General features: G+C 39.8%; 1 long non-coding RNA gene across 1 annotated transcript; it reads left to right on the top strand.

Moving 5' to 3' along the window:
- Nucleotides 1–23361: 23361 nt before the first annotated feature.
- LOC125249287 lies at nt 23362–25147 on the top strand. Its single transcript, XR_007180528.1, has 3 exons — nt 23362–24195; nt 24527–24599; nt 24693–25147. It is a non-coding gene; the product is annotated as an uncharacterized LOC125249287 (long non-coding RNA).
- Nucleotides 25148–56038: the final 30891 nt, after the last annotated feature.

The following is a 56038-nucleotide window of genomic DNA, read 5'->3' as shown; positions in this document are numbered from 1 at the left end:
AAATATCAAAGAAATGATAAAGTTCTTTGGCGTAGGCCCCGTCCATAGTACAATCCGGAGGGTAGCAGACGTTTGCAGATCCTGCCTGAAGATGAAGGCAAGGGCGGAGCCTACCCCAAAAGAACTGGGAATGTGAATGAAATACGCACCAGTTGTAGGATTCTTTGAATACGTTCCTAAATATTACCAAAGAGAAAGAGATAATGAATGCACAGACATTAATGAATGTTTAATCATTAACAGAAAGAATCATTAGGTCATAGCTTTAAGGATGTCAAGAACGCCGCATAGGCCATAACATTGACTCATTAGGTCGAGCATGAAAGCCAAGTAGGCTGATAGGCCAGCGTATAAACATGTCATGTAGATCATGTATGATGCCACGACAGGCCATAGTGAGGGGAAGTGGATGAATGAGATGCCCTGATATGCCGAATAAAGCAAGCCATATAGATGTAAATGGTAGGAATAGAAACTGACGCCGTAACAGGTAGTTTGTCTCAATAGGATACTTACCACAGAAGATTTAAATATAGGATTTTATGATAAGCTATAACCTTACCTAATGCTTGTTATAAACATAACCTTGGTAATCCTAGATTAACAAAAGAATACCAGTGACGTGAATAGTGATTTGATGCTATGGTCAGAAAGACAAGTTAGTCTGCTATACTAGAAGACTGCATATGAGGACCATGGTCCATAGAGATAGCGTTCACTTGACCCTGAGTGAGTATAGGGAAATCATAACGAGCGATATTAAAATTGTATGAAAACACCACCACCAGTAGTTTGCATTAGTAACGTACTAGTATTAAATTATGACAAATAAATGGCATACATAATGAATAATATTGACTGATAAGGATATGGAGTGAGGCTACGTTAATCTGATTTACGTGTAAAGACCGCAAAGGTCCTGTACCTTGAAAAGTCAATATAGGCTAATTCAAGAAGACCTTAGAGTTACGTAAAACAGACTACCTAGTGGCCATGACAGGTTTTAATTATATGAAGTGCTAAGACAGGCCTTTGTGTAGAACCACGATATGCCATTTGATGCAAAAATGAAAACCATTTAATGTGAGGTAATAAGCCATTTGATGTGATGGCAACGATATGCCCAATGGCAACTATATGCCCGATGGCCGATGGCAACGATATGCCCGATGCAAACAATTTGCCCGATGGCAACAATATGCCTGATGGCAATGATATGCCCGATGGCCACAATTTGCCCGATGGCCACAATATGCCCGATGGCCACGATTTGCCCGATGGCCACGATATGCCTGATGACGACGACCTGTCATGATGGCCATTATATTAAACCTTTAATGTTATAGCAACAATATTCCATGTAGCTAAAAGTTATGATTGCCATCAAATGTGAATGCAATGAGAGGCCATACAATGTAAAGCAATGATAGGTGATTTTATGAGATGTCAACAGTAAGCCTGATAACGATATACCTATAATGCTAAAGGTCAAAGCAATAATAGGCAATTTAGTATGATAGTGCGATATATTCTATGTAACGCAAAAGTCATGGGACCATTCCAAGCAAAGCAACAATGTGCTATGTTACACAAAACCATGATTAGCGGTTATAAGTAAAGGCCACGAAAGGCCCATAATGAATACTGATTAAATGTCACGATAAGCCAATGATATAAAAAGGTACACATTTGTGAAGACCGAAACAGTAGACCGAAGAGTAGAAAACAATGACACCACCGCTAGTAACTAGCAGCCAATAATCAACGTAATTTGATTGCTATGAGTGAATGAGCATTTGAGTAATTTTAAGTAAATAATGAAAAGGTATATATATTCTATAGGAAAGACTCATTCAATATGCTTAGGCGTGACTCCCGCTCACGGCTAGATAGAACTAAGCAGAGAGAACTTTGTCTAACTGTCAGAACCTGCTAAGAGAACCCCCAAAGAAATTAACCAGTTTGACATGACATAAGTACAAGAATACTTAACACATGGGGCAGATAAAGATTGAGAAACCTTGTTGTATGATGCCCTTGCAAAAGGGAAGCACTTTACTTGACAATGCTGAACCTGGCTGAAGCTAGCAAACCTTTGCAAAAGTATAACACCATGAGCATCGTTGTTCAATACCTTAGTAAAGAGAAAAGAGGTATTCGGGAGTGCCCTGCACAGAAGGGGCACAAGTGAAATGCTTTTGACCAGGCGGGTGCGAAGTAGCCTACGGAGCACAGTAACTCTGATGTTTGATGTGTAGTAGGCAGCACAATATATCACTTTAGATATGTCGCGATGTGCGCATCCACAAATCATGACGCAAAGATAGCATAGTTGCACATGTTTAGGTCCTGTTAGTTTACGCGCTATTCTGTCTATTCTATTCTGCTATTTATGTCAAAATGTCCTTGTACACACAGTGCATATGGCTTAGGTAACGTGAAGAAGAAAACTGATGTGTATCATTATAGGGGTTCCATGCATTCGATCTAAACTTACAGCAGGCTTGCTGTCTGTATCATGCATGTTAACCAACAAAGTACAGAGAATTAACTTTGCAGCTTTAGAGATGATATGCAAGATAATTTTTTCTGATATATATATTTTTTTTTTATATATATAGAACACTTTATGTAAATTGTGTGCGTACATATCCTAAATGTTACCAAGATTTGTAAATTCAGAGAAAGTCACAAATTTAAAATAATGCCCGTCAATGGCGTAATAACTGCAATACTGCATTATCCCTGGATTCTTATTGTACTGCGAAGTAATAAGTCCCTTTAAGACAGTCATTTCACTCGGTGGCCATCTTTGAAACGCCTCTCGGGCCGTTTCTCAATTCCAAGAACGCAGAGTTGCGGACTTGCGTTCTTGTGGAGTCCGGTCTTGCCAGCGACCTTGAAAGAATGAACTCGGAAGGACACAAGGACACAGAACGCATTGTTTAAGAATTGAGATATGCTGCAAACTTGTACCTCAACTGACCGCCCCAGCATATTATAAGTGGCTAATGCACAATAAATCCAACATAACGTCACAAACAAATGTCATAACCTATTAAAAGGTTTCTTTCAAATTATTATAGACAATATTGCCATATCATTTTATATCTTTTTATTTCACCGCGTGTATTTATGAAAATTAGTAGCCTTAGTGTTACATGCTTTGTCAATGTTAAGATTATTTTTTATATTCCAATAGAAATACTGCAGGCTTTCTTCAGGTTATCACTTTATTAAAATTAAGCAAAACGAACGGTTTACTTTCACGAGCCGTCACGTATTTGCGAGCTTGTAGCGGGAATCTCAAAAGTGAGAACGAGACTTTAAAGCTTACAGCTTCCGTATGTCGACAGCCGCAGACCTAAATGCGCGTCTCGTGCCTCCTTTCTGAGGCTCGCGTTTGACCGTTTCTATAGAAACCGGTGCTTCTAAGAGGCGCTGTGACGCGATAACTTTAGCAGTCAGCGATTGGACCTTATTTAGAAGGCGGGACATATTCCGCCATATTGCGCAATACACTTTCTCCCATTCAAAACAAAACGAGTGACACGACTTGTGTTATTCTATAGTCTTTGATAGTAACCGTGGAAACAGGTATTGACAGCTGCGTGATGTCTAGTGGCACGCGGTTTCATGCAACACTATGGAACATGGCAAGCAAACTTGGAATAAGAATCGGAGCGAGGATCAACATCAGCATGGCGTTTAATGCAGCAGTTTTGCGACTAACTCGACTCAACAGATGCCGCTCTAATAGACAGGTGAACAAAAGTACACGAGACGAATTAATGTTATGTAGCTCAACACGATGGAATGTTAGAATATCATAGCCTACTGTTGATCTTGCTTACGGTCAACAGACTAATAGAATAGCAGTCTACAACTTTAACACTCAAATGCAGTTTAATATGATAGTGTAACGTTAGACCAAGTTAAACAGCGATGCGTTACCTCAGTTTTAATTCATAAAATAAACTTACCTGTATGAGTAGTATTTAAGCATTTGCAAGTAGGCCTACTTCAGTAGAATTAATTGACTTGTTCCTATTCCTGGAAATGCAGGAAATTGTTTCAACCTTCATATACTTAAAATATATTTAAACATGTATTTCAGGGGCAGGAAAAATATATTTATATATAAAAATATATTTCAGGGCACAAGAAAATACATTTCCAATCTTACAGTCCACAATGCAAATGTGCGTGGAAGAAAGCCTTGCGAACAAAACTATCCATTATGTTTGAAGAATTTTAAACACTTACAGAAAAACACGAATTTCCACATATTTTCCACATTGACACTTTGTTCACATATCTTCCCAAAAAATACAGATCTGTGTAATAGTGATCATGGCACCTCACAAATGTGTGTTTTAGTCTATTACTTATTAATTAATTTATTTATTTAATTGTAATTTATTGTCAGTGTAATATAGCGTTTAGATCTACATCAAATACAAATAAATAGATTAATAAAATCGCTAGATGTACGATGTTAACTGTGACGTAATTTGAATGGGAAACCACTAGCAGCGCTCACGGACTTTTGGAGTACTGCGCATGCGCGTCATTTTGAACTGTAACGGTCGTCAGTCAACCGGGAGTTCTCAGAGTAAAAGGTAAGAGCTAATGTTATAACTTTATTTTTAGTCGTCATTTTTCACATATGTAATGTTCATTGCTACTTTGAATGTATAATGTTTTATTGTCAAGGGTTTTTTTTTAACTTTATTTGTCAAATTAATGCCCCGTTTGTTTATTTGCTCACATGAGACGCATTTGATATTTTCAGATTTCCGTTTTAAAGTTAGTTGTTTTTAATTTGGACACTAGTGAAAACTAACGTTACACACAAAAAATGTTTAATATTTTTTTTTAAATTTCAGCTGTAGAGTGTTTGGGAGACCGTGCTGCCTGCTGTTGTCGATCTATGATGCTCCTGTCACTGATAGTGGAGCCTGTAACGTACGTTTTTTTTTTTTTTTTTTTTTTTTTTTTGCTAAATTTAATGTTTTACTAAACTTGTTAATTAGGCACACGTTATTTGCTCGTTATTAAAGTTCAGGCATATGCTGGTTTGGCATTAATGGCATTTCATACGCTAAATTTTTCTAGTATTATTATTGTCATTATTAATATAGCCTTACTATAATATAATTTGTATTCACTTTCTGCTGAATGACAAGCTGTTTTCGATTATCCAGTTGAGCCAGTGATTTAGTAAGTTGCTTGTAACAGAAGATGCTTATTTGTCATGACTTACAGGTTTACATGTCATTCATTACTGTAAAAAAATCTACTTTTTATTTTCAGTAGCAGAAGCAGAGACGGTTTGTGCAACAGCAACAAGGTGAGAATGATGAGACACTTTAAGAAGTAGATTTTTTTTTTTTTTAAATTAAGCACTGTTAAGCAAATTATATTATTTTATTTGTGTAATTTATGAATTGATATGTTCTCTGCACTTGTGTTAATATCTGTTTCTGTCTGGAACAGGTGCGGGTCAAAACCCATCTGTCAAGACGCTTGTCCACTTGCTGTCCGCCCCACCAGCCCAACGATTGTGCTGGAGAACCACAAGTCACAGGTACAGGATAATGTTCATAGTCAAGTCATCTTCATTTCTGTGGCACTTTATACAAAACAGCTTCACAGTAATAAACATGAAATAGTCAACATGACCCTAGTTGAAGTGAAACACTAGGTGTGTGTTAGAAAAATACTAATATTTTAAAGTCTGTACATCCAAATGATTCCTCAAGCTTTAAAACACATCACAAATTACAACATGTTGACTTTGAGCCCATATTGGACAGTTGGCAAATCTGTAATGTAACAAATTTAACATAACAGTATTTTCCAAAAACACACCTATTGAGGTCATGTGGATTACCGTCATGTTCACTTTGGTTTTTGACCTTCTTGCGTGAACACACAGAGATGGATTATTTTTCTAAATATCTCTGTTTGTATTCCACAGAAAAAGAGAATGACATAATCAACTGGAACAGCATGAGGATAAGTATCCCTTTGTTAAGTTAGCTTAACTGAGTGACTTTGTGATATTCCACTATCCCTTCATTTGTAAAAGTGAAAATGCAATGCAGAAGTGTAAAGAAAGGCTAATTCGACCTCTCCTCAATCATCAGTTTCTTTACTGTACTGTCTAAAAATATGCCCATTAAATATCTTTAAAATCCAGTATACCTGTAATTGTTTAAGTTCCAGTGTAAACAAAAATATCAGGAAATCCAAAACTAGTTAGAGGACAAAGTGCATGCCCTCTGTACCTGTACTGATGTTCAGTTATTGTGTTTTGTCTTTTGTATGAGTACAGTGGTAGAGACAGAGAAGAAGTGCCCTTGATGAGGAAACCATGGCAGCCATATATACGGTAAGTTAATACTTAGTGAAAGGAAAATTTACTAGAAACATTAAGTTAAAAAAATAACTGATTTTTGTCTCACAGTCAAGAAGAGATTTCCAAATGTGTCCAAAGAGGCTTTGAGGATTTGACGTGGGGAAACTGAGACTTCTTGAAAGCAAAAAAGTTATATTTGTTTGAATATTGTAATTTTTTGAACATTGTAAAGTATGTTCCTTGCTGATTATTATTCAAATGTTCATGTTATAGACAACAAATAAAAGTTTTTCAAATGTGACATGTGAATGTATTTTCTTGGGTTGAAATATATGTAGGGCAAAATATATTTTTAAATGCTTTTGTAAAATATATTTTAAAAATATATATATATATTTTTTAAAAATATACAAAAAATGGCCAAAAAATACATTTTAGGAAAATATATTTATATAAATATATTTGAAAATATATTTTTTAAAAATATACAAAAAATGGCCAAAAAATATATTTTTAGAAAATATATTTATATGTGAAAATATATAGCGAATATATTTTTTGGCCATTTTTTGTATATTTTGAAATATATTTGAAAATATATTTTTTACCGTATGGGGTGGACCTGCACACTTCTGAAATTTGAGACGGCGAATACGATCACTCTCATAGCCCGACCGCTTCAAAGAACGTTCAAAATGATAGGCTAAAGTGAACTTAAATGACGCTGCAGCATTATATCCCATCTAAAATAAACGTTTTCACATTGTAGTACATTGGACTACCGCTAACATTGTCTGTGTGAATATTTAGATAATCACAATTATATGCCTGTAGATGCGTCGTGAGGAACGTCAACTGCGAACTGAACGCTGGCGATGATATCTGCAAACACGATAGTGGGTGGGAACAGAACTTATATACTCAGGTGACGTGTAATGATTGGTTAGATAATGAGCAATGACGTGCATTAGAGTCTTCCGGGTAGAACTTCCGCTAAACGCTCCCATTTCCGGGTGACAACACACCCCCTTGTTGGGGCTTTTATGACTAGGCAGATTAAGTGGCAGAGTTTTTGAAGAAGAACTATTGAGAATTATTGTAATACTAATGTGTTGCACAGGTATGGACATACCGCATACACAAGCATTTAAATATTTTCGATACGAACGCATAGACACTAAACATGGCATAATTGAAGTTACCTTAAATGTCATAAAACTTAAAAATCATAAAACATGTAAATACAATGACTGCAATACCACAACAGTAATAATGGATACCATTTCCTGGGAATGTGCATGTTCATTTATAGAACAGTCTGTCTATACATGCAAGAGAGTCTGTGTTATGTGAGGGTAATGCAGGAAAGATGCACGTTTTTGTGTGTCTATTCTCTGCTCTCCATGCAGCATTCTTTGGTGCAATAAAACTTGTAACTGAGAACTTCTCGGGAGATGGCAGCCAGACCCCAGAGTGAGCTTAAAACTGTTGGTTAACTAACAGATAACTGTGTCTGATTTGTCACAGTCATTACATAATTCCCCCCTTTCGCTCATTGTTGTCTCACTTATGGCAACAGTGAGCGACGTTGAAGGTGCATCCAAAACGGTGTTTCTACCGCCGCGCGTCGCAAAGTGCATTTACAGCTTTTGACCGCTGAGTGGAGCTTTAACCACGTTATCCAATAAATGCATCTAAGCACATTTATCTTTATGCAAAATGTCAATTTTCTCACATATTATGCCTATATTTATCACAAATACATTTTTTATTTATATTTTAAACTCCTTTAATAAAACAGTATGGATTTTTGACATGCACATACTTTGTTATTCGTTACCTGTCCTTTATTTTGACAGATAGGCTAACTACTTAGGAAAAATATAGCCTATCTGATTAAGAAATTGTTGCGTGTTTCATCAATTATATCCTTTATTTTAAAACGTGAGTCACTGAATAATTTCGCTCCCATTATTAAGGCACGCTTTAGCTAAATCATTAAAACTAAAAAGAATGGACGGATTAATAAAACGTCATAAAAAACTGCAACTCCTGCAGCCGCATTTAAATGCAGAAGTGTATTATATTCCTTAAAATATCAAATATCAAATTCAGAAACAACACATTCCAGCGAATAGATCGCCTCTTATTTAACACAGACCTACGAATTTATTATCGAATTGAGATATTTCTTTCTTTTTAGGTACAATTATTCGCTGAGTTTAAGTTCATTTTTGAGACGTTTCAGATTCTCGCAGAGAGCCAGCTAAAAGCTCACCGTGTTTTTTATTTATTTTAGTTTTCAAAAGTACAAGGTTTTGTTGTTATTGTGAGCGTACACAAATAAAAGTAGACCATTTGTAGTCTTGCACTAATCTGTAGGCTATCGCCAAAAAATGACAGAAGGCCTGTTTTAAGTTGTTTCAGCTGTCATGAGGAGAAAATCCATCAGAACGCGCCAGCGCTTTCGTCGGCCAGAGGGATAAAAATGTAACCATTTGTAAAGAAAATGTAATACATTTAGTTTCATATTTATATTTAAATATTGGGCTATAGCCTAATATAATTTTTTTAAGATTTCACCAATGTTGATTATGAAAAGTGAATAGCATGACGAATGCGCAATGTTGGGAGACATGCAGCGGGTCAGACATAAGTTTGACCACTTCGTTAAGTTTTGTTTTATAGTAAGTCTTTCTTTAAAGTGAATTTCGTTTTGTAGAAATTGTATCTAAATTTCAATCAATGTTTCATCAACCAATAGCCTATATTTAATAATTAGGAAGAAAACCAAGAACGTCGGATGTGGAATGGATTGCGTAACAAACAAACTCATGTTTCTGCAGCCTTTGAATAAGGCTGAATCAATAGATGTCTTTCTGTTTTTATTAAATTTCTTAAATACATGTCTTTATTACTTAATTAATTGATAAGATGTTTTGGTCTAACAATATATTTTAGCTGGTCTAAATTCTAAGTTAGACACAAATTTGCGTAATAGGCTAGGCTATATAAGGTTCCCTTCTAGACAAGCACGTAAATTGCTGTTTCGGCCGCAAATTTTCAGTAAGTTCGATCGGTGCATCAAATGATATATAGGCCTAAACTAAATTCATGTATTTACAGTAAAAGAATAAAGAAATAGCCTAACTCTAGACTTATTGGCTAGGGTATTTACGTTTGGGCAATATAATAATAATAATAATAATAATAATAATAATAATAATAATATCTCAGCAAAGACCGAATTTGTCTCGTCACACGACCGCTAACAGTAACACAGTAACAGCGCATCAAAGCTTGCTGTTGTCTTGGCTACCTTACAAAAGGTGATGGAAACGAGTGAATTTCCCCCCTTTTGTGGTAATTTAGCACTATTTTCTATTGTATTCTGCTTGCATTTTCGACTAAACTCAATTGACTAAAGATAAAAATAAAGCATCCATCTGATTCAGTTGGATGCTTTATTTTTTATCTTTAGTCAATTGAGTTTAGTTCTAAAAAAAGCAAAGGCTAGTAAATAATCTGCGACGGGGCCCATCATAGCGTGGGGGCTGCGGGGGTGTCCCGTATGCCCATGATGTAATGGTAATACATCGCTTACAAAGGGTTCATGTTAACTACTGTATGATTATCAGACGATTTTAATGTGTTAATGTTTCAACCATATCGTGCAATTATAGCTAAGTAACAATCTGATAAACTAAAATTGTGCAGTTTGTATCCATTAACACGCTCATAAACATTACAAAAAGAAATGTCATGCCATAAGCTACACAATTACGAACAAAAAACCGTTGATATCCCAATAATCAACATTTTGTTATTCAACAAGTGCTAGGCTATTAAGATAAAAAGTTTCTGCTATAGATAGTTTGCGCCTAATCTGACTCTCCACAATGGGCTACACAATATTTTATAGGCCTATTTGTATTTTGACTGCAGTTAAGAGCAAAATGACGAGAACATGTTTAATATTGGAAGTTTAAGATTCTTTATTAAATATTCTTACTTTATGCAAAACATATAGGCATCTGTACATTGTACCTCTATAACATCATAACATAAATTATTAAATTATAGTAAAAATGAACCGTACAAACCCAATCTTGGTTTTTGCTATTTATTTAGGCCTATTTATTTATATCAGCAGATCTGTGTTGATTCAGTTTATTTCAATAACTGCTGATGTTGCAAACTGTGGTTAAGCTGTAAAGCAGCTCGAAAGAACTGACCAAGATATGTAACATTATGGCTCCGTATTATTAGAACAATAACTGTACAGAATCTTTACTGCCATCCAATGTTCCTTAAAGACAAAGAAATAAAATAAAAATGTTAAAGAAAAACAAACAAAAACAACAAACCGATTGTGTTCCATTTATAGGCTATATCAATGTATAGTAATTTTTACATTATCTTGTGTGTATAAAAAGCCTTCACCCGCAACCTAACAGTGCTTGCTCTGCAACACTTGACAAGTTTGGGATAGGGGGAAGGGCGCTTTGTTTAAAATGTTTGTCACCAAAGCCATTAATCCAGAGGGCGGGAGACTCAAAATATTAGCCTAAGCTATGCGCGTGACAGACCTTTTTACAATCTTGGTGCTTTTTGTTAATTTTAACATCCTGATCTGATCATATGAAATAAGCTGACGAAATACACAATTGTTAGACTCTGTTATGAGTATTTGCAGTAAGTTTCTTTATTTGTTTGTGTTATGGGGATTTGCAGAAGTTCAAATGGGATCAACCCTCCCCCGCGCATTGCCAGTTTTGACTGGAGCGAGGAGGGATTTTTTAAAAGTCGGAGAGTTTTTTGTTGTTGTTGTTGTTGTTGTTGTTTTTTTAAATCTGCAAGAAATGTTATGAGTTTGGCGTGTGGTAGGAAAAAAAAAGTTTGCACAATAAGCCACTACGCAAATTTGTGTCTAACTAGACCAGCTAAAATACAGGGAGTGCAGAATTATTAGGCAAGTTGATTTTCTGATCATATTTTTTTCCCAAGCACATTTTACCAATTCCAATCCATATCAATCTTAATAACTACTATTAATATTGTTTTTAATCATTTATAAGTGATATATAATTGTTCATGAAGGCTGGAAATGAAAAATGCCTTATATTCAGGTGTGCAGAATTATTAGGCAAGTTTTCTTTTACAGGCAAAATGAGCCAAAAAAGAGATTTAACTCAGACTGAAAAGTCAAAAATTATTAAATACTCATGAGAAGGACGCAATACTAATGCAATACTAGAAATTGCAAAGTTAAAGCATGACCAAGGGACAGCAAAATGCTCATTGGGTCAGCGGGGTCAGACAAAAACAGGTGGAAAAGAAAAGACACGTTAACTGCAAAATAATTAAGAATTATGTGTGAAACCATCAGGAACCCTTTAGTCTCCAGCGCCACCATTTTCCAGAACTGCAACCTACCTGGAGTCTCCAGAAGTGCAAGGTCTCAGGATCTCAGAGACTTAGGTTAGCTAAAGAATCCTAAAAAATGACCCGCACTTGATAAGAATCACAAGCTGAAGTGTTATAAAATACATGAAGACTGGGTTTTTATAGGCCTTATAAACCGACAGCTTGAGAGTGACTCCTGAAGGACCAGCACCACATCCTCTTGTACCACTGTTTGAAGAATTTATCTTCCAGAATCTGGCAGTAAGTTTTGGAAGATCATTTTTAGTCCATCTCTGCAAGACAGACATTTCAGGATAAGAGATGGACTAAAAGTGAACTCAAACACCTTACTGCCAGATTCTGGATAAATTCTTCAAACAGTGGTACAAGAGGATGTGGTGCTGGTCCATCAGGAGTCATTCTCAAGCTGTCTGTCTATAAGCCCTATTAAAACCCAGTCTTCATGTATTTTATAACACTTCAGCTTGTGATTCTTATCAAGTGCAGGTCATTTTTTAGGATTCTTTAGCTAACCTAAGTCTCTGAGATCCTAACACCTTGCACTTCTGGAGACTCCAGGTAGGTTGCAGCTCTGGAAAATGGTGGCGCTGGAGACTAAAGGGTTCCTGATGGTTTCACACTTAATTCTTCACCTTAATTCTTAATTATTTTGCAGTTAACATGTGTCTTTTCTTTTCCACCTGTTTTTGTCTGACCCCGCTGACCCAATGAGCATTTTGCTGTCCCTTGGTCATGCTTTAACTTTGCAATTTCTAGTATTGCATTAGTATTGCGTCCTTCTCATGAGTATTTAATAATTTTTGACTTTTCAGTCTGAGTTAAATCTCTTTTTTGGCTCATTTTGCCTGTAAAAGAAAACTTGCCTAATAATTCTGCACACCTGAATATAAGGCATTTTTCATTTCCAGCCTTCATGAACAATTATATATCACTTATAAATGATTAAAAACAATATTAATAGTAGTTATTAAGATTGATGTGGATTGGAATTGGTAAAATGTGCTTGGGAAAAAAATATGATCAGAAAATCAACTTGCCTAATAATTCTGCACTCCCTGTATATTGTTCGACCAAAAACATCTTATAAATTATTTAAGTAATAAAGACATGTAATAAAGTAATAAATAAATTTAATAAAAACAGAAAGACGTATATTGATTGAGCCTTATTTAAAGGCCGCGGAAACATGGTTTCGTTTGTTACGCAATCCATTCCACACCCGACGTTCTTGGTTTTCTTCCTAATTATTAAATATAGGCAATTGGTTGATGAAACATTGATTGAAATTAAGATACAATTTCTACAAAACGAAATTCACTTTAAAGAAAGACTTACTATAAAACAAAACTTAATGAAGTGGTCAAACTTATGTCTGACCCGCTGCATGTCTCCCAACATTACACATCCGTCATGCTATTCACTTTTCATAATCAACATTGGTGACATCTTAAAAAAAAATATATTAGGCTATAGCCCAATATTTAAATATAAATATGAAACTAAATTGGTTACATTTTTATCCCTCTGGCTGACGAAAGCGCCGGCGCGTTCTGATGGATTTTCTCCTCATGACAGCTGAAACAACTTAAAACAGGCCTTCCGTCATTTTTGGCGATAGCCTACAGATTGATGCAAGACTACAAATGGTGTACTTTTATTTGTGTACGCTCACAATAACAACAAAACCTTGTAGGCTACTTTTGAAAAATAAAATAAAATAAAAAAAACAGGGTGCGCTTTCAGCTGGCTCTCTGCGAGAATCTGAAACGTCCCAAAAGTGAACTTAAACTCAGCGAATAATTGTACCTAAAAAGAAAGAAATATCTCAATTCGATAAGATATAGGTCTGTGTTAAGAGGCGATCTATCCGCTGGAATGTGTTGTTTCTGAAATCATGGCCAGTGCTCGTTGCTGCTGTTATTAGTTCTCTTGGCGCTCGTGCACACGCGCAGTTTTCACACAGACAATCGAGCGTTTCGTTCTGGTAAAAGCACAAAACAAAATGCACACAACGTGTCCTTGCTCTTGATGTACAATCACTGATGAACACCTTTGGTTTTAATGAGTAAATTAGCCAAAATATTTATTCCTGCCGGTATTTTAGTCTGCAATATCAAAATCACTAAACGTTACATAGCATATATAGCCTAACAATAACAACAATAAAAAAATCAAGAACAATAGCAGTTAATAATTATTGCGCTTAATGCGGTCTTAATGCTGGACCATTCTCATTTCGCTCCGCATATGGAACTTTTTTTTTTTTTTTTGCTAAGAGCAAACCAGAATGAAAATATTACATTTTTAATCCGTGTGTGTGTGCTCCTAATATATATATATATATATATATATATATATATATATATATATATATATATATATATATAGGCTATATATGCCTAGTAGCCTAATGACAATAGATGACAATAGCATGCAGTAAGAGGACTTTCTTTTATTTTTTGATGCATAGACTGTAGCCAAAGACTATCCCACGTTTTGAAATTAACTCTCACTTTACATTTTCTAATGGTTTTTAAGGATGTTAAAATGTTATATTATAATGTTATTGTTGTTTTACTTCGTCCTTTCATCTCCGTTTACAAACCGACATTTTATTATTACAGTCACTTTCCAATCCATCCCTTTGCGCCACCTGGCGGTAGTTTTTTACACGCGACTGAATTTCAGTTAACGCAACGGCCCTGCGGCGGCGGTATGCGCGGCGGTAATACCCATTTTGGTTGTCCACCTACTGTACAAGTTAAAATAGAGCACTTATACTACAATAATTCAAACTTAAATTCAGTCAGATGCAAGTATGGTTTGACATTTGCAAATTTTACTCGTGTAAAATTCCTCTCTCTACTTGAAACATCTTCTTGACTAATTTAAAGAGAAGTTATACAGATTTGACACGAGTCAAAACGGGTCTAAGCGCACAGAATTCTCATCTTGTGAACAAATACTGTTGTTTCTATCGACCAATGAAACATAGTATTGATCACCAGGTAGCTATGCTTGTAGATGCAGCTAAAGTTTAGGTGAATGAGTCCCTCTGACTATAATTTCCAAGGCCTTTGCTCTGTAGAAAGGAAACCTTCATTCGAATCTACATTCCTATAACACTGTACTGATATTTTTCATCAGAAACAGGTTAAGCAATACTGCAATTGATATTTCTCCAACCAATGCAGAATAATCAATTCTGGTACAGTTTACATGCTGCTGAGCTGAGATTCCTTCGTCAAAACAGGCTTACGCTTAATACTGAGATTAGGTTTTCCTCACTAAAATCAGATTTACTTTACTGATACCATTTGAACATGTGTTTAGACTCTTTCTGTTATAGCAGAGGCATCAATTCAAGCTATAGTTTCATCTGCATCTAACAAGCCAGCAACCACCAATCTACATGCGAATCAAACGTGTCAAATGTCATGTCGGAATTATCAATTATTAAACACACTTTTAGTTAGATGATGGTGTAAGCGAGTGGCGTTAGGCCGTGCTAGCTTAACCAGTTCAATCTAGTGTCATAGTGCCGTAGCTGGAGTTAGCATTTCCTTTGACAAGTCGTTGTCATGGAAATCAATGTGCAGCTGTGCACAATCGAACAGTGTATATCAAATGTCTGCAGGTTTCAGAATAGCTCGTCGTGGATGGTCATGAGTATTTGAGACTCACACATTCATTCAAGGTTTTCTTCCAGTAAAATTCATATTTTACTAATGCAGACTCCTGCATTTCTGTGAACACACGTTTTCCCCTACTTTAAAAGCTTTATGCCCTATGCTGACTAGAAACCTTTGTAGAAGCTATGTGGAAGGCACTGTGTTTGCAGTTCAAAGTCACTGGGGTCTTAAGAACCCCTTCTGAGGGGCCTTGTGTGTTACAGGCCTTCTGTGTCAGGTCACATGAATGGCATTGTGTGAGGGCAGGTTGTGCTGCCCAAAGAGGTGACTAACTGGTGTAGGAGGCAAAGGTCCTGTTGGTGTCCTCCATTCATTCCAGGTCTGAGTCTGTGGCAGTAACCTTGGGGCTTTCAGATCTGCCCTGCTGCCCTTGGTGTCGGAGGCAGCACTCAATCTGCATTCAGACTTCTGGGTCTGAGAAATCCTTTATGCTGACTGGTTTCAGCTGCTAATTGTCTGATTGGAGGTTTTCTGGCTGTTAAGTCAGAAATCGTTGTGATTCTGGTTAAATCCAGAACAGAGAGCCTGTCTTGGTGGGTCACCGGTCAAGGACTTTGGGCAAAAGGAATGTCTCATATGTTGGCAAAGTTCACAGGGCTTAAAGTTTTCCGGCACCGTGCCGGATCTCCGGCGTGCGGGATTTGGCTGCGGAAAAAAATATAGTCCTACATTTGTCTTGACTTGCTATCGCGTGCTTCATTTCATTCATACAATTTACACTAATTAATTTATCATATCGTACAATGTTTTAAACATTTAAGTAGACATTGGATAGTAGAAAGTGTGTATGATGATGTAGTGTTTTAGTTGATAGCAGCCTATTACTGACAAAGCTGATTTCTGAGAGACGCAAGAGAAACGCGGCTATTTGATTTACGAACGCGCTGCTCATTTCATACTTTTTGCCCATTTGTGTTTCATCTATCATCTCGCAAGGTTTAAATCATTTAAATACATATCAAATAGTAGAAAATGTTTATGATGCAGTATTTTATTGATGTATTAGACTAATTTGCAAAGCTCTGATTTCTGAGAGACAAACAGCACGGCTATTTGATTTGCGCTGAGCTCAGTTTACACTCATTCACTTCACACGCCTGTTGCGTAGTAATTTTAGAGATGTATGTAATTTTGTGCTATCCCTCGGCTCACCTGTTAGCCTATTCATAAAACACAAGGAGTGACTGACTACTTTCCCATACTGGAGTGAGACCATGGACGTCTCTCGAGCTGTCGTGATCTTTCTTAGCACTCTGTGGAGTGACAGATCGCGGTACCGCTTCAGTTCACGCAGAGAGCACATGAACCGACCACCTATATGCATTCTGGCTACCCCTAAACTTTGTTCAGTGCGAATGCCGCATGTTCTATATGAGCAGTCATTTACTTCGTCGTCACCGGGTGTTGATAGCTTACGCAGGTGATACCTGAACTGCACAAGTTGTTGTCTGCGTTTAAACTAAACTCATTTAAGCCTTGCCAATTTAAACATCCGAGTGCAAGACGCGAACGAGAACTTGCGCGCGCGCTTTGAGAAGATTTGTGCACTCATCCGAAGCGCGCACGCGGAAGCGCGTGTACAGCGCGCAAATATAGAGGTCTCTTTCAAGTCTTGTGCTTGAACAGACAAATTCACACAAAATTATGTCAACATGCCTGTCTTAGCGAGTATTCTAGTAAGCATTGTCGGTTATGTCTTAAGTGAACTTACAGTATACACTGGAGAAAGAACGCATGTCTTAAAGAGACAGCAGCCCTTGCATTCCTGCTGTCTGAATGTGTTTTAAATGTTAATCAAACAACAAAAGACAAGGAAATCACTCGTTGCTTATGACTGAATAGTAACTTAATAATTAATAATGATTGATCTATATTTAATTCATACAGTGAAGTTTACATGCAATGTTGTTTTACATTTTATTAGCTACTTTATTCAATTTCTGTACCTTAAAACTGGATACATGAAAAACCTGAAAAGCTTTATTTATTTGTATCTTTGCTTTACTGTATTTATTTGTGCCGTTTGATTATTTGTTCTTATATTCTTTTTTTTATTTGACAGTAATATTTTTTTTCCTTAACATAGCACATACCAAACCGCACCGAAACTGTGAGTCTAAAACCATGATATATATATATATATATATATATATATATATATATATATATATATATATATATATATATATATATATAAATTTTATTGAATCAAAATTGACCCCCCCCCCCCCCCCCAAAAAAAAAGTTCAGGCACAGGATTTTCTTTTGCTTTAACCCCTGAGTTCAACAGCTGTCAAAGCCTTCTGAAGACTGGTGACCTCCCTCGGTTGCTCTGCTCTGTTAGGGTCCTTGCATCTGTCCTGTGCCTTCTTACGCTGAGTGGGTTGGTTCTCTGTGGAACTCTGTGACTTGCAGAGTCCATTCATTTACCTCCTGTTGGAAGCCCGCATGAGCATGGGCTAAGGAGAAGATGAAGCTCTTTGTGGCTCAGGCTGGGTGTCCAGTGTCCGCTGGTGCTGTTGATCTCATCGTCCCTTGCTCTGCTGTTGCAGGTCGCTGACTGCTTTGGCTGAAGGGTGTCCATCACATTGTTCTGCTGGGTCTCCAGGGGGTCCTGGATGGCAGGGCTGGATATCCTAGGCAAACTGGCACACTTATGGGGACACGAGAGAGAGAGAGAGATGGCACAGGCAAATGCAAGTTCGTACAGCTATGTGGGCCAAAAGTGCACTGGACGGTGGCCGTACTTCATGTACTCAGCACTAAGGAGTGAGGAGGGGGAGCTAAGAGATAGGAATTAGGATAGTAATAATCTATAACTCATTATACCTCATTAAGGAAACAACAGTTTCTAGAACTACTGTAATCCTATAAAAGAGGGAAGATGGTGATGGTAAAATAACAAAAAAAAAAAAAAAAAGGGTAAAAACAGAAGGTCCTTTTAGCTCTAGGGAGCCTAAAGGGAAGGTGAATACTCACGTTGATTTAATTAAATGCTAAGTTTAATTAAAACCAACTTGGCTAAATAAAGATATTCAGGCTTAAACAAAAGAAAGTGAATGAAATAAAATGACACATAGAGGAGGAATAAAGTTGAAATAAAAATGAAATTAGAATTTCCTAATAGATTTAGGAATCTAAAAGGAAAGGTAAATAGAAAAAATTGATTAAATTAAATTTTCAAATTTAACTAAATTCAACTTGGCTTCATAGGGATAGTCAGGTGAACGAAGTATTAGAATTAAGTAGAAATAAACCAGAGGAATAGGGTTGAATAAATAAATAAATAAATAAAGAGTAAACTTGGAATTTCCTTATAGCTCTAGGAGATAGGAAATTAAACAAATTGATTTAATTACATTTTAGATTTAATTTAAATTCAACTTGAATAGGGATACTCAGACTTAACAAAGTGAGTGACACCACACGCACACACACACACACACAAATGGTTTAAACCAGAGATGGGTGCCTTTGAGGCGTGCCTTGAGAAGCTCTGGAACCCGGGTGAATCATTTGTCTTGCATCAGTGATTCGGAGTGTGTGTCAAACTGCTAAAGTGATGTGATTGCAGTAAACGAGGCTTCATGATGCATCATAGCTGTTTCAAAGTGATTTGAAATGTCAATCGTTCATCTCTAAGACCCATGAACCCAGGTCTATACCTGATTTGTATATGAAATGTGTATAACACATTTTCATGACGCATTTGATAAAAGGGAAGAGACGTATTGTCATGTTTGTCTGATATAGTCCAGTTTTCATTAACAAGCTCTACAGTTTACTGAAATATCATGTCTTAACAGAAACCTCATGTTTAAGGATATTAGATGATTGGACCCATTTTATATTAAGTGGCAATAACTACTATGTACTTACATTTGAATGAATCATTTGATACAATGCACTTACTGTGTACATACATGTTTTTACATTGTACTTATATTTTAAAAACACCTGCATGTAATTACATCTGTAATTAATTTCTGTAATTACATTTATAATTACACTGTTGACCCATCCCTTAACCCTTATCCCTACCCTTAAACCTACCCATACCACCAAAGCTTTCCTTAACCTTACCCGTATCCCACCTCAATAGCTGCAAATGTGTTTTGCAATTCAATATGAACCCAATAAGTACATTGTACTTATTTTTTGATGTAAGTACATAGTAGTTAAGGCCACTTAATATAAAGTGGGACCAGATGATTTGTTGATCACTTTTAATTGATTACAACTTCAATAGTCAAGTCACCTTTATTTATATAGTGCTTTTTACAATGCAGATTGTGTCAAAGCAGCTTTACAGTGATAACTGGTATATAATTTGGCTGCACAGCAGCTCTTAAAGAATAGTGTCAATGCAGGCAGATCAAAGCACTGTTGAATAAATGTCAAGAATACTGTTGAATATCAAATGTCAAGTCAAATGTCAAGTGTCCCTAACTAAGCAAGCCAAAGGCGACAGCGGCAAGGAACCCAAACTCCAACAGGTGACATCAGGTGGCAAACAGGTGGCAAATAGGTGTTAAATGGAGAAAAAAAAACCTTGGGAGAAACCAGGCTTAGTCAGGGGGCCAGTTCTCCTCTGGTGAACAGTGCTTTGTTACGATTCAGGTTGCTATCATAAGTCTGATAGGATCACAACATTCAAAGTATTTATTTCAGTTCCATCCAGTTGAGGGTCGTATTCATCATGCCGGTATGGACGGTCTGTTGAGGAACTGTGGCACTGGCTGTCGTGTCGATGAGGCCTTCACAGTGGATGATCTAGTTGACTCGATCAACTCGATGTTGATACTTCAGGTCTGCGTTGTGGTCGTGTCAGGGCTCCTCGGTCTCATCTGGATACGGCCCGGATCCGGTTGACTACGGTAAACCTCGGGATAAACAGAAAAACTAATATTAGCGTAGATGCCATTCTTCTTCTGATGTAACGAGTACATCTGGTGTTATAGGAAGTGTTCCCGGTTCCGGCTGACCTAATTTATGCAGCCTAATAATCCTTTAACGGATTGAAAATATAAATTTATAATGTGTTATGTGTATGCCAGGTTAAAGAGATGCGTTTTTAGTCTATATTTAAACTGACAGAGTGTGTCTGCTTCCCGAACAATGCTAGGAAGATTGTTCCAGAGTTTAGTTGCCAAAAAGGAGAAGGATCTACCTCCTGCAGTTAAAGTGAATTTCGTTTTGTAAAACTTGTATATTAATTTTAATCAATGTTTCATCAACCAATTTCCTGGATGTAATAAATAAGAAGCAAATATAGCAGAAAATGTAATCATGGATGTGCAGGCACGATCACTGGTGCATGAACTGGAGCGCGTCTTAAGCCGAGTTCAGACTGCACAATTTTAGCCCCGATTTTGGCTCGCCGACAGGTTTTGAGAAATCGCCCACAAATGCCCAAAATCACAGGCAAATTGGTGCTCGTTCACACGAGTGATAATCACGCAGTGTGAATGAGCAAAGACGTGATCTGAGAGAATCGCCGACGAGTCGCCGACGCCCGTGAGCTATTTGGCATGCTAAATATCTGTCGACGATTCAAAATCCTGCTGTGTGAAAAGTGTTCTGACTGAAAACTACATCGGCGATGACCGACAGCCAATGAAAGAGCAAGATACAGAGCAGCGGGGAGTTCAGAGAGGAGTTATAGACCAAAATATCAGCAAGCATGGCTTCGTTTCATTACATAAACATTACAATTCTATCAAACAGAAACAAAGCACAAACATTTGCTTGACCATCCGCAACAGCAGCACATTGAAAAGTTATGTATTTACCTCCAACTCTCGTTGCAGAACACACAATCCTTGTTCCTCGCGTCTCCCCAACCATTTCCTCCTCCATATTCTTCCTTTCTTTTTCTTGCTTTTGCTGCAAATCAGCGCACAGGCAATTTGTATTGCAAGCTTCTTGCGGGCTACCATTTTTAATAATAATAATAACTCCGGTTTTGCACGCATGATATCGCGTTGTTTCCTTATCACATCTCGCGTGTATTTGGTTGTGAAAAGTTGTTTGCGTGCCAGACTGAGTTTTCGGCGATTCTTCCTATTGTAAAGTCATACAGTGTGAAACCTTCTGTCACTGATCCACCGTGCAGTGTGAACACAGCAGCGACTGAATACTGGCCAAGATAGTCATGCAGTGTGAAAAGAACAGTGACCCGACTACTTTAAAAATCGTGCAGTCTGAACTCGGCTTTACAGGCTAAATGACCCGAAACTCAGCGGCTGCTTGCCTCACAGACATGAGAAATATATCTATAGAAAGAAAGCTTTAAATATTTACTTTAACGAAAACGAAATAATTCAAAACGAAAAGAAAAAGGCTACTCTGATTATGTAGACTAAACCGAATGAAGTGCATTCTCTCTCTAGCGCGTCCATGAGGAGATGATGAGAGTCAATGTCAACTTCATCTTGGCAGCCGACACTGATTCAGAAAACATTACTTTATTAATAAACAATTAAATGTCTCCTTGCTGTTTTGGTCACATTCATAAGACCAATTTCAATTCGTAAATCCCAGTCGATCTTTTGGTAGGCTATGCTGTTTTCAGTTGATGAATAAACAGTAGTGCGCCTCCCATCCAATAAATCGCAATAGGCTTTTGATATGGAACAAAGTCTCAGATTTCAAATTCTGTCCATTTCATTAAGAAATTCAAGCAATAAATACCGTTTTGGCGCTCTTTAATGTGGTGTGATAGATAGTTGTATCTTCTGGGTACTAGTCTGTGCGTTATCAAACGCATAGCAAAAGATTCGTGCCAGTTTAATTTTTGTTCTGGATCCAGTGCTCTGCTGCTAACTGGACAGTGGTGGGAATACAGTTACAATTTACAATAGATCACCTTCAGTGTAATCTGTCAATGTGACGGACGGCACTTCAGATTTTTCCGTCATTGATAAAAAATTCTGTCAATGACGGAATATTTTCGGTTAACGTGACCTCTGGAATTCTAGGTTATTACGTGAAGTAGTTTTTGGTCCAAAAATTAGAATCACTGTTTTTTTCTGAATTTAGCAGTAGGAAATTACTGGTCATCCAGTTTTTAATATCAGCTATACATTCTGTTAATTTTACGAATTGGTAAGTTTCGCCAGGGCGCGAAGAAATATAGAGCTGAGTATCATCAGCGTAACAATGAAAACTAACGCCATGCTTCCTAATGATATCTCCCAAGGGCAGCATGTACAGACTGAAAAGCAATGGTCCTAGTACTCTTCATTTACTACTACAAACTGATAACAGTCAGATAAGTATGATTTGAACCATGACAATGTAATTCCACTAATGCCAACATAGTTTTCGAGTCTATTTAAAAGAATATTGTGATCGATAGTGTCAAATGCAGCACTAAGATCCAGTAACACTAATAGAGAGATACAACCACATTCCGATGATAAGAGCAAATCATTAGTAACTCTAATGAGAGCAGTCTCAATACTATGGTACAGTCTAAATCCTGACTGGAAATCCTCACAGATACTATTTCTTTCTAAACAGGAACACAATTGTGATTTGAGATCGGCCTGTAATTGACTAATTCTCTAGGATCAAGTTGGGTTTTTTTTAATAAGAGGTTTAATAATAGCCAGCTTAAAAGTTTTTGGTATGTATCCTAGTGATAAAAATGAATTAACAATATTAAGAAGAGGATCTATGACCTCTGGAAGCATCTCTTTCAATAGCTTAGTCGGTATAGGGTCTAACATACATGTTGTTGATTTTGATGATTTAATAAGTTTAGACAATTCTTCCTCTCGTAAAGCAGTAAATGAATTGAATTTTTCCTCAGGGACACTACAATGCACTGTCTGACACAATACTGCAGTAGACGGTTGCATGGTTATAATTTTTTCTCTAATATTATCAATCTTGCAAGTAAAGAAGTTCACTCTTAGCCCGGATTTTATATTTACTTAAACTATATAATTACAATATACTTAAAATATTTAAGTTTGATTGCCTTACTTATAAAACATAAGTATATTCTACTAAATTGTGGATTTAATTTGAATGTGTTAATAAATTTAAGTTAAATGCACTTAAATTATTAAGTTTTTCTCCTGACCACGCCTCTTACACATTGGTTTACGGCAGGTAATGACGCCATTTTGTCGTGGTGTGTGTGAATTCAAGGAGCTGTTGATGAGAAGTTGGAACATTTGTTTTGGCAAGTTCTACAGACATTTTTTTCCAAACATTTGCCTTTTTATCGTTTCCCCCCCTGAGAGACTGTTTGTGAGCAGTGAAAATCGTTTGTTAAAGTTTAAACGACGGAACTGTTTTCTCCGGTTAGCTAGTGTTCTCTCTCGCGTGGATCACCGTGCATGAACCCCTGATCGGCGAGTTCGACGCGCGTTATTTCGTCGTTTGTTTCTTTTTCACACGAGGAGCTGTTGTTGGGAGTGTAAACTTAGTTTGAACCTCTGGCTGTCGGCAAACACCACGGCCGCGCCCGCGCTTCCAGCAGAGGAGAGAGGATGAAGCGTGAAAATGGTGAGTGCAATAATTTAACGACCGTGTTTTATTTCGACACGGCTATTGATTGAAATATTAAGTTAAAGTTAATTAACGAGTTGAAAACAAAAACAGATGGATATACTGTTTTATCTAGGTTCATAGCTTTCTTAACAACAGACTATCTTGTTTTGTGTTGCAGGTCAAGAAGAGATGCTTTGGATTAGAAGTGTAAGTATTGCCCTTATAACTGTGAAAAGAAAGCTCAGCTATTTAAACATTATAGGCTCAAACAATGAAGTTATACAAGAACAGAACAATTTCCTTGTTTACATCTGGAACATATACATGTACATTTATATCACACGTTATGCACAATATGTACACTTATACAGCCTTCACCAAAAACTCCATATCAGCTGTGTGTCATGTGGGTTTACTGAGACCTGTTCTTTGGCTGATTATTTTATTAATCTGCATACTGCACAGTGCACAATTACATGTAAACCATAAAATCAGGTGCCATAATCAAGACTTTAACTTTAATGTTTGCTCCTCACAGAAAAGTTGTCAACGACGAGCCTGACATCAGCCTGATGGAACTTCAATGGCCAGCTCTTTCTACAGTAAACCAGGTATGTATTGATGCATGGAGTATTTGACAATACCATTATCTGATGCATTATTATATGATAATGTCTTTGTCGATCTTTGTCTTCCTCTACTAGGTTGCAGCTGACAAGGACTCATACAGGCAAACTTCAGTGAGAATCCTCTGTGTTGATCTATAAAGTGCTCAGCTAAACCCATCATGAGTGAAGATCGTCTTGGAAGGATGTTTGGTGATGGATGAACCGACCAACCTCAGGACTTCTGTGTCCTTTTTTCTGACTGATTTATGCCCTGCAACTGGACTACCCTAACTGTATGAAAAATACTTTATATTTTATTCAGCAGGTAATGCTCAACCTAGGAAAATGTGAGCTGGCACCTAAAATGGAATACTGCCACTATTGTGAACTCAGGAGTGTGAACAAACCATATAGTTTTAATGCAATTTGTTGTGATTCTGAGATAGACTATTTATGTGCTTAATAAGCTGATTTGTTAAAAATTATTTTTTTCACGTTTTATAAGGAAATGTTTTCAGGACATGAAATGTTGTTGTATTTGGAATTAAATTAAAATAAAACATAAAATTGAATGAATGTACCTTTTATTTGCTTTTTTTCTTAATTTTGTAGTAAAATAGAAGTTGCTATAAATTAACTTGCTTAGTAAATTGAACTTAAATATACTATGTGTAATAACTACAAAGTAATTAATATTACAAAACATTTTAAGTTAAATGAGCTTGAATTTTTAAGTTCACATTACTTAATCATTACTTAATTTTTTTAGGGCAACCAGTTTCCTCAAATTTTTTTAAGTAAATTCAACTTATCCGGGCTAACAGTGTTCATAAAGTCATTACTGCTGTGCTCTTTGGAAACATCAGAAGTTGAAGCTTTATTTCTTGTTAATTTAGCCACTGTATCAAATAAATACCTAGGGTTGTGTTTATTTTCTTCTAAAAGTTTTGAAAAATAGGCAGATCTAGCAGTTTTTAAGGCCTTTCTGTACTCAATCATTCTCTCTCTCCACGAAATGCGAAATACTTCTAGTTTTGTTTTCTTCCAGCTGCGCTCCATTTTTCTGGCTGCTGTTTTTAGTGTCCGAGTGTGCTCATTGTACCATGGCATTGTATTAATTTCCTTTTTATTTTTTTCAATAAAACATTTGTGAATGGTTTATTAAAGGTGTCTTGTTAAGTCTTCGCTACACTTACTGTTCTGACTCGCAAGGGGTGCTTTTGAAACAGTGAATCGTTTGTGACTCAATTGATTCATTTGATTCTGAGCTTCACAAAGCTTTGTGTTCCCATCAACAGTTCAAATCAAAATCCCTCCTAAAAGGGATCCCAAAGTCTATAAAGTCTTCGGCTTGAATGCTTCTCGCTTGCATGTGTCTAGGTGCTAGCAGGGTGCTAGCAGCAATTAGTCGAGGTAAAAAGGTTTTAACTTGTAGGGTATACGTGTAGGGTTACTTTAGAGCTAGATTTGGCAACACGCGGTTTGTTGTTTGCACAACAGTCTGTGATGTGGGTGTGCTGCTATCAGACTTTCAGAGGTGTCTGCTCTACACGCTCTGTTGTCATGTGTTGCCAGGAGACCAATGCCAGCCTGCAACACAATCAGAATAGAGCAGAATTCTAACCCTGCTGCTAGTCCGCATTGAGAACTCCAGTGTGGTCACGCATAACTTACAAATCACAACAGCACATCACTTCACAGACAGTGGTGGATTGCTAGTTAGCTAAGCTAGAATTTACACTACAAATTCGTTGCGTGTGTTTCATATGTGCGGTCCAGCGCATTAATATGAATACAGTGACGTAACAAATAGTAAAAAGGCCTTAATCAGTGACTAAGGAGTCTCGCCCAAAACACCATTACAAACTCTGTAGTGAGATTTCTTCGTCACACAGGTAAATTCATGCTACTTAACCCTGTAAAACCCAAATATATAAAAAAAAGAGCAAAAAATTATTTGACCACTCAGATATTATTTTAGGAGGCCCCTGATGTAGAAATTAAATATTTTTCAAATTTTTTACTTTTTAGTAAGTTTTTAGGGAAACGTTGTAATATTGCAACGTTGGGCCTTGTTAGGAGCAGAATTTCTGTATTTGTGCTCACTTTGTCTGAACAGATATACAGAGCATTTAAGCATTAATTTGCAGTGTTGATTGCTTACTTAGCCCCATAACAGTATATATCATGAGTAATAATCACACAACAATCATATTTTTTATGAATAAGCATTTATTAATAAACATATTGGAAAAAACTTTTTCTTCTATCACTTTCAATGTGGTTTGAATGAAGTCTGTGCTTTGCATTTTTTAGTCCCTAATACTGTTCTTTTCATCTGAGAAGCACATGCGAACGTTGCACTTGCTACACAATGTATTTGTGTATCCATTATTGCAGTGTCTGCAGCGTCCTCTCTTCGTCTTTACTGTGAAATGTGCAATCATGTATTTGCATACATCCAGTGGATGGTGGTCCGATGACATCTTGGCATTCTTAAATGGAAAAAGTAAAAAAATAAATATGTGAAAAATACATATGGGTCTTATATTGTAGTAGAAAAACTGAAAGAATAGACAGGGTGGTAGACCATGTGTCGAGGGTAGAGATCTAAGTATTATCCATCAAGGTATTATAATTTCAATGCAAATGCTAATCAAAATTCCACTAATACATTCAAACAATACTGTCTGGCTGGCCTATTATGCTCTCTACTTATCATACTAAAGGAACACATGCATCCCCCCAGAGCACTTACAGGTTCATATTCAAGACCATTCACACCTGTCTCTGAACAATGCAACAGGTATCCCCCAAAAACATTCAGAGCTCCTAATGCTATAAACTGCTACTAAGGCAACACTCATAAAAAAAATCTCAGGATCATTTAGAAGTTAAAAAACAAATAAACTACAAAGATACAGGGAGTTTCAGATACTGCTCTGGATGATGGAGTTTCAAATCCCACATACAGTTTATTCCTGTGTTTAATTATGGTCTAAACTACAGTACAAATTTAACAGAAAATCACATTTAGAACTTAGTTACAATGAATCTAACAGTTTACCACTCTGGCCCAAAGTTGTAGAATTACAACATGGACTTAACAATCTCTAAATCAAATTTGATTAATGTTTTCCAAAATAACTAAATATATCTGTGTTCTAGACATTGTAATAAACACAAAAAGAGAGTAACTTCATGGCCAGATGACCGGACCTATAAACATTTCTTATATCCAATAGCATTGTCAGGACAAACAATAGAACCCATTAACTATGTAAATGTGGTCTTGAGAGAAAAAAAACATTTGCAAGCCTTTTTTTTTTAATTGTTGAAAGTGATGTTGTAATTCTGCAACAGTGGGCTTTACAGGGTTAATCTGGAATTCCGTCATCAGAAAAAGGCTTATGCATTTACATCTGAAAGTGGGGATTTCTTCGCCCAAGATCAGGTTAGTTTATTTGTCCGTGCTGCTAATCTGAGATTCCATAGTCAGAGAAAGACTTATGGATTTAAAGCTGAAAGTGGGGGTTTCTTCGCCCAAATTCAGGTTAATTTATTTTGGTACCCTTTATACGCGCTGCTTATCTGAGATTCCGTCGTCAGAAAAAGTCTTACGCTCGTTTAGCAACTGAAATTATGATTTCTTTGATAATTTCAGGTTAGCTTCTTCGTACAATTTAAACATGCATTATAGCATTGAGGAACGTTCTGCCGTTCAAGGGAATGCGCATTCAAGCCCCAGTTTTGCTGATTTTATCAGAAATTTGTATGTGCATGTATAAGATGTCAATAAAGATTATTAAAACACATGATTGATTACTGGTCCATCTGCAAACAATTGCTTAAAATGATGCCCGTATTCTCCACCAAATATGTAGTGAATTAACTCAAAGGGGAAATATTATAATTATTCATAGCTCATTATGATTATTCATTATGATTAATTATGAATATGTAAATCCGTTAATCAGATTAACTGGATGTAGCTACATTAAGATTAATATTACAATCAATTAACCTGTTCGTCCAGTGAACACTCAGTGTTGATTGTTTATTAATTCTAAGAAGTGTTCATTTCCAGGTTATGGAAAAATAACATTCTTATTGTACCGTACTACTCAGCGCACATAGTCAGGATCTAAATCACTTAAGAGGCAAATTATTAGCAGACGGAGTCACAACCAAACATGTATTGTGTACAATCTTTATTAACTAACTCACAAACACATAACTAAACTAACAAACACATAACATACAACGAAGGTCACACACATACGTAGGTAAGAATGAGCAATGAGTTGAACCGGAAGTGGAACTATTGATAGAGCTATAGGAAAAAGTGAAAGGCAATCTGGAAAAGAATCATCAGTTTCTTTCAGTTATAACAACACCTTTCCTGACAAAGGTAAGTTTTACACATCAATACTAAATCGATGTTTAGTGTTCAAATGTACGATACTTGCAAGATGCCTTTAGGCTGAGGAGCATCAGATCTGCTGGCTGAGGAGTCTTGATGATTCAGTCCGAAGTTGTTGCCAGTCTTTCCTATGTTGGATGATGAGCACATGGCTGGGTTGTAGGCCCATATTTCTTATTGTACTGTACTACTCAGAGCACATAGTCCGGATCTATCTCTTAAGAGGCAATTCATTAGCAGATGGAGTCAGAACCAAACTTGTATTGTGCACAATCTTTATTAACTAACTCACAAACACATAACTAAACTAACAGACACATAACATAACATACATAAAGGGTCACACACACACACACACACACACACGCAAGTCAGAATGAGTAATGATAGAGTTGAACCGGAAGAGATGCTGTTACTAGAGCTACATGAAATGTCAAAGGCAATCTGAAAAGGAATCATCAGTTTCTTCAGCAATAGCAAGGTAAGTCTTACAAATTAATACTAACTCGCTGTTTAGTGTTAAAATGTACGATACTTGCAAGATGCCCTTAGGCTGAGGAGCATCGGCTCTGCCATCTGAGGAGAGATCTTGGGTGATTCAGTCCGAAGTTGTTGCCAGTCTTTTCCATGTGGGATGAGGAGCACATGGCTCGTTTGTAGGCCGAGGCCTACAGGCCTTGCAGGCCTGGCCTAGGCCGGCCGCAAGGAGATCGATTCGGTCGTTCAGAAGCAAGGAGAAAAAGAGAAGAAGAAAATGGCACTGTTCGCTGGTTTTTAACCTCTGGTCAAAGTCACACCTCTCAGTTGTTGACCGGACCAATGAAGATGTTGTAATTCTGGGTGGCAACACCCCTCCTGTCAGGGCTTTTACAACCCAGAAAGATTAACAAGCTGAGTTCTTGAATCAGAACTATTAAATATTCTTTTAATACTGATGTGTTGCACAGGTATGGATGTACCGCATACACAAGCATTTAAATCTTCCCGCTACAAACGTATAGACACTAAACATGGCATGATTGAAGTTACCGTGCAGGTCATAACATTTAACAATCATCAAACATGTAAATACAATGAGTACAATACAACATCAGTAATAATGGATACCATTTCCTGAGAAGGATTCATTTATAGCACAGTCTGTCTATACATTAATGCCATAGAGTCTGTGTTCTGTGTGGAAAATGCAGGGAAGATGCAGATTTTCTGTGTCTCTACTCTGTTCTCCATGCGGCAACCACATTCCTCAGCGCAATAAACTTGTAACTGAAAACTTCCCGGGGGATGGGACAGACTCCAGAGTGAGCTTAAAACTATTGGTTAACTAACCAATAATTGTGTCTGATTTGCCTCAGTCATTACACCCTTGTCGGGGCTTTTACGACTAGGCAGATTAACTGGCAGAGTTTTTGAAGAAGAACTATTAAAGATTATTGTAATACTAATGTGTTACACAGGTATGGACATGCCGCATACACAAGCATTTAATTATTTTCGATACGAACGCATAGACACTAAACATGGCATAATTGAAGTTACCTTACATGTCATAAAACTTAAAATTCATAAAACATGTAAATACAATGACTGCAATACCACAACAGTAATAATGGATACCATTTCCTGGGAATGTGGATGTTCATTTATAGAACAGTCTGTCTATACATGCAAGAGAGTCTGTGTTATGTGTGGATAATGCAGAAAAGATGCACGTTTTTGTGTGTCTCTTCTCTGCTCTCCATGCGGCATTCTTTAGTGCAATAAAACTTGTAACTGAGAACTTCTCGGGGGATGGAAGCCAGACCCCAGAGTGAGCTTAAAACTGTTGGTTAACTAACAAATAACTGTGTCTGATTTGTCTCAGTCATTACACTCTTTTTGTCTTCAGTGACTGTTTTGTTTGTTGCAATTGTTGTTTCAAGGTAAGCTTTACTATGTCTGAGAAGCATTTCAAGTGTTGTGCTGATCCGTGTCCGAGATATCTGACACCGGAGGACATACACGACTTGTGCGTTCACTGCCTGGGTGAGAAGCACGTGAGTTCAGTTCTCGAGGGATCTGTTTGCATTCATTGTGAGCGTCTGCCTATGCGGACGCTCCACTCTCGCCTGTCAATCTTCTCGAGGGAAGAGGGACAGGCATCTGCACCTGACAGCTCGGGTCCTTCTCGTGCAGAGGCTGAGAGTGTTTCTTTCTCGTGATTTGGCGGCTCACAAGAGTGATCTGCTCGACGAGGATGCCATTTCTCTGACATCCTCCGGTTCAGCAGATAGTGCTCTTTTGGCTCCTAGCCACACTGAAGAGCAGACGATGGTTGTTGAGGACAGTGAAAGTATTTCATCTGAGCCTGCATGACCATTCTCCATTCTGAGATCGAGAAGGCAAGGAAAAACCCTTATTCGTTCCGTATTCATCGGCATGGGTATGCGAATTATGCAAATATCGAAGGGATACGTGAGCACGAATATGTGGCAATGCCCTTTATCGACAAGACGTTTGTGGTGGAGCTTTAACTTTGAAGGCTCCGGCCTGCCTACTAGACGCTTAAAAGAAACTTCATGGTTGAATGGCAGGGCATACACGGCTGCAGGTCAGGCTGGTGCTGCACTGCACACCATGGCAGTGCTTCAAGCATACCAGGCTGATCTGTTTAAAGATTTAGACCAGGCCCAGGGTCTTTCTCCTGATGCGGTGGCCGAGCTTTGCTGCACCACAGACCTGGCTCTCCGTGCCACCAAACAAACTGCTGCCATGATCGGTCGATCGATGGCGGCGATGGTGGCAACGGAGAGACACCTAATCCAATCCAATCCACTTTATTTCTATAGCACATTTTACAAACAACAAACAGTCTCCAAAGTGCTGCACAAAATTAAAAAACAATAAATAAATACATGCTCTATTCAAACAATAAAAACTAGTAAAATCGAATAAGAGCAATACAATAAAAAGGCACATAAATGAATAAGTAAAATCAATAAAATAAATAAAACAAACCAATAGAAGACACAGGTTTTAAGTCTGGTCTTAGGAACCACAAGCTGGAACTGGCCCTCAGACCTCAGTGAACGCGCCGGTGTGTAAATTTGGATGAGGTCCGTGATGTACTGTGGGGCCAGTCCATTCAGAGCTTTAAAAACAAACAATAAAATCTTAAAATCAATTCTAAATAGAACAGGAAGCCAGTGCAGCGAGGCAAGGATGGGGGGCGATGTGTTCGCGCTTTTTGGTTCCTGTTAAAAGCCGTGCCGCAGAGTTCTGGACTAACTGTAAGCGAGAAAGTGCATTTTGGGATATTTCAGTGTAAAGTGCATTACAGTAGTCCAGACGTGACGAAATAAAAGCATGCATGACTTGCTCAAAATGTTTAAAGGATAAAAAAGGTTTGATTTTAGATAAAAGACGAAGATGAAAAAAACAACACTGTTAATTTGTTTATCCAGTTTAAAATCACTGTCTATAGTGACGCCAAGGCTGGTGGCTGTGAGATGCACATGGTTTTTGAGTGGGCCCAAGTCGATCAGAGTTCTAATGTGACCAAACAGCATTATTTCTGTCTTCCCCCTCATTTAGATTTAAAAAATTCTGAGCCAACCAAGCCTTGACGTCACTTAAACACTCGAGTAGGGGTGTCAGGGGGGCGTTGTCATTTTTTGTCAGTGGCAGGTATATTTGGCAATCGTCTGCATAAAAATGATAGGAGATACCGTGCCTGTGGGTGAACCCACAGGCACAGTATCTCCTATCCGTGCCTGTGGGTGAACCTGGCTGACATTGGGGAGAAAGAGAAGGGTTTTCTCCTCGATGCGCCAATCTCGCCTCTTGAACTTTTCGGGACTTCGTTCGAGGCAGTTGTTGGGAAGTTCAAGGAGGTGAGGGCAAGCTCAGCAGCATTTAGATCCTGTATACCACGCCGGTCCGAATTTGCAGCCAGAGGGACATGGCCCGTCATGGTCTGAGGATCATAGACAGGGCCAGAGGTCTTGCAGAGGTCCAGAGGCCAGAGGTCCTCAGAGAAGTAGGTCCCAGAGAAGGTGTTACACTAGAAAGAAGAAGCAGGATTTAAGAGAGGTAATACAAAGCCAGCGTGCTGAGCGCTGCTGAGTATTTCTTCTCTTTTTGAGGGTTTTCCATCTTCCTCTGCTCTTCTTTTTCTTTCCCCCTGTACCCTTAATTGCCCTGCGCACGCTCTGACATCAGGCCTGAAGCCTTGGCCCGATGAACTTTAGGGTTTTTTGGGGCTTTCTGGGCTCTGGAGCTCTTTATGGAGGGCTGATCCCTCGCCCTTGCCATTTGCTTCCTCTCTGCTGAGAGTAGTGGTTTTGTAGCTTTTTGCCCTGTTGAGCTTTGGCTTTTGTCTTTGCGTCTGCCTTTTTATGGCCACTTTGACGTTCTGGAGTGTGTTGGCCCTCTTTTTGTTACATTGTCCAGTTTGTTACAATGAGCTCCAGGCTATATTTCCAAAAAGCTTTTGCATTGGCCTTCTTTCGGCCACTTTGGTTTCTTGTTGCTAGCCTCCTCTCATCAGAGAGTCATCAGGTTCAAACCACAACCCCACTGAGTGCTAGCAGTTTCTATTATCATGGTCGGTAGGCTTCCAGTTTTATTTTACTTAAACTGTCAGTGTATTAGCCTCTACTGAGCCTCAGCGAGGTCATGTTTATGGGGTTGGCCCTCCTCTTGGGTCGTCCCTTTTCCCGGCCTAGGCAGACGATGACAGTCCGTTCTGACTACCTCAGGCAGTAGGTGTTGGCTACTTCTGTTTCAGCCTCCCTTGGTAGTCGAACAGCTCATGTTTGCCTCCCCTCTCATCAGGGTTGCATCTGGTCGGGGGGCCCGCCTTATGCATTAGGTAAGAGTGTGAGTAGCAGGCCCAGTGGCCTCCTCTCCTCTGTTCAAGGTGTATCTTTACTCCATTACTTTTTAGCAATGTTTGAGTATGTGGTTCCCTGGTGGTGTTTAGCATTAAGCATAGCCATTAGTGTTAGGCTTTGTTAGTTAGCCTCCCTGTGGTCGCCTGAGCATTGTAGGTTTCTTCTCACTTTGAGAGTGTGCTCTTTGCTGAAGCCTCCACTCTCTGAGTTTGGTAGTCTCTGTGTGAGTGGCTCCTTGATTTTTTTCCAGTTTTGGGTTGAATTCTCTGCCTCCTTGGATGTCTCTCTGTTGAGGCCGCTATTCATCTCAAGCTAGCTCCTTTGAGTCTCTCTGAGATCCCCTGGTCTCTCTTAGTCTATAGTTCCAAAGCTCTATGCCCCATGCATGCTTTACACCTATACTACTCAGGTCGAATGCACTAATTCTCCTTCCTGTTGGTAATTAAAGTTCGCTCCCCTGGAGCTCCAGCATTGGCAACCCAGTCCCTCAGCCATGGTTTTATGGGAGTGGTAGGCCCTTTGTGAGGCCTCCTTATCATCCCGGTGGTGTTATGTTTGTGCTCCCCTTTATTTAAGGGTAAATAGCGATAGCTCAGTTCTCCCCTCATTTTTAGGGTCGTTGGTCTTGTTCCCGAGGACCACTCAGGAGGTAGAAGGACTCTTGTGAGACCTCCCTGAAGGATCGGTATTAGGCTGTCGATACTCCCTTACTGTTTGAGTTCGGTATATAGGTTCGGAGTTTCTCTGTCTCCCACTATATTCCAGTCTCTGTTCCTCCCCTGGCTTAGGTAGAGTACCCAGCCTCCAGAGTGCTCAGTCTCACTCTGTAGATCCTAGGTCGAGTAGGTTACTCCCCTCATTCAGGGTCTAAAAGCAATATGCTGAGTTCAATTCCCAGGGATGTCCGTCTCTGGTTCGTGAGTTTGGTCCTGTCACTTTACAGTCCCTCTCACAGGGCATTCACTCTGTGGAGGCCTCTTTGAGGTTTTCTAGCTTGGGCAGTGGCCATAGGGAGTAATGTCACTGACAGCTTAGCGTGTGACCAGAGAGAGTTGAGTGTTGTAATTCTCTTCTCAGCCATTGTTGGCATGCACTCCCTTGGCGGCATGGGTATCTCGTTCCCCATATGCGTTTTAGGACGCAGTGCAAGTTCCCTGCTGCCTGCTACAGTCACTTCAGACGAATAGCGGACGACATGTTCTCTAGGCGCCCCTTATATACTGTCTGGTCGCACTAGTATGATGCCATAGACTGTCGCCGACCAATAGGATTGGCGTGATTCGACTATCGCTACAGACACCTGTCATGCGAGGGCGTTTCCCATATGCGTTCTAGGACGCAGTGTCTCCTTCCCTGTTCTCAGGGAACCAGGGTTACATTCGTAACCTGAGATGTTTTAGGTCGCTAAAATTTGCTAAGAGTGTTGTCGCATACCAGCGGTAATTGGGTGATTAGCAGGCGGTCCTTTTAAAATGCCTTTTCCACTCATCAGAAGTGAGCTATGCGACTCCGGGCCAGTCGCACTAATCCAGACTTCCTGCCAGCTGCCAGACCAAAATGTCTTCTCAGTGTTTTTGAGTGTTTATTTTGATTGTTTGTTTTCTTTAGAATGTGGTAGAAATGTAGGAGAGACCTGCCCTTTTGTTTAAATCTCATTTATATTATGTTTTTGTTAAGAGTAGTTAGGTTAGGCTGATTGTATTTATTTTTTCTTTTCTTTGTGACAGGTTATTTACATTGTTGTTTTATTTTATAAGACTGGTTTTGTTTGTTATTTTGGGCCTTGTGTCTCTCTGACGAAAAATACCACTTTATTGTTTTATTTATTTATTTTCAAACAAATGATCTTGCTTTATTGTTACTTTGTCTGGACCGTGGGTCCCTTAACCAATTCTACTAATTTATGGTTGCCTTTTTCTTCTGTGATTTACAATAAATTTAACTTATAATTTATTGTGTTTTCTTTGGTCCTTTTTGGTCTGACGGCCTGCTGGATGCCTTTTGTTCTTTTCTTTTATTTATTACATCTTACCTCCAATAAAATGGGGGCTCATCCATTTCATCTAATTCATTCACAAGTATGATTTGCCTTGCTGGTGAGTATTTTTTGCTTTATTGTCTGATTGGCGGTTTTTACTTGTGAAATGGGGAGTGTAATTACGGAGTTTAGTATTGAGGCTTTTAAACATTTTCTTACTGTAGAGGCTTTATATTCATGCCGTAAATCTGACTTAATTCTTGTTGCAGATTATTATGATATATCTTTATCTAAAGTGGCTACCAAACAGGCAATAAGAGATGTGGTGTTACGGGATGTTACTGGAGTTACGGGATGTCAACGCTGCTTCTGTGATGGACGGAGTAGGAGCAGAGGCTTCAGATCAAGGCAGATCCAAATCCATTGATTGATCTAAAAACAGAAGACCTGAAATTGGCTATTCGACTTAAAGAGCTTGATTTACACAAACATGATACACGGCTTCTGCGCGTCAGGCAGTGCGAACTTGAGGCTCGCCGCAACTTCACGAGCTTTGAGCAACTTCGCGAGCTTGTGTTATTGGAAGGTTTTAAAAACACGTTTCCGGACAAGATTGTTGTACATCTGAATGAGCAAAAATTAAGCAGCTGTTTCAAATGATGAATTTGTATTGACTCCTAAAAATTTTTTTGTTTCATCTGTGCGCTGTGAATCTTCCCAATCTGGAGCTGAAAATAATTCAAAAATTGTAAAAACTACTTTACCAAATCAGGGTGAATCATGTGAGTGTTTCTATTGTCATGAGGCTGGTCACCTCATTGTGACAGGTGTCGAAGAGTGTTGGATTTGTCTGCCAGTTGATTTTGATGAGCAAGGGACTGATTCTGAATATGACCCATTTGTTTCTAACTGTGTAGATTGTCTTGAGAGAAATAAAGTTCCCATTCGCATTCTCTGAGATACTGGTTCGGCCCAATCATTTGTGCTTGGCAGTATTTTATTGTTTACTAGGGATTCATACTGTGGTTCCGATGTGCTGGTTCAAGGAATTGAATTAGGAATAGTCAGAGTTCCTTTACATTATATTTATATAATGTTTATAACAATTTAATCCAACCTCGTTTCAGGTCTTGTTAAGATCACTGTTCATTCGCAACTACCTATTAAAGGGGTTGATTTGATTCTCGGTAATGAACTTGCAGGGGGAAAGGTATTGCTGTTTCCTGAAATAGTTAAGGAGCCGCTTTCTGAACCACAAAATGTTGTAGACTTAGTTTTGAACCTAACTTCCGTTTTTCCTGCATGCGTGATTATGCGAGCGCAGTCACGTAAATATAGTGGCATAGTTCAACTTTCAGAGAGCTTCTTGGCTTCCCCTGAAAGTGCTGACATTTGCCAGGAATTCCCTGTAGAGGTGGAACGTAAGCACTCTGAGTTTCTGTCCACTGTACCTGGTGCTGAAATTGATATTGAATTGAAATTGATATTGAATTGTCTTCGACTATTGATAGGGTCACATTAGCGAATGCGCAAAATCGTGATAATTCAATGGCTCGCTGCAGGGCTGCCGTTGTGAAAAAGGAAGATGTGTTTGAAAGACCTGTTGCTTATTTTTGGGATGACGGGTTGCTGATGCGAAAAAGAATGCCTGGTTTAAGATCAGACATTGTGAAATATTGCCAGTCATGCCATACCTGCCAGATTGTGGGCAAGCCAAATCAGTTGATTTCCCCAGAGCCTCTTTGCCCCATTCCTGTTGTTGGTGAGCCGGTCACCATGATTTTGTTCCAGCATCAACATATTTTGTTGATCCTGGAACAACATTCCTATCCGAAAATTTAGTCCTAACCTTTTCCCAACCCCTAAACCTAACCCTACCCATAACTTATCCCTAAAATCAGAGGGAAATGATAGTTGAACAACACTGTTGTGGAAGCACCTAACCCAGGATGTAAGCCTAAACTTGACATAAATGGTAAACTTGTCTCTTAAATCTGAATGGATGATTGGAAAGTTGTTCCAGGATCAAAAAAGATGTTGATCCAGGAACATGTTGTACATGGTGAAATCACGTTCACCTGGTGAGCTGTTCGAGCAGGTGTGTCGGTCCTCTGCCACAGACTATGTCCGGACATAAGTTCATATTAACTATGATTACCCGATTACTGGAAGCTGTGCCTTTACGCACTATAAAAACCAAGGAAATTCTGCGAGCTTTAATGAAATTCTTTTCTACTGATCAAGGCACAAACTTTATGTCTCGGTTATTCAAACAAGCATTATCACGGCTCAATATAAAACATGAAGACTCTAGTGCGTACCATCCAGAATCGCAGGGCACGTTAGAACGGTTTCACCAAACCCTTAAGTCAATGTTGCGAACATTCTGTGCTCAGTCAGAAAAAGAATGGGATGAAGGTTTACCCCTATTATTGTTTGCTGTGCGTGAGACTCAGTGATGGGTTGTAAATCCAGTGATGCCACCAATATCTTGGATTATGTTAGTTCATTTTGTGGACATCTGCATCATGTGTGTGAATTAGCTTGTGCCTCCATGGCGTCTTTTCAAGCAAAAATGAAGACCTGATTTGACAAAAAACCTGTTGCACGTTCTTTTAATCAGGGCGACATGGTCTTGGTTTTGCTCCCTGTCCCTGGATCAGCCTTGCAGGCGAAATTTTCTGGCTCGTATGTAATTGATGCCAGACTTAGTGAAACGGATTATGTAATTCGTAAACCTGACTGTAAGAGGAATACTCGCATCTGTCACATAAATATGTTGAAGTTATATGTTCCACGTGACAGCGAAGTGAAAAGTTCTGTCACCCCCGCTGTACCTGTATCTGTTACATCAGTACCTGCTTCAGATTGCTCTGATACAGATGGGCTGACCATACAAAGTGTCTCTGTTACTGGTGCCCGTTTGCAAAACTCTGAGATTTTTAAAGATTTGAAGATTTATATGTTATATCTGTCTGAACCCCCTGAGCAGATATTTGTCAGTTAATCAAATCATATTTAACTTTGTTCTCTGATGTACATCCAGAACGACTGCAGTGTGCCGTGACATTGATGTGGGAGACCATCCACCAATTAAGCAACATGCTTATAGAGTGAACCCAAATAAGTGCCAGGTAATGCAGGATGAGGTGAAGTACTTGCTCGAAAACAGGTTGGCTGTTCCGAGCTCCAGTGCTTGGAGTCCTCCTGTCTTATCGTTTCGAAAAGTGATGGCAATTTCCGTTTTTGCACTGATTATAGAAAAGTCAGTGTGACTACGAAGCCGGATTCCTGTCCTTTGCCTCGTATGGAGGATTGTGTAGACAGGGATGGGGTCAGCTACTTTTGTTTCGAGGCTAAATTTACTCAAAGGCTACTGGCAGGTGCCCTTGACTCCTCGCACAGCCGAAGTCTCAGCTTTTGTTACGCCTGATACAGTACACCATTATGCCGTTCGGATTGCAAAAGGCCCACATTTCAGCGTCTGATGAATAAAGTGCTGGCAGGCATTCCTAATTGTGATGCGTATTTAGACGACATTGTGGTGTACTCTTCTGACTGGAATGAACATCTGTCATGATCACCAGTTGGTTAGCCACCAGAGGGCACTCCACCCCAGACTATTGCCTCACCATATCGAACTTCATCTCCCATAATCCTTGTCCCACTCATTACTCTTCATTGCACTCAGCTGTATTCACTCATGTCATTAGTTTCTGCTTATTTATACCCAGCTTGTTTCAGCCATTATTCATCAAGGTTTTACTTTTGTTACCTGCACTTCTGAGCACTGTCTCTGGTTTTGTTTTCTTGTTTTTTGTTTGGACTGGTTATATGTGTTTTGACTCTTGCCTGGCATTACTACGATTCTGGATATTCCAAATAAAAGCTGCACTTGGATATTATCAAAGTCTCAGAGCAATCCATGACAACATCTAAAAACCCTTTGTATGGTGTTTGACCATCTGCAAGCCTTCTCTTTGACTCTAAATCTCGCAAAATGCGAGTTTGGAAGGGCAACAGTGACGTATTTGGGCAAGCAGGTCAGTCAGGGTGAGGTTCATCCTGTTGCTGCTAAAGAGCAGGCTATTGTACAGTTTTCTGTCCCGAATACTAAACGACAGCTGAGATGTTTTCTGTCCCGAATACTAAACGACAGCTGAGATGTTTCCTTGGTATGGCAGGATACCATCGGGGATTCTGTAAAAACTTTTCCAATGTGGTGTTACTTTTGCTTTGTCAAAACAGAGATTATGTGTGGTCTGATGAATGTTAGATAGCCTTAGAGTCTGTCAAATTATTACTGTGCAGCACACCGGTACTCTCTGCCCCGAATTTCTCGATGTCATTCAACCTGGACGTGGATGTTCGCAGTAATGGCGCTGGTGCCATTCTCCTGCAGGAGGATGTGCATGGAGAGAAAATTTTTGAAACATCAGTTGAATTATAGTGCAATTGAGAAGGAAGCTTAGGCGTTATTGCTTGCATTACAGTATTTTTAGGTGTATGTGGGGTCAAGTTCATTACCTCTTGTGGTCTTTACTGATCATAACCTGTTGGTTTTTCTGTCCCATATGTGTAACTCTATCCAACATATTATGCACTGGGCATTAACCTTTTGAGCGGTATGGTCCCACATATGGGATTTTTATTTCTGTGCCCCTGAGAGTATGGTCCCACATATATAGAATGGATTTAGAACATTCAGTGACGTCGCATAACTGCCAGATTCAAACTGTGCTTTCGCGCTTTGGCTGTGAGATGGACTTACTCAGCGCTTGTCATATATCACAACTATGCAGTCTTTTCAGCCACATAATGTTTTTTATAAGGTTTCAGACATTTAAATACACATAAGCTCCAGTAAAACAATACATTTAGAGTTTGTAAAATACACAATGTCAGACATCAGTGAAAGCAGCAATAACAGTCTATTCAAATATAATTTACCAACGTTTATTCATATCAGACACACATAGTGGGTGTAATGTAGGGAGCATGACAACGGAGTTGGAGATCCAAATGCAGGCTTTAATAAAACAGGAAGAGCGTAGTCGTACAGGCAGAGGGTCAAACACCAGCAAACAGGTACAAGAGGGCAGGGCAAAAGAGTAATCCAAAACACAAGCAAGAGGTCAAGACAGGCAGCAAACGATCATCATACAAGGAAACAGTCCAGGGTCAAAAACACAGGCTAGGCTAGGCTAGGCAGAACAAGGAACAGACAGAAATACACAGAAACAAGGCAGAAACAATACTCAGCAATGAGTGTGTGTGTGAGTGCAGCTTATAAAGTGTCACTGATGGGAAACGGGTGTGAGTGTGTGATTGGTTCCTAGGTGGGGAATTGTGGGAAATGGAGTTCCATATAATCAGAATAGAGCACAGACCGGGTGTGTCTCATATGTCCTGAAAAGTGAAGCTGCGGGCTCTTTGATCGCCCCCTGGTGGCTGGATGCAAAACTTAAAGGTGGTACAGGGGATGTTTTCGTCGACTGAGTTTTTGAAATGAGCGCATGCGGAAGAACAATCCCCCTCCTTCACAGCTCATTTCAAGTGAACGCCTCCCAAAACTCGTTCACGAGTGTTTGTTTACCACCGGCATTCGCTGTGTTATTAAGCCGGGCACACATTTTACGACTAGCTAAAACATTCTAAGACTATGCTCAACATACAGCGATAGTTTCCTACTCCTGAAGCAGATGTATATACTTTCACATGGAATTTGAACACCAACACCCGACAAAAACATTGCATGCGGGCCTGTAGAGTGTGGAAAGTTACTAGAGCACGCAGCCGCGCTTCTCTCACAAGGAACGTCATGGCAGTGATTGACAAGCCAGAGGGCCAATCCGCGCACGTCATCGCGTAAACGATTGGCTGATGTTTTTAAGGCCCTACCTCGTGCACAGATGATGTATATTAATAATATTCCTTTCAGTGCACCTAATAAATAGTCTTTTATCACTTAGTAAAGACAGTTTCAAGTAATATTGCAAAAATGTATAAAACAAAACATCCTCTTTACCACCTTTAAAGGGGCTCTATGTAAGATTTTTACTTTAATAAAGCATAAAAATACCCCAATATGTTTGCAGATATTTAAGAAACATGCTAAGTTCACCTACTTGTTTCTCAGAAAGACAATGCTACAGCCAGATATTCTACTTTGAAAATGTGCGTTCCGTGTCGGAATGTCTGTTTTTGTTTTGGTCTGTGCGAAATCATGTGCTGCCAGTTTATCCAATAGTATTTCGACATCACAGGTTGCCAGTTGGCGGAAAAAAACCCAGCGTATTGCAACCATGGAAACCAGCAAACAAACAGGTCAGAGAATCAGGCAATAACGTCAGCTGCGCGCTCCCGCTCTCTTCTCTGTCACGGTGAAGTGACACACACCCGCACGGGCACCTCCTCTCTCCCTCTCTCTCGTCTCAATCGCTCCGGTTAAGTAGTGCTTGTATCGCGCATAATTTTAGTCATTCCCGCAGGTTTCGTGGTCACACCAAAAGCGCACGCACTACTGATCTATATAAGTGAAGCGAACAAGCCATGCTCAGTCTCAGAGACAGAAGTCAAACAGAGTCACAAGTACCAAAAACTTCCTGCGCTTAAACTGTCAAATACATACAAAAGTATGTCAAAACCAGCGGCGCAGGCAATCTTGGCGAGTACACAGATAAACAGTTTTTAATCATTAAATAGCTTAGAAAGTGGACTCATGTTGTGTGTAACAGTTTTAGGTCCGTTGAACACCGTTCATAGACTCTTAAAGGGACAGTAGTCCAATATTCCTGCTGCTGTCTGTCATGTTAATCAAAGAACAAAAGACAAATAAAATCGCTTTCTGCTCTTGACTGAATATGTTGTACAACTTTAATGGTAAGAATTATTTGCAATAAAGACTACAGAAATTAAGGTAACCAATGCAAAATAACACAATGTTTTATTTTACATTTGATTACTTTAATTTCTGTAGTATTTCTTACCTGAATAAAAACCCAGTTAACCCAAAAAACTTAGTTTCATAGCTCTCTTTATTCTATTGCATTTATTTGAGCTGTTTATATTTTATTACTGACTTTTACTTGTTTTTTTTTTTTTTTTAATGAAAATAAAACTCTGCATAGAAGAAAAGTAGATTTTTGTTTGTATATGTTGTCATTTATAGTTCTTAGAAAGAAAATCGTAATCAGCCAAAAATAGGTATCGGCCGATCACACTAACAAGAAATCGGAATCGGCCAAGAAAATTGCAATCGGTGCATCTCTACTAAAAAGCCTATGAATCCATCTAAATATCTCTATGAACAACAGCATATCAAAACAGATAAATCAACTCATCAGCTTACAGTGTTTAAGTCTCCTCAGCTTTCATTGTCAATTGTGTTCCCTATTGTTGCTGGCAACCATATGCTGTAAAATTTGGACTGCAGTACCTATTTTGAACACTGGGTGTCATTATTACATAGAGCCCCTTTAAAAAATAAATTCTGCTTCAAATAAAACTTTCTGAAAGATGGTTTTGGTCATTTAAGGTAGTTGTTATCACACTGATATTTATTCAATTGTTCGTTTTTGATCATTTAGACTTTAGCTAGCAATTTGATGCTATAAAAACGGGGCGTGTCGTCGTGATTCGCAGTTGATTGACAGCTTGTCTGAGGACTGTCGGAGCTTCGATGGGAGATTGAAGATGTATAACTAACTATTAATTTTCGATTTCTTTGTTATTTAACACCAACAAAATGAGTTGTTCAGCAGTAAACTGTACTAACCGACCTACAGGATCTGACAGATCACTGAACTTTTTTCTGTAACATTAAATGTGTCCGTTATAAGCTAATTAATAAATGTTATTAGTTAAGATAACACACCTAATGTTAACCATGTCGGGGAAAAGCAGGTGATCGTTATCTGGCAGTTACTTATTTTTATGGGTATAAAATAATAATTAGCAGGACAAAATTAATGATTGCCTACTCTAATTACAGCAATCGATCTCCTGTAACGTTAGTTGAAGTTGATTTAATATGGCAAGACCGTTTCTGACGATTTAGAGTTGTTTCTAGAGGCATATTATATTGATTTTATCTACTGAATTTGCTGTTTCAAAAATATTATTGCTCTAGAAACAGAATAGCCTATTATTTTATAGGTAGAATTTTAAATTGTGTATAATTTTTATAGTCTATTTAAAATACATGAATGATGAATGAAAATACATGAATGATGATGACGCAGTCGTCTGGGCGGAAGTTTGATACCGCGACTCCGCCTCCGGGCTCCACTGACGATTCCTTCTGCGCATGCCCAGGCTCCAAACTTTTTTTTTTTGACATATTGCGTAACGTGTCAGCGCCCATTCGTCGGCCTATTTTGGCTTCAGTTCATTACAATGGAAGGAAGCGGCATCGCGTCATCCATCTTTTTTTACAGTCTATGGCACAGACCCATGGCACACGTAACAGTGGGCCTAAGTAACTATAAAGTTTACTCTATTATTCTTCCAATTCACCAGCCACTTACTTGCAGTGTTCGGAGTAACGCATTACAAAAGTAATTATATTACAGTAATATATTACTTTTTGCTGTAACGCAGTAATATAATGCATTACTAATACAAATTGGGTAATATTGTACTCATTACAATCTCAGTAATACATGTTACAACAACTCGAAATTAAGTGGTGTTAGTTTTATTTTTTTACTAACACCGCAAGACATTCCAGCCCCAGAGAAAAAACAGAGTATGTCTTTTTTCTGCAGCTGGAATTCGATGGTTGAGATGACTGCAGAGACGGATTCTACATTTGTGAGATGGACATAGCTAGTCCCATTATTTTCAGAGAAAAGGACAAGAACGTAAAAGTCAAGTGCAATATTTCAATCTATGCGCTGCACTGAGGGAACTTTCTAGAAAAAGCACTTGAAAAAACACCTGGACCATTGCCACGCTAACACTAAGATAACCAAGAGGGCTTCAGGGTCGCAGAAAAGAAAGACAAGGCAACAGATGCAGAAATTTCAGTGAGCCGCGAGCGCACACATACATGGTTTGTTTGCGCATTAATAATAATGGATAATAATGGACTTGCGCATGCCTAATGTATTTGCATACTGTAATTGTCTTTACCTTCATTACAATCGTCATCCATCAAAACTTTATTAGAGATTCTGGTTTTCTTGATCCAACTGAGAGATGTAGTTTGCGTATACTATGTTATTGATGTGGTTGGGTGTTTTGAGCTGCCGTTCAGTCTATATTTCACACAGTGTGATGAGAACTGCGTGGGCTGCTTCGAAACAATCGCAGAATATGCAGAGAGGTAGTGTTTGTTAATATTTAATTTAACGTATTAAAAATATAATTAATTAATTATATTAGTATATTTAAATTAATTTTAAGTTATCTCAAAAATTTTAAGTTCCCTTTCAAAGGCTACACTCCAAGCTGCACTTGATCAGCGCTATGGGAAGGTCTTTAGTTGTGACCAGCTGTGAATATATGTGTAAAACAACGTCATTGAAATTGACCTATACTTATAGCCTTGTGTGACGTCATTGGAATGCATCATAGCGAGGCTATAATTAGATGTGCCACTTGTGCATCAGCAGGTCTTTTGTCTTCAGAGTCCACTCTGTGAAGTTGTGTGCTAAATCTCTGTGGCTGCATTTACACTGCAAGTCTTAATGGACAGATCTGATCCATTGACCATATCCGGTTATTTGGCCAGCGTGTTTACATTCACTTTAGACGTGACTGGTATCTGATATCTGTGTTTACATTACTTCCTGCCCCAAAATGATTGTCATTGATAGTTTTACATGCACATAGTAGACCCTTGGATTTTAAATGGCCGTGCAATTAAAAATTATTTATATATTTCATGTCGAGTGGCCATGATTACCTGTCAGAGTGGATAAGTTAACAGCTGTCAGTGTCATGGATGTATTGCAGCGCAAAATCTGACTGAACGGATATAGTCCGGAAAATGGAAAAAGGTAATTTGCTTTTGAAATTTTATCTACAGTTATTAGTTTTAGAATTCCATTTTTTTAATGAATTCAAACGAGCTAGGGAGAGAGCGCGCGCGCGAGAGAGAAATAGCTACAGTGAAGCTTTTGGCTTATAAGAAAAACAACAACACGGCTGTCTCTTTTAAATGAATCTGGCAAAGATTGAAATTCAGCTGCTGAATATGTGTGTGTGTCCGCACGCGTGCAATTTCTTTCTAGAAAAATAGATAACGTTAGACAAAGTTTCCACCTCAATCATAAAGCTGCGAGTACAAGTATGTCAGCTTCATAATACAACATCAAAGCTACCTTTTAGTGAGCAAACGTGTCATCCTTACCTTGTGATGGCTTGGAATTCCAATGGGAATCGGCGTGTTTAGATGTAGGTCGCATGTTCAGAGATCGGATATGTATCGGATTTAAAACCACATTTGGAAGTGGCTCAGTTCGGATGCGAAAAAATCGGATCTCGTGTGGATTTTTGTGTTTACACATGTGCAACTAATTCCGATCTGTGTCATATGTGAGCAAAAGATCAGATTTTTTGTGCCAGTGTAAACGCAGCCTGTGTGTGTTTCAAACAGTACTATTGCAGTCTGTTTAAAAAAAAAAAAAAAGCAAGCAAGCTCTGTCATCTTTCTTTCCTCTACGCTGTTAGAAGTTAGATTCGATAGGCAGTGCGCAGAACTTTCTCTCATCTGTTCCTCTTTCATCTCTGCTTGCCGCAAGTGAAATTGAACACACACACACACACACACACACATATATATATATATATATATATATATTACATCTTTATTGAGAGAAAGTATGAGCGAGCAAAGCAAGCGGTGTGTGCCTCCGTGCTTGCGTTCCACACACCAATATTCCTTTGTTTGTTTGGGGGAAGAGCACGCTGCTCTTGCGTTAGAAGGCGGCGAGTGCAAGCACTGTGATCTTCCAAGAGTCAGCACCCACTGTACGTTCATGGGGCTCACAAACGGATTTGGCTGATGAGCGGGAGACGGAATTAGAGGATAGGTTTCTGTCCGGTGGCCAGGGGGAGGGATCTCAACATCAATCTCTCCCCTTCTTTGAGGACCTCCGTGATGAAATAACTAAGTCATGGAGAAAACCGTATACTTCCTGGATTTTTGTGCCCTCAACGGCGATTTATTCGACTATCGTGGGTGCTGAGGAACGGGGGAGACGCTCGCGAGCTATCTCTCGCCTGGATCAGCATCGTCTTTAAAGAAACCTACCCTCCCCACAAAGTCCTGTAGAACCACCTCAGTGCTTGTGGGTAAAGCTTTTCAAGCTGCAGGTCAGGCTGGTGCTCCTCTGCACACCATCGCAGTGTTGCAAGCGTATCAGGCTCACCTGCTGAAGGACTTGAGTGCGGGTACCTCGACGAGGAAGCATTCTCAGAGCTTCGTCGTGCCACAGACCTGTCTCTCCGTGCCACCAAGCATGCTATCGGCCATTCTATGGCTGCTATGGTCAGCACGGAGAGGCAACTGTGGCTCAACCTCACTGGTCTCAAAGACAAAGACCTCATCTTTATGCTTGATGCGCCGGTGACACCTTCCGGCCTGTTTGGCGACTCTGTCAACACAGTCGTCAACAGGTTTCGGGAGGTGAAGAAGTCTGAGGAAGCATTCGTGCAATTCCTTCCTCGCTGCACTCAGGGGGAGGGGCTGTCGGCCTGGCAAGACCTCAGGACTATTCTACAGAAAAAGAAGAAGTCCTGATGGTCTTGCGCCCAGCCCTGTGGGACTGGGCACGTATCTCACCTAAAACCCGCCCCTTCTCGACATCTCCACGTAAACCCTTCTTCCCCGCCACCTCTGGTGCTTCGGGGGGAAGCGGTTTTCGTCGTCCTCCACGTTTCAACGGCGTGGTCTCCACTACCATGAAGCCCGGGCAAGAGACATCACTGTCACAAGAGCTGCAATCTCTTCTGGAGAAAGGGACCATAGAGCATGTTCCCCCTCTAGAGAGAGAGTCAGGTTATTACAGCAGATACTTCCTAGTTCCCAAGAAGGACGGGGGGCTGCGACTAATCTTAGATCTTTGAGGCTTAAATCGTTCAGTCAAAGCTCTCAAGTTCAAGATGTTAACCGTAAAAATGATCATGTCGCAAATCCAACATCATGATTGGTTCGTCACGATTGATCTCAAGGACGCATATTTTCACATAGAAATATTGCCACAACACAGGAGGTTCCTGAGGTTCGCTTTTGGGGGCGAAGCTTACCAATATCAGGTTCTTCCATTCGGCCTAGCCTTATCACCCCGCACATACACAAAATGCATGGATGCTGCACTGGCTCCGTTGTGACTCCAGGGCATTCGCATTTTGAACTACACAGACGACTGGCTAATACTAGCACAGTCGCAAGAGATGGCGTTACAACACAGAGATGTCGTACTAACTCATTTAGTTTCTCTAGGGTTGAGACTCAACGAGAAGAAAAGCGTTCTCTGTCCTACCCAGAGAACAACATATTTAGGGGTCATATGGGATTCGACCACGATGCGGGCACAATTGTCTCCCGCTCGAGTCAGGCCGTGGGCTTTGTACCCTATCTATGTGGCTCAGACCCCAGTTCCTCATCTTGGATCCCATGCTAGGGGCGCCATGTCATCGCAGATTGCTAATGACAGACGCCTCCCTGATGGGCTGGGGGCTGTTCCCCATGGGCCATCCAGCCCAAGGGGAATGGGAGGGCCATCAGCTCATCTGGCACATCAACTGCCTAGAGCTGATGGCTGTATTTCTGGTCCTGAAATACTTTCTCCAGCAGCTGAGAGGCTGCAATGTCCTAATGCAGATGGACAACACAACAGCAGTCTCTTATATAAATCGCCAGGGAGGACTGCGTTCTCGCCATCTGAACAAGATAGCACGGCAGATTTTCCTCTGGGGCCAGAACAAGTTCCTGTCACTGAGTGCAGTGTACATTCCTGGGTACCTGAATGTGGGAGCGGATTTACTGTCCTGACAGAAACTACGGAGTGGGGAGTGGAAACTACACCCCGAGGTGGTGAAACAGATATGCCTGAGATTCTATGAGGCGGAGGTGGACCTCTTCGCCTCCCATCAGACAGTGCAATGTCCCCTTTACTTCTCTCTGAGTCACCCAGCCCCCCTAGGTCTGGATGCAATGGCGCATACATGGCCTTCGATGCACCTGTATGCCTTTCCTCCAGTTGCTCTGCTCCCGGGAGTTCTAGCCGGAGTTCACCAACAAGGGATTTGCCTCTTACTGATAGCGCCGCGTTGGCCGAACAGAATATAGTTCTCGGAGATAATATCTCTCCTCGACGGCTCGCCTTGGGCGATACCGAGAAGGAGGGACCTTCTGTCTCAGGCACAGGGGACAATATTTCATCCCCGGCCGGAGATGTGGAATCTTCATATTTGGCCCCTGAGGGGAACCAACTGAGGGACACAGGGCTTTCACCTGAAGTTATCAAGACTAATTTAAATGCTAGAGCAAGTTAGACCAACAAATAGGGTGTCTTTGAAAGATGGTGTACTGCACACAATGCAGATCCAGTAAACTGCCAAATTGCTACAGTTCTGGACTTCCTGCAGGAAAAGTTATCGACAGGTACATGCCCCGCCACTCTCAGGGTTTATGTGGCTGCTCTCTCGGCTTGCCACGCTCTGATTGACGGGGTGCCTTTGGGCAAGCATGTCCTGTTCTCTCGCTTCGTTCGAGGAGCTAGGCAGCTTAAGCCTCCTTCTAGAACCAGGATCCCTTCATGGGACCTAGCAATAGTCCTAGAGGGCCTGGTTGAGACCCCCTTTGAACCATTAGAGTCAGTTTTTGACAAGCTGTTATCTTTGAAAATGGTTTGTCTTATGGCTACAACTTCTCTGAAAAGAATTTGGGATCTGCAGGCTCTGTCCATTGTGCCATCCTGCTTAGACTTTGCCCCAGGAATGGTGAAAGCTATTTTGCATCCTCATCCTGACTATCTGCCTAAGGTTCCTTTGTCGAACTTGCATCCGGTCACTCTTGAAGCCTTCTGCCCTCTGCCATTCACTATGCCATAGCAGGAGAGACTTCACAGATTGTGTCCAGTCCATGCTCTTCAGACTTACGTCCACCGCACTAGCCAGTAGCGTAAGTCAGAGCAACTATTCGTTTGTCATGGCGGCCATAACAGGGGTGTGGCCACCACGAAACAGACCATGTCACATTGAGTGAGAGATGTTATTGCCCATGTCTACGAGGCGTGTGGTCAAACTTTGCCAACAGGCATCAGGGCTCATTCCACCAGGGGGGTTGCCTCTCCTAGAGCTTTGGCGGGGGGTGCCCCCTTACAAAATGTTTGTGATGTGGCAGGTTGGTCCTCTACGCACACATTCATAAGATTTTATAGTTTGGATGTTCATGTTACTCCGGGCTCTTGCATCCTTGAGTCAACATCGCAAGCTAGTGTCTGAGACTCTCTTTGCTTTGTGACACACTGCACAGCCTGGGGGTCCAGACACACAGTGCGGCGGCATGGGTATTCTCGTTCCCTTAGCGCTGATCAAGCGCAGCTTGGAGTGTAGCCTTTGAAAGGGAACGCCCCGGGTTACTTCACTGTAACCCTGTTCCCTGAAAAGGCGGGAATGAGAAGCTGCACTTCATTGCCGCACTGAGATGTCCCAGGACTGCTCTTCAGACAAAATATCTGCTGATGCACAGGTGGCACATCTAATTATAGCCTCGCTGCGACGCATTCAAATGACGTCACGCAAAGGCTATAAATATAGGTCAATTTCAATGACGTTGTTCTACACATATATTCACAGCTGGTCACGACTAAAGACGTTCCCATAGCGCTGATCAAGCGCAGCTTCTCATTCCCGCCTTTTCAGGGAACAGGGTTACAGTGAAGTAACCTGGGGCGTTATCTTCAAGTCCCCCTGGACGATCACTGGCCTACACAGTCATTATGCTATACCACAACGCCATCCACTGGATGTATAATGAGCAGCATTAAACTACATTTTAGCATTTTATGCCGTCATACTTCTGTGGTTATTTTGGTGAAAGTAACTAGTAATAAATAATGTATTTATTCTGTCCCAGATGCGTGTTTCATCTACGCAAAACTGACAGAATAGCTTACAGGAGTCAGAAAAGGTCAGACGCAGGAGTAAAGTTGAGGGTTATGACAACGTGTGGTGCACATATGCATGCACCGAATGCGTCTTTCCCATGGTCTTTCGGCGCTCATGGGCAAAGGAGTTTCTCTGAAAGGCTCGCACGAGACTGAACGGAACACGGGAAATGAAGTATACCCGGGCCTTAACCGCTCTAAAATACCTTAAAGTGTCAAATTTCTCGGTTTCTGAATGGTGTTTCTCCGTTCGAGAGCGCATTTCCTGTTCACATCCGTGACAAAACAGCTGATTATTTACGAACGGAAGCTCACAGAAACGTGAAAATGGTCTCATTTGAAAGAAAATATCCTAAGCTAAAAGATGATATAGTGTGACTAATTGAAGCAGCCCTTATCAAAAGTGCGGGGGTCGACTTCTATCTTTTCAAAACTGGGGGGGGTCCCCCCCGTGCCAACGGCGCCCCTGGTACCTGGGAATGTCATTTCCTTTGGCAATACAGGTAAGCTCTTCTTGGTAAGCTCTCCTCTGCACGCTCTTGATTACGACTTCCTCTGCTTGTAACAACTCTTTCACTGTATGAGGCTTAGCACAATAGTGCCATGATCTGCAGGTTCTTTCTGTATCATCAGATGACTTGTAAGTCTTCGCGACATGTATGAGAGAAGCTATGGCTCTGACTAATGACCTCCAAGAAGAGAATCGCTCGAATCGTTGACATTCACGATGAGAATCATCAGTAGATAGGGTAGTAACAAGAGGACAAACCTCCACATCCAACTCTGGCCCAATGAGGTCAAATTCCTTCTCCAGTGGCAGATTCTGATGCACTTGCAACAGGAAGATGGGTCCTGTAAGCCAGGTAGTTGTGCTCAACAGTGCTGCTGAAACAGAGCGGGTGGCATGGACTGCAGGGTTATGCTTTGTAGAGACATAGTGCCATTGTGTTGGGCTTGACATTTTGCGGATACATTGCACTCTGTTGGCTACATATACGTAGAAGCATCTTGTCTGGTTATATATGTATCCCAGGACAACTCTGCTATCCGTGTAAAACTCCACAGCATCTAAAGAGAAATCCAGCTCATTTATGATTATCTCTACTAACTCTGCAGCTAGAACCGCAGCTCCTAATTCCAGTCTGGGAATTTTATGAGCAACTTGTGGAGCCAACTTCGCCTTCCCTAGGACGAACCCAGTGTGACATGCTCCTTCTTCATTAACCCTCTGGAGTCTGAGGCTGATTTGGGGCCTGGAGAAGTTTTGACATGCCCTGACATTTGTGCTTTTTTCAGTTTTTCTAATGCTTGGCTTCGCTCTGTAGCTTCCTCAATCTCCATAACTTTCTCCGCCATCATGTATCGCTCATTCTGTCTAGGAGTGCAAGATGTGATGATTAACGAAGAATAATGGAATTAGAGCTTGCTTTCCTTGAAATGTAGTGCCCGCTGTGTGGATGCCTTTTTACTATTCTGTCCCATATGCGTGTTTCATCTACGCAAAACTGACAGAATAGCTAACAGGTGTCAGAAAAGGTCAGACGCAGGAGTAAAGTTTAGGGTTTTTACTGTTATGTTCTTTTCACTTCTTTCTCATTTTTGTAAAACTGAAACATACAAAGATTACAAATGTCTTGTTACAGAATGTTCACAAATATACATGAATGAATTTACATCATTTACAATGTTCTTTGAATGCACAACAAAAGGCTGCATTCGACTCTGCTTAGTATTATTGTTGTTCATGAATTACCATCGTTGGAGAATAGTTCAATTTAAACTCAAACTTATTAATTACAAATATATACATACATTAAAAGTAAAGTAACAACTTACAGGGAAAGCCTTTCCAAGGTACAAAACGTAAAGGAAACAGAGAGCCAACAGCATGGAAAGAATCTGGAACACTGCGGTTATTTCCTGGTTAACCTCTAACCCAAGAGTCACATGACCTAAACCAACCACTAAGAAAGCAGCTCACAGTCATCAATGTTCTTTGTTGTTACACCAAACTGCCACAAGATGGTGCTAAGAAATAGCAAATAAATGTGTGCCATGACAGTATTACATTTTGGAAGTAACTTGCCCAAATCTGCTTACTTGCATGTATTTCGGGAGAAACTGATGAATTTACATGTTGTAAATCCGACTGACAGGACTCTGTGAACTGTGACGCAAACTAAGATGGTTTCAAACTCACGCTTGAAAGGTTTAATCATACAGGAGTTTAATTTAGAAATTTGCTACAAGAAAGGAAAAGAAAATGTTTTGGCCAATACTTTGTCTTGTGCGGTGTAACATGATTAACCAACTGTGCATTGATTTTTTAGCGGTGGGGGTGTTACATTATAATGTTTATTTTTCATTGCGTCTCCATAATATTTGTGTATTCTTTTTGATGTTTTCTTTTTGAGTTTTAGATTGCCGCTGATTTGCTGCCACCAACCAGCGGTAATTTGGTGATCAGCAGGCAGTCCTTTTAAAATGCCTCTTCCGCTCATCAGAAGTGAGCTGTGTGATTCTGGGCCGGTCGCTCTGATCCAGACTTCCTGCCAGGCGCCAGACCAAAATGTGTTCTCAGGGTTTTTGACTTTCTTGTGATCATTTGTTTTCTTTAGAATGTGGTAGAAATGTAGGAGAGACCTTCCCTTTTGTTAAAATCTCATTTTGTTAAGAGTAGTTAGGTTAGGTTGATTGTATTTATTTTTCTTTTCTTTGCGACAGGTTATTTACGTTGCAGTTTTATTTTATTAGATTGGTTTTGTTTGTTATTTTGGGCCTTGGGTCTCCGTCTTACCCCTAGAGGACGTAATATATATACCCACTGTAAAATGTGCTGGAGGATTAGTGATGACCTGGGATGTTCCTCAGTAAGACTGGACTTGGGCAGATCCATCTTTGTGAAGGACGCATGACTCTGGACAGTGCACCATGCCACACAGCCAGGCCAATCAAGGTGTGGATGAAGGACCCCCAGATCAAGATCCTGTCATGGCCAGCCCAATCTCCAGACATGACCCCATTAAAACTTCTGGAATTTGATCGAGAGGAAGGACACAAGGTCACAAGCCATCAAACAAAGCCAAGCTGCTTGAATTTTTGTGCCAGGAGTGGCATAAAGTCACCCAACAGCAATGGACATACTGGTGGTATTGTATTGTATTAATATTAGTATTGTGTTGTTTAAAAAAAAAATGATAAACTTTATAAACTTTTTAAACTTCTTTGCATTAATCAAGGTCTGAAACCATGGCATAATTTTTGTTATTTGGACCAGTTGTCATTTTTCTTTTCTTATTTTTAAATGCTCTAAACAATATTTTATTTGAAATTTGGAAGAAATGTTATCAGTAGTTTATAAAATAAAACAAACAAACAAAAAAATGAACATTTTACTCAAAGACATACCTATAAACAGTAAATCCATAGAAATTTATACTTTTGCACTGTTCTCTAGGAGCTGTATATGTCATGGGAAAAAACAAAAGAACTGTTACAATAGGACCAGCCAGGAGACAGAAGATAGATTAACAGGTAGTTTATTGAACACAAGCAGAGTATTTGGATGACAACAGGTGAGTAAACAGATACAAGTTCGTGACTGATGGATGATATGAAGAATGACACAGTCTTTATGTGGTTGCAGAGTGACAATGGAGAATGATACTTGCTGAATGGAGTAGATGACTTCAGACAACACTTCACACCAGATAGAAGATGAGGAGAGGAGCTTGGGTACACGGAGTACAGGTAAGTAGCAAGAAGAGTCCTTGAGGTAAGCATTCAGGAAAGTCCTTTGATGCAAACGAGACCGGACAATGTGACTGTGTGTGAGTGTGTCTTAAGTAGTGCTGGTGATGAGTGAGCTGATGAGGTGCAGGTGACGGTGATTAGTATTCCGGGGATGGTGTGCGCTGTGATTGGAGAGTGCTGGAGCCTGGCGTGTCTGTGACAAGAACCAGTTGCAAATGCAATAACAGTTCATTGTAAATAACATAGCAGAAAGATAAGCAAGGCAGGATGGTCAGATACAGTGGTGCAGAGAATGTATCAGGCTTCAGTAGCAAGGAGACTGCAATGCAGCTGGAATCCACTGATCCACAAGAGGAGATAATCCAGAGACGATCAGATGGGGAAATAAATTCAAACTTGAGCAGGAATCAAACACACAGGAACTGGAGACGAGAATACTTCTGGGAACAATGGAGACAGGATGTGAACAACAATCTGACAATGAACACAGCAAACACAAGACTACATATAGGACAGATAACGAGCCGCACCTGCAGCTGATCTGCCAGCTCATCAGCGCAGTTACTCGATACGGCAACTCTGATAGGCGATCTGACACAGACAGCACAACAACAAACAGTCAGCATGAACAGGCGAACCTGCAAACCATAACATTACCCCACCTCCTAAGAGTGCCTCCTGGCGCTCCCAGAGGGACTTACCTGCCGATTGTAATCATCGATAAGGGAGTGATCCAATATGTCTCTCGCAGGAACCCAACTCCTCTCCTCCGGACCGCAACCCTCCCAGTTACCAAATACTGGAATCCGTGTCCCCTCCGCATTCCCCATCTACGATTCGTGGCGGTGGGGGAACCGGGGCAGTCGGATTAATGTCAGAATGAAAAACTTTTAATTTAGAAACATGGAAGACGGGATGGATTCTCCTGTATGCTGGAGGGACTTTGAGATGGACTTTCACTGGACTAAGGATCTTGTTGACAGTAAACTAGCCAAGTTCCAAATCTTGGTTGGCCCTCTCTGTTTGTCCGTTACTCTGGGGATGGAGCTCAGAGGAAAGACTAACATTCACCCTCAATAAATGACAAAACTCTCTCCAAAATTTGGATACAAACTGGGCTCCCCTGTCACCACGTCCGTCGGGAGGCCATGAATACGAAAGACGTGGTCTATGAAAGCAACCACTGTCTCTGTGGCAGAGGGTAATTTGGGCAGAGGAATGAAATGAGTAGCCTTCGAAAATCTGTCCACGACGGTTAAAACCACTCTGTGTTACCCTGCGAGGGAGGGAGG

Source organism: Megalobrama amblycephala, linkage group LG1, assembly GCF_018812025.1.
Source record: "Megalobrama amblycephala isolate DHTTF-2021 linkage group LG1, ASM1881202v1, whole genome shotgun sequence".
NCBI lineage: Eukaryota > Metazoa > Chordata > Actinopteri > Cypriniformes > Xenocyprididae > Megalobrama > Megalobrama amblycephala.
The sequence above is the reverse complement of the archived record's forward strand: the minus strand, read 5'-3'. Positions and strand labels throughout refer to the sequence as shown.